Source organism: Erpetoichthys calabaricus, chromosome 12, assembly GCF_900747795.2.
Source record: "Erpetoichthys calabaricus chromosome 12, fErpCal1.3, whole genome shotgun sequence".
Classification (NCBI taxonomy): Eukaryota; Metazoa; Chordata; class Cladistia; order Polypteriformes; family Polypteridae; genus Erpetoichthys; species Erpetoichthys calabaricus.
In genome coordinates this window covers 142,738,432-142,810,520 of record NC_041405.2, presented here as the reverse complement: position 1 = coordinate 142,810,520, position 72,089 = coordinate 142,738,432, and the positions used below count along the sequence as shown (strand labels likewise).

At 38.5% G+C, this 72,089-nt stretch overlaps 1 protein-coding gene across 2 annotated transcripts; it reads left to right on the top strand.

The window, feature by feature from the left end:
• The first annotated feature begins 45,825 nt into the window (after positions 1–45,825).
• Positions 45,826–63,068, top strand: org (oogenesis-related gene). Of its 2 annotated transcripts, none has more exons than XM_028814700.2 (7): positions 45,826–46,192; positions 50,540–50,620; positions 59,089–59,308; positions 60,850–60,995; positions 61,080–61,193; positions 61,640–61,691; positions 62,936–63,068. In XM_028814700.2, exons 1-6 carry the CDS (start codon positions 45,929–45,931, stop codon positions 61,685–61,687), a joined length of 873 nt encoding a protein of 290 aa, XP_028670533.1. In that variant the 5' UTR covers positions 45,826–45,928; the 3' UTR covers positions 61,688–61,691; positions 62,936–63,068. The 2 variants fall into 2 exon arrangements, with proteins under 2 accessions (XP_028670533.1, XP_051791276.1); XM_051935316.1 differs by having other exon boundaries at positions 45,826–46,196; positions 50,547–50,620.
• The last annotated feature ends 9,021 nt before the right edge of the window (positions 63,069–72,089 follow it).

Genomic DNA, 72,089 nt, shown 5'->3' with positions numbered 1-72,089 from the left:
GAAAACACTTGCAGGCACCCAGGACCCCTTTATTTACTATTAGGCAGTTCACATTTATTACTTGTTCATTTATAGATTTTCTGAACCTGCTAATACAAAAAAAAAAAAATCAGACGGACCCAAAACATTCCATTAGTATTGAAATCAAACAGCAATTGTAGCGGTGACAGATACCTTCAGTATCCTGAACAATACAATTTCCATCACCCATCATAAGAGGTCAACACATCCATGTGGTCAAGAAAGTTCATAAGAGGCTCTTCTTTCTGAAACAGTTCAAGAAACTTTTTTTTGTGAGAGTTTATTACTGATACAAAAATATGGCCTCTCTATTACACAAAATAAAAGCAGTTGCCCCTCTGGGCTTGCATTAACAGGTCTGAAACTCTGTGTATGAGGCGAGATGTCTCACTTAAGTACCCCACCACACACCATATCATGCACTCTGCTTCTGTCTCTCCATCTCTCTTTCTCTCTCATTCCCTCAGTCTCACTTTCTCTCTCTCTCTCCAGATCCTGGCTTCTCTTCCTATCACCAAGTGAGTGTTCATCTCACTCTTCTTCCAGCTCTACATTGAAGCAACCTCTGACAAGTCGACATTTTTAAACACCACTCCAGCGTCACATCCTCAGGATTAGGAATCACTTCCAAAGTCATAGACAACCTTTTGTTTCCTCAGGGACCTCAGGCTTGGACTCCCACTAGCAGCTCCCAGTGTCCCAGAATGACTGAGTGGTCTATTGACTGTAAAACACCAGACCTCTGCCTGAACTATCTGAAATGTAGCAGCGTCCCATACATTCTGCCCATGTACCCTCTCATTTGGCTCTTTCGACGTGATATCACTCTCTTTACAATGAGAGGATCAGGCATTGCTCACACTATCTGGGTTGCCTGCCCTTTTATGTCCTGGGTGCGGATATTACATTATGCACTGCAGTTTGCTTCTTTATCGTACACATGCTGGTTTCCTAAATTATTTCCCTTATGTGGCAGAGAATACAAATGCGGCTTATTGCCGGTTAGTGACGCCTGCATTTCCAGACTATTCATATATACAGAACTCTCCAGCGACTGGTTCTTTCCCTATCCTGGAAGCTGTTTGTTCGACTTAACTCTCATTATTATTATCATTTAACACTTCTGTCAGCAGCCTTCGTTTCATTATTGACCTAATCACTTTTTCAGTGATGTGTTCAAATTCTTCTTGTGTCTGACTGGGTTATTTTAAAGCTGTCCTACTTTCTGCAACAACTCAGGATAATTGGCAACAATAAGGCAGCTCAACATGAGTAGGTATGGGTGTGAGTCCCACAGTGATGACTCGTTCCATGTATAGGCAGGCCTCTTGGTTACCTTATAAAGGAAAAATGGATGAATGTTTTAAAATATCTTTTCATTTGCAGCCACTCATTTTAGTGAAAATGCCTGCTCTAATACTTTCAAACTGAGTGGTACAAAGTCATACAAAGGAACTTAGGGGGTAACTGACAAACCTTCATAAACTCAGTTAATGCTAGTTAAACCTGTCTGGTTCATTAAGATCTTCTAGGCCTTTATACCATATACATAAGAAGAACTTAAGAAATGTGACAAACAAGAGGAGACCATTCATTCCATCAAGCCCATTTGTTTAGCTATTAGCTAAGCCACCCCAATATCTCATCCATACTCTTCTTAAAGCTTGTAAAGGTTTCCGCTTCAACTCCATGTCCCTGTAGTTTGTCCCACAGCTCTCTGCATGAAGAAGTGCTTCCTGGCTTCAGTTTTAAGTACACTTCCCTTCAATTTCCATTAGTGTCCTCGAGCATGTGATTCACCCTAAAGCTGAAAGAATGTTGCTGGATCAACTTTATCGATGGCTTTGAGGATTTTAAATACCTGGATTAGGTCCCAACACAGATTCCTCTGATCAGACTAAAGAGGTTGAATTTTCTGAGTCTGTCACTGTAGGACATGGCCTTGTAACATACGTTTAATATGTCACTGTCCTCTGTACAAAAATATTTTATAAATCTACTTTTCTTTCTACTCATATGCACAGTGGACACAGATTTAGCACAGGGGCTCATCATTTAGAACTGGTAGGCAAGCATTTTAAGACAAGACAAGACAGGGACAACTGCGAAATGGGCATTGTACTATTTTTGTGTGTCAAAGTCAGCATGAAACTGTATCCTCTTTGCCTTTTTTGGAATGGCATGATTCACAAAGTGGGAGCCTGCACATGAAGAAAGAGTATAAAGCTTTGGAACATTGCCCGGCACACCTTTGATGCCGATGGACGGATGGGAGATAACGTCATCCGATCTGGAAAATCCTTACAACGCAGCAACGAAAATGGCAAACTCTACACATCGGGCCCCCACTCCCAAACTGAGTTCTTGGCATGGCTTCCTTTGTCTGTTATGCAGCATTAACCATCATTAAAGAAAGCTGTTGTTTCTCCTATGTGATTTCTTACCGCCGTATCACTAAGGGAGGGTTATTGCCTTTTAATATCATATCTATATAGTGTAGGGTTATGTAACAATTAAAAAAGAACTCATTCCAACAAGGGAGCTAGCGCCCCCTGCTGGATACAGTCCTCAAGTCCTGAGATGCACTTGGTTGCTCTCCTCTGCACAGCTTCAAGTGCTGCTATGTCTGTCTATGCCTGTGGTGACCAGAACTGCACACAACACTCCAGATGTGGTCTTACCACATTATATAGTTGGAGCACAACATTCCTTGACTTATATTCAACAGATTTTAAGACATAACCTAACATTTTATTTGCCTTTTTAACTGCTTCTGCACACTGCTTAGCCGATGAAAATGTTTTGTCAACATAGACCACTAAAACCATTCAGAGGTTGCTTCCTGTGTGACACTGTCTCCCATCTTGTATTTATCATTGACGTTCCTTTTGCCCATGTGTAGCACTTTGCACTCTTTTATATTAAACTGCATTTTCCAGGGATTTGCCCAGTTCTGAAGGTTGTCCAGGTAATTTTGAATACTTTTTGTGGCCTCCCCAGGGTATGCAATCCCTCCAATTTTAGTGCCATTGGCAAATTTGACAAGTTTACTAACTAAACCAGAATCAATGTCATTAATATAAATCATAAAAAGTAATGGTCCAAGGACAGACCCTCGAGGGACTGCACTGATGACCTTGCTCCATGTGTTCAATATACAGCACTGCGTGAGTCATTCTTGCCCAGCATATGTCACAAGATTCTTTTCAGCAGGTACCTTAAAGTGTTTTACCTTCTTTGTTACAGTTTGGAATGGGACAAGACAATAATCAGGCACCATTTCTAAAACAAAATGTTGTCACCTTCAGTTAGTGGACTGACAGAAACATAAAGTCACTAATCTTGTCCTCAACATCACATCCCTATCCCCTTTTCCTACCTCTCCTCCTATCATAGCACAGATTTAACATTTGACATTAGACATCTTGTATAACAGCGATTGTCTAAATGTGTTTTTTTTTATTAAATTAGTTGTTTGGGAGCTATTAAGGGATAATGCTTTTTGTTGCCCTAATCGCTACGCTTCACTAAGTTTATAGTGAAAATTTAACTACTGATTGCATGTCAACCCCAAACTGTCTTCAGACCCACGGCGCAGAAAATTACATCCACTAATAAAATGATTTTTATAAAAAATGATCCAGAGAAAAGATACAGCAAAAAAAAATGTAATTAATAAGTTATCTACAATCCCACAAACTCCCCATACATAAACCGATTCCGAAAACCACCCACCCTCTCCCAATATATACAGTAAACAAATCTCATAAAATCATGTACCCCAAAAATATTCCACAACATCCACTCAATTTAGTCTTTTTATCAGATTATCATATCTCCCAATATTTCATTTTCTCAGACGTGCCAATCCCAGAATAAAAGATGTATGGCTCACACTGATTCTGATCCTATCCACTGTCTAGTCCACTTCCCTCAGTGTATCAGGAATCTTCGAGGTGGCCACTCCAAACTGCATCGGACTTGTGGTGCTCCACGAGAAACAATCTTTTTCCTGGCCTTGGATAGGTCACGTCTTTCCCTTCCACCATAAAACTCGGGCTGTTTTTTTCCTTTTCTCTTCCTGCCTTTTCGCGCCCCTTATCCATGGCACTCCCGGAAATCGCAACGACAACCCCATACCTCACAAAGGTCCTCCCTATCCAACACGCCCATCTTATGTTATAGTGTGCTCAGACGGAAACAGGATTCACATAGAGAGACAAAAAGGCAAACCAGAAACAAATTTATGTGGCAGTGCTACACCCTTATGTTGTATGTTTATACTTAATGTACATCAAATCAAATTCCATGCAGCTGACACAGTGATGCTAAATAATCTCACATTGATTTCATATTACTAATACTGTATATTTAATATAGCTGTGTCAAAGTATCAGGTTTGCTTTTATATACCGGCTTTTCGAGGTACAATCTAGAATACAAAGCAAGTCAAGATAACACTGGAGATTACAATTTAATGATCACATTTAAATGATGTTGTTACAATGTTGTTTACACAGCAACTGTAGTGGTATGCCCACTAGGGGTCACCAGGACCTAAAATAAATACCAAAGGATAATACACATGTATAATTGCTGGAAAAGTCCATAAGGGAATGATGAACATATTAAGCAAGAAACAAGCTGAAAAATGTAAACACGTGCGTAAGATTCAGGTGGGTTTGTGCACTTTGTTAACTGATTTGAAAGTGCATTTTAGTTACTACATCACATTTTTGTTTGTTAAATATTTTTTGTAACAATAAGTCATATTCATATAATACATGCAACTACATGATAGACTTCATTAAAAACATGCTTTTTAATAGCACTTTACAATATTATGTAATTAAAAGCACAGCCATAATACACTTGTGGTGGCTCAATAGCTTTTATAGACAGCAGAGTCCAATTTGAGTGATGTCAAATTGGCATCAATGGATGTGCTGTTATCAGTTGTGGAGGGTCTGTGGTTAACTGCTCTTCAAATTTCTTAAACATAACATTTTAAAAAGTAATGCCTGATAGAGAGATAAAATGTCTGTTGAAGTCTCAAGGTGAAATTGTCGGCTACTTCAAATCAGGATGGAGAGCAGGTCTGGGGCTTTGCTGATAAATTGTAGTGTCTGAGAAATATTGAATTATTATTTAATGTAAGGTTTTTTAAAATAAAAAAAAATCTATTTTTAAAAACAAAAGGTATCCCAAAAAACAAAGTTTAATATCCATCCCAACAAGTATGTAGTGCAGTAAATAAAATAAAATCTTTCTCACTTATAATAACAAAACCACACCACACAGTTGCCCACTAAATGCCAAAATATCAACAGAAAATGGAATCACCAAAAGAAATTAAACTATGAATGTAAAACGACCAATCAATCTATAAAATAAAACCCAAATGTCTGTCTGTGTGTGTGTGAGTGTGTGGGGGCGTGCCCAGTCCCTCAGAGCAATCTGATTGGTCAGTTTGACATTGATCTGATTGGTTAGTCCTTTTTCATCGCGGTTACTTAGTCCAACGCAATCAAGACAGAAAGTGCTTGGGCAAGGAAAGAACTTGAAGGATTGCCTTAGAGTCACCTGCAAACATGGGATATATTCGTAAGAACACTAATGATGTGTTCATAGCCGGTAATGGGGGCCTGTCTGCCATTGGTGGTAGTCAAAAACAGAGCAGAAGGTGAACAACATGCCTTAAAATGACAGAGTCTGAGAAGGAGGCTTTACGGGAATGTGACTGAGAGAGGAAGCACCAGCCAACACAGGTTGAGACACTTGACGTTCCTGAAGAAAGGTGTAGGATGAATGCTGAAGATACACACATGTAAGACCAGAAATATTAAATATTATAAAATGTATTCACAGGTAACATATCTTGTAAATTATAATCAAAATTACTCCATGACAGAAGAAAAGCAACTTCACAAAGTTCCCCATCTATAGTATATATTAATATTGGTTAAAAAAAAATAATAATTTATTAAAATTAGCCAAGAAACTAAAAACTTGGAAAGAAACTGAATAATTGTATATTTGGAACACCTAAGGTGACTCAGTCCAAAAGATTTTAATTTCAGTCTCAATGTACACAGAAGTGGCTCTTCAGGCACGAATAAACTGTAGTCCGAACTCCGTCTTTGTCATATGTTTTACCACTAAGCAACACTTTCAGTAGGGTACAAGCTGCAGTTCTGCTCCATAAATTGATATTTACGACACAATCAGCCTCTTCACGCACGGTGGAAGCTGTACACCACAGCACAGTCTTTGTAGTAAACCCCAAGGCTCTTGGGAGAACCGGAAGTGATGTCATCGATGGATTTCGGAATTGGATGGAAGCCATTTTGGTTGACTGGAAGTGTTGCAGGTAAGTTATTGTTTGTCTTCTTTGATTCTGTTGATGGAGAAAGAGAAGCATTAGTACATACAATCAACCCTTTGTCCCTTGTGATATCACTCACCGTAGGGCTTGATGGCTGCATCCCAAGCGCACGTGTGTGACAACTTTTAAACCACTTCTGAATAGTTTAGAAATGCATTATATGATACAATGGTTGGTTGTTTAAATTAAGCAATTTTTAGTCAGCCTTCTTTCTTTTTCCAGCTGGCTAGTTCTGAAAATATGATTGTGGTCATTTTTATTGTCATATTTATGTTTTAGTGCATATTCCTTAGTGTTACTCTAAATGAAATGTCTTAATAAAGTGTCTGCTCTTACATTCCTGCTTCAAAATACGCCTCAGCTCACATGTGCATTAAGTCTTCTCAGTATATCAATGGCATTTACCTTGAACTGGAAGTTTGGAATTGGGGTAGACAAAGTTCTTATCCTATTAAGTGTTGACGTGACTGGTTCATCCACAAATCTGTAAATAATAAACTAGTTCAAGCACTCTGGAGGAATATCACTGTTTTAAAGGCTCTCCCAATATGAAGGATTAATCTGAATATGTCCTTAAGTTTCTCACACTATGGTGTAAAATATGTGCAGGACTACCATTAGTGTCCCAATATGATGTGTCCTTCTGATTAATCCTTCAAGTGGCTTGTGAGATTTATGCAGAGCTCAAAGTAGAACCAAACTACTGGCGGTACTCTCTTTATGGTGGTACACTAGCATTCAATCAAAGAGTATGGGGTTGGGTGGAATGGGGGGAAAGAGCATGGGGTGTGCCCCCCCCCCCCCCCCCCACAGTACACTGGCTAAGAAATGGTGCCAGTCCTCTAGGTGACTTCCCACTGAAACTTCTAGAGCAGCAATACATTAACATTCAATTGAAGACCAGGTATAGCTCAGAAAGGATGCTGGTACTCAAAGCAGAAATTGGAAGAGGTGACTACCAGCCCATTTCAAGTACTGGATGTATGCCTCTGAAGTGTACTCTATATAAGGACTATCGCTGGCCCAAAACATCTAACAAGTAGTCAGACCTATAAATAAATAAATAGATAGCACACTGTGAAAATACCCTGGTAAAGCTGCTACTGCCCTAAGAAGTGTCTAGATCTGGTGTTCACAATCGTCTTGCCATTCAAGTGGACAATTCCTAAATCACCATACCACTACAGAACAGTGAATGCCCTGTGTTACTCCAAGCAGAACATTGCACCAGTAAGAGCAAACAAAAAGTCTTCACAGATACGTTGGTTTTCTAACAGCATTTTCAAAGCTGTCTAATAATAATTTCTTGCAGATTAATCAGTCTTAGCTATGCCATAACTATGTCTCTGGTATGACAGTGAATGCCCCGGAAATGACTAATAATGACATAGTTTGTCCCATGTTTTCTTTATTCTAACCCCTAATTTTAGAAGGGAAGAGGAACTATGGATTACAAGAACTATCCAGAATGCCATCATTGTTTCATTGTCAGTCACTGAGATGATTTCTTGGTCTCAATGAGGACTCCCCTTTCATTGGCTCACGGCTTCAGGGGGCATAACGAAGGGAGTTGTTGTTTGATACACTCCAGCAATCAGGAACAAGAAACATGTAAGACAATATCTGTAAAGCCACAGGGCATTATTACTAGCATTTTGAATTTTCGGTAGTTCAGGAGTACTGTATAGAAGCTGAGACAGAGGAAGCCATCTGTTTCAGTATTGTCAGTGGGTTAGAGAAGTGAAATTGGTTTCAGAGAAGAAGTAATGAACAATTGGGATGGCTTCCCTCAGCTTGGACCTAAGTGAAACACTGTGAAACTTTATACAAAAGAGGATATCCACACACACACACACACGCACACGCACTCACACACAAGCACACACACACACAAAGCAGAATGCATCCTAAAATTCAGCCACGTCAAAAAGCCGTCACCTGCCAGCAGCAGCTTGCTGCTTTATGCAAATTAAGCCTACTACACTCTCTGCTCTAAGAGGATATTTTTATATTAAATCCCTGTCAAACTTTGACAGCAATGTGACATTTGCCATGTGTCGGATGTGCATGAAGCTCTCAACAATGAGGGGGAGGAGGCATTTGCAAATTTCTACAGCCTCTCTAAAACGCAATGAGTTAATACAATAATGCGTGGAAAAGAGTGTGTATAACTAAAGACCTTTGCTGCCTTAATGGAAATGAACTAAAGAAAACACATTGTCGGTATGAAATTCAAGAGGTATGCTGAAAAATACTGTCCACTATAAAAATAGCAAATGGTATAAAGTGTTATTCAAAACACCTGATTGCATTTATGATATAGGTTTACATAACATCAAAATCAACAGTACTCTTTGGTATGAAAGTTACCAGTCTGTTTTCTAACCTGCTGATTCTGTTCAGAACGGCATAACCAGTAAGGGCCACCAGTCCATCACAGGTCACAGTCTCACACAGACACAAACAATCCAGCACTGGATGATGCCAAGCTAAATCAGAGTCACCATCAGAAAGAAAACTAGGATCTCCAGAAGAAACCCATTCAAACAAGGAGAGAACCTACAAAATCCACAGTGGGCAAAGCAAGCAAGGAATCAAACCTATGTATCAACTCTCTGTCTTTCCATTTTCTCAAATTAAGGATCATTACTCTATCCATCCATCCATCCATTATCCAACCTGCTATATCCTAACTACAGGGTCACGGGGGTCTGCTGGAGCCAATCCCAGCCAACGCAGGGCACAAGGCAAGAAACAAACCCCGGGCAGGGCGCCAGCCCACCACAGGGTACACACACCCACACACCAAGCACACACTAGGGACAATTTAGGATCGCCAATGCACCTAACCTGCATGTCTTTAGACTGTGGGAGGAAACCCACGCAGACACGGGGAGAACATGCAAACTCCACCCAGGGAGGACCCAGCAAGGGAACCCGGGTCTCCTAACTGCGAGGCAGCAGCGCTACTCACTGCGCCACCGTGCTGCTCTCATTATGCTAAATAATCATAAATAATATTTAACATCAGATTTCAGTTTCAGGATGGCTGTGGTAAGTACTGTGGCCTCGATGTTCCAAGTACTTGGGTTTATTCATTTCTCATTGAATCTTCTTTTTTAGATTTCCCTGGACACCCTGATTTGTTTCCATACCCTAAGGTTGTGCTTAATGGGTTAACTGGGTGCCCTGAATTGGATTATACTGTGACTATGACACACTACACTTGTCTATGTCGTGTTTTAGATCCAACCTAAATTGTGCTTCAGGGTGCACAAAGAAAGTTTATGTAGAATTGTGAGTTGAGAAAAACACTTTTATTAACATATGAATTATGTACCATAACCAAGTATTTCCAGTCTTATTGTAAAGACGGTTGAATACCTGAAATGCATTTCTATTATTAAAATGGTTTAAGAGGAATGAAGTATTGCAAGGGTTTTTCTTATTAGGTGCAGTAGATGAGCACATTTTATGGGAAACTTTACACGTCACAAGTAAACGCAATCCAAAACGTTAACTGCATTGTAATGTTTAGAAATGGAATGCTCCTACCTCTTGTGCCGCCTTTGACGATGATTGGTCATTTGATTACATTTAACTTTGGCATAAGTTATGCTACGTCTTCAATCAAAATGCAATACATTCTGAGGGGAAATGCAACACGTTTGGCTTAATTTTAGTTATGACACATGATCTATGGGCATGAATTAAAATGCAGTATGCTTTTGTATTGCATTTGTAAACTGAAACCTCAACTGTGCTGTAGTGAAAAGCAATTGAGCATTTGGTTGATATGTTTTTAATTGCTTCACAATAAAATCATGCCAAAATAGATGCACCAATGCATACGCATTGTATTGCAATGCAGTTAAAATGGATTGCATTTAATTTTGGCACAAATAATCTTCCATACATTTTTGACAAAATGCCTTTGATGTCAACAATACATTCACTACAAACTGCAATAGTTAATATACTACAAATTATGAAAATGCAATATCATTGAATCTGCGGTGGGTTGGCACCCTGCCCGGGATTGGTTCCTGCCTTGTGCCCTGTGTTGGCTGGGATTGGCTCCAGCAGACCCCCGTGACTCTGTGTTCGGATTCAGCAGGTTGGAAAATGGATGGATGGATGAATATCATTGAATTATATTATGATAATATCATATTATGAAGTCCTTGGAAATGTCCATCCCTAATACTCCATTCTCAGAAATTAGCTCTAAGTTAACCCTACCATATCCTACAACAATAACATTTATTTGTATAGCATATTTTCATACAAATGATGTAGCTCAAAGTGCTCTACAAGATGAAGAAAGAAAAAAGAAAAAATGTAAAACTTAGGAAATGCTAATTAACACCCTGGACTAAAGTAAGAATAAAGTAAGGTCCAATGGCCAGGAAGGATAGAAAAAACAAACAAAAAAAACTCCAGAGGACTGGAGAAAAAAACAAAATCTGCAGGGGTTCTGAGGCCACGAGACCACCCAGCCACCACTGGGCATTCTACCTTAAATACTATAAATGATTTCAATCAGTCCTCATGGCATTCACACTTCACTTGGAAGAACTTGATGATGATGGTCATGTGGACTTCTGGCCTTCAATCCATTGATGTAAGCACCACAGAAAACATGAAAAAGTACAGCAGAGAAAGTAGGGATTAGTATGGTTTTTGGAGCCATGAAAAAAAAAGATAATTAAATACATATACAGAATATCAGAGTTACACTAAAACGAAGCTATGAGGAAGCCATGTTAAAGTAATGGGTTTTTAGAAGTTTTTTAAAGTGCTCCACCATATTAGCCTGGCAAATTTCTATCAGTAAGCTATTCCAGATTTTAGGTGCATAACAGCAGAAGACTGCCTCACCACTTCTTTTAAGTTTAGCTCTTGGAATTCTAAGCAGACACTCATTTGAAGATCTAAGGTTACAATTTGGTGTGTAAGGTGAAAGGCATTCAGAGATATAGGATGGAGCAGATTATTTAAGGCTTTGTAAACCATAAACAGTATTTTAAAGTCCATTCTAAATGGCACAGGTAACCAGTGTAGTGACATCAAAAATGGAGAGATGTGCTCAGATTTTCTTTTCCAAGTTAAGATTCTGGACGCTGCATTCTGCACTCGTTGCAATTGATTGATATCTTTCTGGGGTAGTTGAGAGGGAGTGCATTACAGTAATCATGCTGACTGAAAACAAAAGAGTTAATTTTTCAGCATCTTGCAAAGTTATAAGGGGTCTAGCTTTAGCTATATTTCTTAAGTGAAAAAATGCTGTCCTGATAATCTGATTAATATGTGATCTAAAGTTTAGGTCAGAGTCAATAATTACCCCTAAATTCTTTACCTCTGTCTTAACTTTTAAGCCTAATGGATCAAGTTTATTTCTAATACCCTCATTATATCCATTTCTGCCAATCACTAAGATTTCCAACTTCTCCTTTTTTAGTTTGAGAAAATCACTGCTCATCCAATCAGAAACACAAGTAAGACATTGTGTCAGTGAGACAAGAGAGTCAGGGTCATCAGGTGCTATTGATAAATACAGTTGTGTGTCATCAGCATAGCTATGGTAGCTCACATTATGCCTTGAGATAATCTGACCTAACGGAAGCATGGAGATCGAAAAGAGCAGTGGATCCAGGAGAGATCCTTGTCAAACACCAAATAGAATATCACGTGTCTTTGAAGTATAATTACCACAACTAACAAAGAATTTGCTACCTGTCAAATAAGCCAGAGAAGCCCACCCACTGACTAAGGCAATAATATAACAATATTGTAATCAATGGTATCAAATGCGGCACTCAGATCTAAGAGGATGAGAACAGATACACGGCCTTTGTCTGCATTTACCCGCAAGACATTTACTACTTTAACGAGTGCAGTTTCTGTTCTTTGATTTGTTCTAAAACCTGACTGAAACTTGTCAAGAGCAGCGTGTTTATTCAAGTGATCTTTTAGCTGTGTAATGACTGCCTTTTCTAGGATTTTATTTAAGAAAGGCAGGTTAGAAATAGGTCTAAAATTGTCAAAAGCAGAGGAGTAGATTATTTTTCTTGAGGAGCAGGGGTTTAACTACAGCAAGGTTATTATAGTTTTGCCTTTTTATATTAGTTTTTATTTCTATATTTTTTCTGACCTTACTTGGAAATTCAGTTTAGTTTTAGTTTTCCTTCATCGTGTATTTTTAGTTTTAGTTTAGTTTTTATTTCACAAAGATATTTCTATTTTATTTTTTTATCTATTAGTTTCAGTTTTAGTTTTAGTAATTATGGCATGGAGCTCATACGGAGTTTAGTTTTGTGTCGCAATCAGACAGAACTGTACACTTAACAGCTTTGGATACAAGTTTAATGTTAGTGGAAGCTTACTACACTACATGGTTTACTATCTGGTTTTGTTTTTGTCTGATAAAAACAAGCATAATCAAAACTAGATACTAAATATGAACAATTTTACACAATTTTATAATTTTTTAAATATTTTCTCGTGAAATCACAGGGGCTTAGGAAGAACAGGGCTCTTAGACTTGAATCAGTGTGCAGACCCCACCTAGCTGTATTGAGGGAAACAAAGAACAACAAACATGTAGTGTCAAGGTTAGGGGCAGTGAGACTTGAATAGACCACCATAAAGGACAGTAAACCCATAATAAGCAGAGCAAGAGCAAGTAATAGGGGTATGGACAGGCATAAAACAACAGAGACAGCATCGGAGATTAAGAACAATATATACATTATCTAAACCTGTTTATCCAGAGTAGTATTACAGGAAACCTGGAGCCTACCGCAGCAGGTTTGGATGTAAGGCAGGAAAACTCCCTGGTATGCAATATTAAGGCTGATTTTCATTTCGGTTTTGTTAATTATTTTATTTCAGTTTACGAAAATGTTTTTTTTAATTATAGTTTCAGTTTTAATTTTAGTTTTCGTTAACTATATTAACCTTGAACTACAGCAATCTTAAGACAGTCAGGGAAGACTCCCATATCTAATGATGAATTTATTATGTCAAGATCACTCTCAGTTAGCACATCAGAACACTTCTTTGCAAAAACTTGTTGGTATGGGGTCAAGGACATAGGTGGAGGGTCTAAGTTGAGATATTATCTTACATAAATTGGGTAAATCTATCCTGGTGAAAGAATTTAATTTCCTTACAATGGAATACAGGAGTTTAAGAGGATCAGTATCGGGGGGATGTACTATATTATTTCTAATATCATTAATTTTTGCGATTAAAAAATGTAGCAAAAGCCTCACAAGTTTCACTGGAAGTTTTTCTGAGGCATTCCACTGAGTGACCTGGGTTTAGCGAACGATGAATAGTAGAGAGTAAAACACACGGATTACCAGCATTATTATTTAGAATTTTAGAGAAATAACACTGCCTCTCAAGATGGGCTATGTTGTTGTACTCTGTTATTTTAGCCTTCAATATCTCATAGTGGATAATCAATTTAGTTTTCTCCATTTATGCTCAGCTCTCCGGCATGCTTTCTTTAAATCAGACATTATTTGGATCTTCCATGGAGTAGCCTAACAGTGCTGGAGGATTTTTTAACTGTCTTTTCAGGAGCGACTATGTCAGTGGCAGCTCTCACTTTAGTATTAAAATTTTCCACCTTGCTATTTACATTATTATCACTATTGAAGTAAGCACTACAAACATACTGGTTGCTTAAAATGTTTGTAAACTTTGAAGCTGCAGATGAATCAAAGAAGCATTTTTTTTAACAATATGCTTCTTATTAATTTTATCTATCAGTATTTCTATATTAAATAGTAAGAGAAAATGGTCTGATAAACTGATATCCACGATCTGTCTCACATCGACTTTTAGTCCTTTAGTAATCACTAAATCGAACGTGTGCCGTCCTTTGTGTGTTGTCTGACTAAAAACGCATTATATTTATGAGGTCTATACACGGACAATACTGAGACTGAGAAACTCCATGAATAACAACAGCAAGATACTCAAAAGACTTGAACATACCAAATCCGACATCTTTAAACTTTAACCGGCTCTAGTAAATATTTGCTAAACCGCCGTCTTTCTTACGTTGGCGATCCGCATGAGTAGAGTTGTAGGCCTAATTCAGAGGTGCAGATTTGATTAAAATAGCTGCACCATCAGAGCTAAGCCACGTTTCTCTTAATGCAATAAAATTGATTTTTCTATCACTAATAAGGTCGTTGATCCAAAATGCCTTGTTGGTTAATGCTCTAATATTTAATAAGGCCATATTTAAGGTCTCAGAAGTGCAGAACTGAATTGTCGGATAGTTCCGGGTGTTCGTAATGGTAATTAAGTTATTCGTATTAGCGCCGCTTTGTACAGATTTTTTATTTAATCTGTATTCTGTTTTAATAGTTTTAATAAAGTGCACATCTAGAGGAGAAATGGTAATTAAATATTTCGCATTTATGCCACACTGTCTGGATTTTTTGCACAAACTGATGTTGGTTATTAAACTATTGATGTAGTGCACTTTTGAAGAAGAGTTCACACTACAGAGTTATCATGCCCTAGCAAGACATTATGGAAAAAATTTGAATTAAAAGTACATAGTCAAGAGAGACGAATTACCTTAGAGATATTTTTGAAGAGGACCTGGGTGCACAATCTATTAGGATGCAGACCATTCCACCTGAAGAAATTCAGCCTCTCAAAGAAGAGATCCCAGTTTTCCACGAACCCGATGTTTTGTCCCTCGCAGAAACCTTTCAGCCAGATGTTTAATGCCAGCAGACGACTGTAGTACTCATTTGATCTTCTAACCAGAGGTAAGGCACCCCGAGATGAAGATCCTCTTCTTTGTGGCTTTAATAAGTGCTGCGAAGTCTGCCTTAAGAATCTCTGACTGTCGGTATCTCACCTTGTTTACCCCAGCATGTATTACGATGGATCCCACTGCCCTGTTCTTGTGCCTCTCGAAGACTGTCGGCAATCTCCTCATAACTTCTCAAACATGAGCACCGGATAAACAAGAAACAAAAGATTTCTGTTTAGGGAAAGAAATGTTTAGGTCTCACACAATAGAATCCATCCATTATCCAACCCGCTATATTCTAACTACAAGGTCATAGGGGTCTGCTGGAGCCAATCCCAGCCAACACAGGGCGCAAGGCAGGAAACAAACCCCAGGCAGGGCGCTAGCCCACCGCAGGGTGCACACACACACACACACCCACACACACCAAGCACACACTAGGGACAATTTAGAATCGCCAATGCACCTAACCTGCATGTCTTTGGACTGTGGGAGGAAACCGGAGCGCCGGAGGAAACCCACACAGACACGTGGAGAACATGCAAACTCCACACAGGGAGGACCCGGGAAGCGAACCCTGGTCTCCTAACTGCGAGGCAGCAGCGCTACCACTGCGCCACCGTGCCACCCCACAATAGAATCTCCAGTCACAAATACATCACCTGGGGTTGCAGGTATAGTAGGGGATCGAAGAGGGTCGAACCGTTTCTGGGTGGAGAAGCTTGCCTGTGATGATGGAGGTGATCTAGCCTTAAACCCCCACCTGCATAGCTGAAACAGGCCGATTCCCTCATTATTGATGTTGTCGCTCCAATGAGGCGCAGGGGTAAAACTCACTTGTCCCTAAAAGTGAGCGGCATGGCATGGAGTCGAGGTTGCAACAAAATATGCACCCTAACTCACCCTAAGAATTCTTCAAACCCAGACAGGATATTTGAGTTAATCACATCATATCATACTCACAATTCTGAGCTCACAAAAAATGCATATGGCAGCAGTAAAAGCTGTATATAAAAAGGCAGCCTAAAGGGGCTTTTCCTTTTAGATACTGTAGATTAAGTGAAGTCAGGATCAGAGATGGAAGTGAGAGAAACAATGACACTGCGACATGACAAAGACTCTGAAGAGGGAGGTAGAGTTTGAGAGCATGCGCAGATAGCATGTGGCCACACGCCCCACATAACAAACCACCTAGATTGGGACCTGAGTGCAGCAGGAGACACCTCAGTGAGAGTTTTTTTTTTTTTTATGGTAGCTGGAGTGCCAATCCTGTCATCAACCCACACATTTTCCCTGTAAGTTGGAGGACCTGCTTGCAGGGCTGCATGCAGATTAATGTCACACCCAGAATGAAGCAATTGCAGGTTAAGGGCCTTGCTCAAGGGCCCAACTAAGTAGAGTAATTTCTGGCATTTTCAGTACTCAAACCGGCAACGTTCCAATTGGCAGTGCAGATCCCTAGCCTTAGAGCCATAACTCACAAGAGCATTGATTGATTAAAAAAAAAAAAAAACAATCCTGCAAATTATATCAGTTAAACAGTGAAGCACATATTTTTGGACACCTAATGAAAATTTATTGAAAAAGAATTCAAGATGGAAAGTAGGATACACTACTCAACAAGTAGTGCAGTTAACAAAGAGAATCTAAAGGATTTTAAGAAGAAGCCTGATCAAACACAATGAGCAGTTAGCTAATTAAACGAACTTGAAAAACTGAACAACTTCCTCTCATTTGCAAAAATTTAGATAGTCTTGAAATGTAAGTTAGCCCATTATAACAAAAGAAAAGCTTATCTTCTAGGTATTTGTTAAGTGTTTTTGGTTCTCACTATGAAAGGATTTAAATTAAATAAAGCTAAAATGATAAATAAGCCTGACTAGAGTTTTAGCAGCCCTTGGCATTTTAATAAAACTGTGAAACCACCAAGGAATGGGCATAACCTTCCCATCACAAGAGTAAAGACAAGTAAACGCTGAAGGGCAAAAAAAGGCAGATTCATGACATCAAACTGCCAAGCTTTTACCAATAAAAGTGGAACAGTAACAGTTCTTTTAATACACCTCTAAAGGAGTATATTAAACTTTAATGCAGCACCCAACTAACCACAGTCTAAACAGAAAGAATACATTTCAAAGATCTATCCATGATTGAGCATTCAATGCTCGATGCACACTCTGATCTGCTGGACCCAATCCAGAGGAGTCCTATGAATGGAGCTTATATGCCCTCCGTGTGTCTGCACAAGAGCAAACACGTTCTCTCAAGTCTAATTAGGTGTCTCTAATTTGTTACATTGTGCATGCAACCTGCAATGGACAAATGACTGTTCCAGTGTAGTTTGTTGCCTTGCTTCACGTGTTGCTGACCCTGATCTTAATAGAAAGTTTCTGCAAACACAAAAGTACAAACTTTGCAATAAAGAAATAAAAATGTAAGCAATTATTATTTACACCAATATCTATTAACATTGTACTCAGTGCTAATTGCAGATCAGGCACAACAGGTACATTCTCCATGGAGTGGCTTTTAACTTACAGAGTTCATCAAAAACATGCAGATGTCATTTTGGCATATGGTGAGGCACATGCTATTCTGCTTTGTGACATCATGCTGATACAGGAGGAACCTACAAAATCTTAATTTAATATTAATCTGGACAGAACGGGTATATAGGAGTTTAACTTGTATTAAATGCAAAAAGACGAAGGTCCAAGTTATTAGAGTCCTGGTGCTTCCTGTCTTGCTATATGGTTGCGAGACATGGATACTATCCAGTGACCTGAGACGAAGACTGGACTTCTTTGGTAGTGTGTCTCTTCGGAGAATCCTTGGGTACCATTGGTTTGACTTTGTGCCGAATGAGCAGTTGCTCATGGAGTCCCGAGTACCTGCATTGTGAGGAAGCGTCAGTTACGACACTACGGCCATGTGGCGTGTTTCCCCGAGTGTGATCCAGCTCGTAAAATCCTCATTGTTGGGGACCCGAGTGGCTGGACCAAGCCAAGGGGTTGCCCACGTAACACCTGGCTGCAGCAGATAGAGGGTCATTTCTGGAGGGTGGGACTGGACCGTGTGTCTGCCTGGGGGGTTGCAAACTGGGATCCCAAGTTGTTTCATCATGTAGTAGATTCAGCAATGCACTGTACCAGTGAATGCTCCCCAACTTGACTTGACTTGTATTAGGCAAAATGGTTAGCTGTCTTCCATACTATTGTAATATGTTGTGTAGATGCCTTCTAAAAAAAGAACACTGTTTAGAATCAACAACGTATTTCTAGTAAAAAATGTAATGACATGTAAAGCAAGTTACCTGGTCCTTAAGGACACTCGCCATACAATAATAATGAGGTCCTTACAGGGAAGGGTAAGGAAAGTGAGCTACAGTACCTGGTCACCACCTCTGGATCACTGTGAATGAGTCACGTAACCTGCTAGAGCTGAAATTGTATAAATGAGAAGTATATAATTGTTCTACAGTCCTGCACTTGCAAAGTATTTTGGTATGGTGTTCTCTATAAGAAGGTGATTTATGAAGTATGGTATATATTATCATATATTAAGAATATTTGATTAAGAAGTATAAAAGGGAAGCCTACTTCTATACAGACTAGAATATTAAGAACAACAAACCCGATAACTACAATATAAAATCTTCACTACAGAACAACAGAATAAAAATCAGCGTTGCTTGTAAATCTTTTTTGGCTTGATTGAATAGCAGAGAATCTTTTGGATGTAGATGTGCAGGACTGCAAATTTTAGAAATGCTTGCAATATGAGTATGAGGCTGCCTAAGTAACACTTGCACCCAAAGCTTCTCCAGCTATGTAGATGCCCACGCACGTACAAATGCTCCATCACAGCTAGCTGTTTCGAGCTGATTGTGCACCTCTCCTTCAGGCATAGAGAGCTAATACATATTCAGCTATGGCTTCCACAATCTGACGACAAAGATGGGATTGGAATTGCACTTAGTGGCCCACCTGAATCAATGACCAGGAGACATGTATGCCTATGTGTAGGCGAGCAAACACTTTGGCTCTTTCATTGCCCACCTCCCAAATTAGCAGTAAGTGTTTCCTTTGTACTTACTTCATGGTTTTATTCTGATCACCTCTAAATGCTCCTCCTCAGTTTTCTTCACACTCTCTCGTGTCTCTGGAATCTCCAGTTCTGTGTTTTTTCTCTCCTTTTTTTTTACACTGTTTATACAGATCTCTTTATGATCCTGTCTAGGCTGTCACTTTCACTACCAAACACCCGTTCATTTTCTCATTTCAGCATTTTCTGCTTGTCTGTCTCATTCATTCAGACTCTAGAATTTAAATAATCAGGCAGCAATAGAAATGTATTTCATGCTTTGCCTAAGTGAATTATAAGCGGAGAATATTAACATGCAAGACAACAATCAGCAGTAAATAGAGGAGGGGAATGGAACCTGAAGAGAGGATAGCACACTGGACCAAGCACACGGAGTGTGTAGCTCCTTGGGACCTCAAAATGACCAGAGATGAGATGTCCTTTAAGAGTCTGTGCAGTTCATCAGTGAAACAAACCTCTTCATCAGAAGCCAGCTGTTTTTTTGGTACTGACTACTCTACTAAATCCACCTTCTACAAGATGAAATATAAAAATATATAACTACTTGTTGTGATGGAAACTGGGCCGTCAGCCTGCCCCATACACCAACACGAACACACACTGAGTCCCCGGTTCAAATAAAGGTGTGTTTTATTACACCAGAGTACCTCCAAAAGTAACAATGTAGCTCATGCACAGATTCACAGGTTCTCTCCCCACATTAAATTCTTCTCCTCTCACCACTGCACTGCCCTTCTGTAGTTGAGTGTTGCTCCACATCCTCCCAGCTCCGACTCGCCTGGGAAAGGGAGTGAGGTCCCTTTAATTGAAGATCCGGGAGAATTTCTGGTGCCAAGGCTGCTGCCTGTTGGAAGTACTTCCGGGTCATGAGGAAGTCCAATACAGCAGGGAGCATGTCTCCCTGCAGCGCCCTCTTGTGGCACCAACTGACTCCTGCTGGGCACCGATATCCAGGGCCGCTGACGTAAAAAGTCCCCAGCGACCACTTCCACTTCCAGTAGGCTGTCCGTCCATCCCTTCTGGCCCTATCTGTCGGCTCTGATCCTCTTCTCCTCCCCAGCCAGGATGCCTGTCTGCCTTCTAGGAGCCTTCTGTCCGGGTAAGGAACCATCTCCCCTTCTGGCTGGGATGTCATGTGGCATCTAAATTGTGTAACTAGCAAAATACCTGCGCTTCGCAGCAGTGAAGTACTGCTTTAAAATTTTTATTAAGAAGAAAAGTAAACCTTTTTAAACTGAGGGAAAATATACCAATAATTATTTGTTAAGGATGTCTTTGTATACCACGTTGTCAGTTCGGCTCTCCGGTTGTAATATGACCAATCTGTGCGCTGAGCTTGCTCTTGAGCATGCAAAGTATAGTTGGCAATGTGAAAAGCAATCTTGCCTCAAATCAATGTCAACCTTTTGTAGGGTCTGTCCCTGAGACTTATTGCCATTGTGAAGCAGAGCCTTACTGGAAATTGGAGGCGTTTGAATCGAGATGGGTTTCATCGATAACTTTGCATCCAGCTTTTGAGAGTTTAAACATTCATAAAAATTCAAAGTGTCCACTACTCAAATCGTCACCTGTGAATCTAAGATGTTTAAGAGGCATTGGCAGTTGTCCAAAGGTGTAAAATATTTGGCCATTTTGGTACACTTGAAAGCGACAACCAAACAATTCAGCGGCAGCCATCAACTCACATGCAGAACCATAGGTGAAGGGCTTAAGCAGTTCACTCTTCTAGTGCTCCTGTGTAGTATAATTATCTCCTGTACCGTCATCAGTCCACACCTTGAACCTGTCCCAGTCATTCAATACATAAAACACAATGTTCCTCTGGATATCAAGAGTGAGCCTGATATGGCCGTGCAATATGTAACACAGAGAATGGAAAAGGCAGGCGCCATCTCTGGGCATGGAAACCACTCGGTAAGTGACAGCTCTTTGATCGATGGTGATCACCTCGATAGACATGTTAATGGGGGTACGGTTGGAATGATAAAGGAAATGGGCACCTGAACAATGTAAACTAAGTCTATAAATATCTACACAATAACTATTTTCATAATAAACGAACAATTAAACAGTGGAGAAGCCGTAGATTAAATAAAAAGGCTGCAGTTATCAGCAGAGAGACGTAAATACCGTGGCGAAGCAAGGAAGGGAATGAAGAGACCGGAGCGACGGACGGCCTTATATAGGCAGGCAGCCAACTACGTGGGAGGTGTGGGGATGGGGGACCCAACGGCGCCTCACACGGCGACCGAGCTGCAGGCTATGGACGTATATATGTATGTAAGTAGAATTCAGTTAGCGTTGGGAACCCGCGTACCAAATTTCTTGAAGATGGGCCCATAACTAACAATGACCGTTGGAAAGTTCAATATGGCGGCAAACATACCACCGAAATAATACATTGGTTTTGGTTAGCGCAGGGAAGCCGCCTACCAAATTTCGTGAAGATGGGGCCATAAATAAGAAAGTTTAACATGGTGGACGTTGTCGACCATTATGACCGTTACGCGTAGAATTTCAAAATGAAACCTGCTTAACTTTTGTAAGTAAGCTGTAAGGAATGAGCCTGCCAAATTTCAGCCTTCTACCTACACGGGAAGTTGGAGAATTAGTGATGAGTGAGTCAGTGAGGGCTTTGCCTTTTATTAGTATAGATATCATTGATGCTATTAATTCATTCCTTTGATAGTTTCATTCTTTTGTTATAATGTTACCTTAATGGAAATAAAATTTCACAGTTATTACATAACATATTTCTAAATGTAATGTTTCACATATCTTTATATATAATATGCTACCGTGGCTGTTTGTTTGTCTGCTCAGGATTTTAAATCACCTGTAGCTGTCAAACCATTTGACCTATTGACCTGAAATTTGGTACACTTATACTTCGTGGTGTCTACTATCCGCTTTCAGGGTGATGACTGACCACCAAGGTTATTTCTGTTTTTATTTTTATTTTTTTATTGTAGAATAAACTCTCAGTAGCAGCCAACAGTTCTCATCGATACCACCTTCGCCATCACTTCCCCTACCTCTTCATATCTTAAATCATTCTTGAGGCAGATTGAAGACTTAAGTGCCATCTTAAGTGAAAAAATAAAGAAATCATACTAAGTAATTGCAACACAAACGCAGACTTAATCAGTTTTAACACGAAAAGATGCCTCCAAAAGAAGAGAAGAAGTGGGCCACTAGAGTGGAGAAAAGACGAGATGCTTAGGAAGCAGCAAGCGCGTCAACCTCTGAGCAAATGAATGCTAAACGTACAGAGAAAGAGGATGAAAACTAGGAATGCTCAAGTCAAGTGTATTCACTGCACATTATCGAGCCGTGCGTCGTTACTGGTACTGTATATTTAACTTTTTTAATTCATGTCAGAGGGAGAACATTTTTCTACAATTGGGTGTTTTGCTTTTTCTCCTAGGCAAATAGTAGGTAATAATAAATGTAAAAGCCAATAGATAAAGGGGCAATAGGCACTCTTCATTGAGACCAGAAGGATAAGTGAAAAGGCCAATTTTCTGTTTAAGGCCGTTACAGGTTATTGTGTTGGCCATCTACAGAAGGTGATATTTACCTATCTGCAAAAGAGTCACCTGCTTTGAAAATCAGACTACTTTCTCTGGTATATCACCCACAAAAAATATTGTGATACTGGACTGCCTGCTTCCTTTGAAAATTAATGTATTTTGGGGATACTGGTTTCTAATCAGCATATAGTGATATGTATACTTCTTGATAGCTGATAATAATGCTCTTTTTTAACCAATGAAAATGTGTTTACACTATTGATAATGTAAGAAAATAGGATGTACCATTGTTGGATGAGAGGGCAGACAGTCCACCGAGAACACTGTCAAGATCACTCACATTAAGCGCAGGGACTCATAGGCAGATGAGGGTACATAGGTGACAGGATGCAAGGCACACGGATGGTGACACCTACCTCCAGGAAGAAAAACAGTTTCACCAGAAAGGCTCCAGGTCCAGCAAGAGGGGGAAGAATCACGAGACGAGCGAGTGAATGCAGTGGACTAGAAATTAAACGTCTGCTGGAAAACAAGCATTCAGCAAACAAAGTGCTTCAGTGGGACAGTTGGAAAATGAATTCTTCTGGTAACACAACACCCAACTTGGACTTAACACCACCAAAAGTTGCATCTTTCATTGTTATTCTCTAACAAATGTTTGTAGTGTGGACGGTCTGCTCTCTTTTTGAATGGTTTTCATTCCTGATATTTTGTCTCTTATCTACTTTTATCTTCTTGATGTATTTTATATTGACTGTTGTAATACAACTCACTGTTGATTCTCTTGAAATTGCTGCCATGTCTTTCATTGTGTGTTTACTTACTGTTTACAATTTAATGAAACCTGTATGCTATTATCTTTAAATTTCAAGAGTTCCCAGACTCTTAAGAAATCTCAGTGGCATAGTTGGATATTTTAAGTGTATTTAGGTTAGAGTACCTATAAGTGTGACCAGACGCTTGTCAAAGGGACATGGTTCAATGTGCTGAGTGCATGGATTTTATTGTCTCCTTTGTCCACAGCTCTCCACTCCTCTCATCACAAGTGTTCTTAACTTCCCCTCAACCACATCTTGATACATTAGCCTCCTCCCTTACTACTCCATATTTATTGTAATAAAGCTTCCAGCACATTCTTTGACTATTTGTATAATTATATCATAAAATCTGTTTTTTTTTGTTTTTTTGTTGTTGTTTTTTCAGGTCAGATGTCACACTGCTTGGCATAACATGATGATTTTACAACTTCATGCATTAATTGATGTGAGTATTACCTTCTCTGCTTTTCTCTGTTGTCTTTTCTGGTTCTCGCCACCATCATCTGATCAAGGCACTGTGCAGCCATCTATGATGCTGAAAGGAAGGTGGGAACCCCACGTGACCCACTTGAATGATTCCTTTTATACAACGAAAAAAAATAGGAATGATTTAAGAACATTTATGTTAGGCAGAATGCCTCGTGGGGGCCAGGTGGTCTTTTGGCCTTGGAGACCCTGCAGTTTTTTTTTCCAATTTAATTGGAGGTTTTAGTTTTTTTCTGTCCTGACCTTATCACTTATATTATGATACTGTATATAAGAATGCTACTCTTCTACTAATTATATATCTATATTATATAACATATTGATTTATTTATTTTGTATTTCTTATGTATTCATTACTATTGTTAACTAATTTTATTTGTTTTTTATTTTCTTGTAATTTTCTTTTAAACATCTTTTAAAGCACTTTGAGCTGTAGTACATTGTTTGCATGAAAATATGCTATAGAAATAAATGTTGTTGTTGTTATACTTATATAAGTTGAAATAGTTTATCTAAGGATGAGGGCCTAAAAACACCAAACACCATCTAGTTATTATAGTTATTCATTAGGTAATGCAGTCAGAAAAAAATTCTGTCAAGATGATATGACATGTTGCATTCACAGGAATAATGAGTTGCTAGCAGATAGACAGCATTAAAGATGTCTTAGATGTTTTAATGTCTTATTCAATTGAATGCCCTGTAGAAAGCAATTAGTTAATTGTCATTGACACATATTATATTTTGTTGCAAATTATTAACTTTAAAAGCTCATAAAATAAAGTGAAAACAGAAAACTGGCTGACTGGGTAGTAAAGGTGTTGGAGACTGCATAGTTAGTGCATTGCTAAAATTCATTCTACAAATTAACTCTGAAATCTCAGACTGGGTGTAGGTGCCTGAAATGAGACACCATATTAAGCAAGAAGCACAATTTACCATCCATGCAGAGAACAGATGACACAGTTGTCCACTGTGGCTGATTTGTCTCCGGTGTCATGGAGCAAAGAGCTACAGATGAATGAATGACTCACACTCAGAGTGACAGGGATGTCGCATTCCTTGATGCCGGTTACATAGCCTTCACATTTGCCCCAAGGCCAAGGCATGCTTACACTTTCAGGTACTGAACTGTTTGGACTGTCAGGCACTGAACTGAACTGTAAAACACACTGTAGACTTAACACCACCTTGCATGCCAGTGTTATTCTGAGTCTGTTAATGAATCTGCCAGATATCAAACTGGAGAAGTTTATTTAAAAAAATATGAGGATCAGGCAGCCTTTCAGCATCAAGGGTTATAATCTGTAGAATGTATTGTTGCAATATTCTTTCTGATCAGCTTTGCTCACAAGATGGGCATTGTGCTGTTGGCAGTGCCTTACAAAAACATTTGGACACAGTGCAATGAATCAGTGAAAGCAAAATTCATGAACATAGGGGAAGAGAGGAAAAGTCTGATGATGTAAGGGCATCTTCTTCTGTCAGCAGAAAACTGAGCATATTCAGAATTTTAAATGGACCAGAAGACAATTCATATATCTAAATGCCACAAAAAAAGGGTTGAAACCAGGAGTCAAAATAACTGTCACCAAAGCCCAAATGATAATCAAACTCAAAGTCTAGAAGGAAACATTAACGATTGTCTGTTTGTGTGATTTTGTGATATACAAGAAATAAATTGTTGTTGTTGTCATTGTTGTTGTTAACAACAGAACATCACATCTTGATGATGGCTCCACAAAATGGTGATCCATTTGTTAATACCAAAATAAAAATCATTTGGTGTTTCAATGCATCAAAACAGAAGGGACATTCCCCTATTAATATATTTACTGTGTTAACAAAAACTCATAATCTCAAAGACACTCAGTTAGCAGAATGTGCAAAGGGGTATACTTCATTGTTGAATATGAATATGCAAATACTAAATTTTTTGTCACTCATTTAGTTTTTGAAGGCAAACATGAATGTAACTCCTAAGCTGTGACAAACATATTACAAACATATTTTTGAATGGTTAAGATTAATTGACTACAGGAGACAAGGGTCCAATTTATTTTCTACGTCTGGATTTGTATACAGGCTGAGCAATTAATGTAAAACTGAAGAGTCTGATTTCATACGGGATGTCTTAAATTTTGGATGAATGTAAAAAAAGAAAGGACAGATTTGGAACATTAAAGCACCAGGAGATGGTCAGAATTCAAATCTGAATTAATAAGACTGATCTGTTAAATGTTACTCTTTAGTAATTTAAAAAAAAATAATGATGTAATCATAAATTTTACAGTAGCAAATGTTACCAACAGAGGGATTCTGTGACAAATCAGATTTTTAAAGCACTTTGTTAGAAAAACAACTTTAAAGATTTTGTTTAACTGAAAATATCCTGAATTACTGTATATTGTAATTCACTAACTAATCAGTACAGGTATAATAAGGTTTTCAGTTGCTGGAGAGAAAATGTCAGATAGTTATTTACAATGTGTTGTCTAATCAGTAAATTATTTATTTTCTATAACAATATTTTTTTTGCATTTTATTGATTTTATTAAAATCAAATAACATTCCATACAAGCAAATCAAGTTTAACAAAACTAGGTTTGAAACAAATCAACCCCCACCCATGAGAAAGAGACCTAGGCCAACAGAGTAAAACATTAAACTAGTAAAAATAAGTAAGTAGATAAATTAATAAATGAATACAAATAAGCAGAATAAAAAAGAGGGGAGAGAATCTGCTTCCTCAATTTCTATAACAATTTTTACAGTTTAAAATCACACTGGACAATCCATCTAGTGCAGAGCCAGTTTAATTCAATCTGGGACTGCAGGACCATCACAAGAACCTTTTCAGTTATTAAACTAACTTTACATCCATCTAGCTATAATTATGTTATATATCACCCTTCACAGATACCAAAATAAATGTTAACCAATCACTCAGTGTGTCTGTGTTTTATAAAGGACTTTCACAGAGTGAACCATCACAATGTGCTTTTACCAATAAACTGATTGCTAGCTAATCAATCTGTCTTCATTTTTATATAGCAATTTTCAAAGAGTGAATCATCATAATGTATTTTACGAAGCACACAAGAATACTGTACGAAGCAGTAAAATGAAATCAATCCTAAAATTAGGTAAGTCAAATGCATAACACATTAAAGTTAAAATAACACCAAGAAAAAACAAAAACCTACAAATGTTAAAAAGCAAAACAAATAGAAATAGAAAAATAAATAATTGCCATAGCTGGTACACAGCATGGTTGAGAAAGGTGTAAGATTGGTGTCCTGTAGGCATTTGGCTATAAAACATGGTTGAAAACCAATCAGGATTAATCATCAAAAGCAGACCCTTTTGGATTGGCATATTCCTTACACAGAAACACCCTGGTGGTGTTCCCAAATATGTAAGGAGTACTTCACAGCACTGGGCAAATAAGGCTAAAGAAGCTAGCTCAAACCAGAAAAAATATGAAGTTGCAGTGGAATATCATATTAATGACAGGTCACATTAGGGAGTTAGTGGACATTTTGAAGAGGAGATGAGTACAAGTGGCACATATGGCACACACTTAAATGGAAAGGTAATAAGGGCACTGGAGAAGTATTTAAACTTTAACATCATGACTGAGCATGTAAATGAAATAGTGTTGACATAACACTGGCTAAGGAACCACAGAAAAGGATCACAGGTGTGGAAAGACACAGTACAGTGATAAGGAGACATGGGTGGGCTGTGGATGAGAACGGCAGGTTCTGGGAAGAGTTGGAATTGGAGATGAAGCAAACACCAAACACTACTATATTGATCATTGAAAGATATCTTAGTGACCATGTTGGAAAAGGGTACAACACAGAAGTCCACTGAGGATATACAGTAGATAAGAGGAAGGTGAAAAGATTATTGTGAATATCTATTACCAGAAACAAGAAGAGCACCTTATTGAACACAAAACTGAAAGACGACCAACTAAACTGAGTATTTCTTAATGAGAAAATGTAATAAAAAACAGTGAAAAGTTGTAGCAGGCAAAAGTATCGCAACTCAATACTGACTCCTAGTAATGACTATCGGACTGCAACCAAGATGGTGAGACTAATTGAACCAGCAATCAAGCAGCAGTTACTGCAAGAGAAGGAAAAAGCTTAAAAATTTATTAAATGCTACAAAAATTTGAGAGAGACAAAAGCAGAAATGAAGTACCAAGAGTAATAACACGTGGAGAAGTAGTCTTCTGATTAGATCACTCTTAGGTGAGAATGGTGCAGTTCTGATAAGAGCCAAGGATATCCTGGATCACTGACACAAGGACTTAAGTAATTTGCCAAATGAAGAAAACAAACTGAAAAAGCAGATGTCTGAAATGTTTATGTATGGGAAATCCACAACAGACCCTTTTTAGCAGTACGTCAACTAATGGAAATCTATATAGAGAAGAAACCTATGTGTGATATTTGACAGTTTGGAAAAAGCATACAACAGAGTGCCAAGGAGGCTCATTTGGCGGAGCCTTAGAAAATTAAAAGTGCTTAAGATCTACAGTATGTGAGAGTGATGCAAGAGATGTATGAAGGTGTGAAAACAGCATCAAGAAGTGCAAGTGAAGAAAAAGATGAATTCAGTGTCAGAGTCTGAAGGATGTCAGGGATCAGCACTAAGCTCATTCTTATTTGTGATCATTTTCAAAATCACCGTGGCAGGGGTTAAAGAAGAGGCACTGTAGTGTCTGCAGTATGCAGATGAGTATCAAAAAAAGTAAGGAGAAGGCTGAGAAGAATGTGAACAATTGGAATGATGCCTTCAACAACTATCAGTGATGTGTGGTGAGGTTCATGGTTGGTGAGGCACTGACTCCTTCAGAGTCAGATTTACAAATATATGAACCCAAAAGAGTAGCTTCTTCACTATTAACACATGACTAATGGTTATGTTTCATATCTCATCAGCATTCTATTTTACCTTTTAAATATTGGATTGTTTTTTCCTTAGTCTGATCCAATTTTTTTATAAAATTGAAAATTGTTTATGGTCTTACCTTTATTTGTAAATGAAGTCCATGCACTGTGATAGATGGCCAAGAACTCTGCTCCGCCGGGACGCATGGAGGAAGGACGGACCAGGAGAGTGGCACTATTCTTCCCTGGGCTCCTGGATGGTCCTTGAACCCTGGAGAACAGCACTTCCAGTACACCAGGAAGTGCTGACGGACCAGGGATGGTGTACGCCCGGAGTGCTTCCGGGTGCAAGGGCAGCACTTCTGCCACACTGGGGAGTGCTGCCGGAAGGTCGTCATCATGCACCTGGACCACATCCGGGGCAAGATAAAAGGGGCCGCCTCACTCCAATCGGGGGGCCAGAGTCAGGAGGAAGAGGAGGACGAAGCTTGCGAGAGAGGAGTGGAGGCGGCGGAGAGGAACAAGGACTGAGCTAGTTATTGTAAATATTTTAAATAGGTAAAATAAAACGATTGTGTGTTTTGGACATCTGGAGTCAAGTTTGTCTGTGGCCAGGCTATCTTTTACAGCACCTATCCTTCTCCATGAAAATCTCCGTCACTTTCTTGTTAAAGTTCTGTTTATTTTCTTTTAGTTTGAAAGATCCTAATCTTCCATTTTAGCAGTCAGTCCGAACAAAAAGTGAAAATAAACAAATAAAAATAAAGCAGTGCACTTGACTTTCTGATATCGCTAACTTATTGGCGCCTCTGTGTAGAACAGCAACAAGCACCTGTTGGGCTCACATGCACCCCCTTCGGTGTCTCATGGTACTGTCTGCCTCACCCTGTGCCTTTTCACTGCGGTTTTATGTCCAATCAGCAAGGCTAAATATGTCACACACCTTCATTAAAGATATTAGCCAGACTGTGGAAAGTCAGCGTGTATAATAAACGTGTCTGCACACATTATATTGGCGACATAGAGAGAGACAGCAACAGGCACACGCCAATTGCATGCATCAACCCCGTGGGTGAGGAGACAGCGTAGTCCAAGGTGAGGTGAGGCTCGTCGGTGCCACACCTTGCGTTTCTCCCCGGTATTTGAACAGGAAATGTGCCAATTCAGCGATTTTGACTTTAAAAATGATCAAAATTATTGGAATCATACAGAAAACAAATTTATAGCACAGACCAGTGGACACATTTATTTTAAGTTATAGTTATTAGTTTTATTACTTTTCATGATGACAGGTGAGGCAGAGCCACACGTCCCTGGCAACTATGGCACAAAGGTGAACCCAAAAAAGACAGAATGATGCAAGGATAGATGGACAAGAATAGAAAGGACCTCCTATAATGATAGCTAAATATCAACTTACAACTTCACTTTCCATTCCCTTCCTGGCGTTCCAGAGTACAACATGACTACGGGTAAACTGTGAAAAAAGTGAAAGTGTCAGGAGAGCATGGAGACACGGAAAGAAGTGATTAGACTTATGTGTGGCAGAAAGATGCCTCTTAAACAGTCTTTTTTCCCTGTCACAATATCTTCACTGATTCACTCATCCACACATGCTATTTGCAAGTGGTGTTGTGGTGCTTGGCAGGTACACTTGTCTGCTCTGAGCGGAAAAAATGCAGGGAGCCTTAAATATCTGCAGCTTTATTATTGATAAATATCACCAAATTTAAAAAAATACCAAATGTCAATCAAATCAATCAAAGCATTTTAGACATTTGAGATATTTCAATTTTCTGTTGTGGGGGGGGGGGGGGGGTTAACCATTAAATATTGATATATCAAAATGTCCTTTCTTAGCAGATACATACTACCCTAGATAAAAAATCATGGCAAATTTCAGCTATTTAACTAAACTGGGAATTGTGTTTTAGCTTATGAGTGAGTGAGTGAGTGAGTCAGTCAGTCAGTGAGCTTTGTATTTAGCATTACATTGTCAGGGAATTTTGTTGTGCCTGAACAACATATACAGCTGTTTATAGATGCTGCCAACTATTAACACTGAGACCTTCTCACATCTGGTTCTGCCTCCTTACATGCATCATTACTTTGGCATCCCTGCCAAGCCAGGTTACCACTGACCTCCTATCCATCACATCATCCAGCAGAGAACAACTGGAGCCCTAAGAATGGCAAACTTTACAATATACATTATATAAACTATTAGTAATTTCAATTATTTCACTGTCCCACTTGAAATAACTAAATATTTAGGAAATATAGAGCAATGCATTAACCAGTACTAAAATAAAAAAAAACTGGATATCAGTGAACAATATTAGATATGAAAAAACAAAATTTAATTTATAGAAATGATTTATCTAGGAATGATGCTACTCTGTAGCACAAAATGTTCTCAAAGTAGACATTCTTAATATCACATTTAGCAAATGAGAAACTAGCAACTTCCAATTTCAATACTCTACACAACTAGGGGTGAAACTGCACCTACTGTACATATGAACGGATCTTATTGAAGAATGCCAGCACACTAACATTGTGCCAACAAATTATGGAGTGGGCACAACAAGGCCAAACCGTACAAAACATCACATCCACTATGATGGAAATCAACCCAGATGGAACTCCTCCAAACAAACTATGGTATAAAACAGCTCTGCCAATATAATCAAACAGATATAAATATATATACAGTATATATACACTAGTATAGAAAACACCTAGTTATTACAACACTCAAAATGGCACTATGGTAAGTCCATCTGTTTTATCTTGTACATTTAGGAACTTCTGATCACTAGATATGTTAGCCCTTACGTCCCTCTTTCTTTGTGCTTCTGTAACCTTTGCTCATCAGACTCTGCAGCCCTCTTCTAGACAGAGAATGAAATTACAGCCGGGTGTCATCTTTTTTTCCATATACAGATAACATTAAAGACTGCTTATAGATATGCTTTGTAAGAAAGGCGCTTTATTGCACCTGACCTGACACAGATTGGACACGGGAGGCACGTGTTAAAACAAACAATTTTTTATTTTTCTTCAGCTGGAGGGCATGTCTTCCCCATAATCCCTCCAGCCACAACACAGTCCCAAGCACTAAGCACTGAGTCACCACACTCCTTTCTCTTTCACCACCACTCCTCCACAGCTTTGTCCTCCTTCCACCCAACTCTGACCACTGAGTGGTGGTTGCTAGTTCCTTTTATGGCCCACCTGGAAGAGCTCCAGGTGCTTGATCACCTGTTTCCAATTGCACTCCCAGGTGAGACTGAAGATTAGTCCAGGTGGGCTCAGGTACCCCTGCCATGCCCCGTGGCGTCCACCCCAGACTCCAACAGGGCTGTGGAGAACTCCATTTCTCATGAAGCCCTGCGAGAGACTGAGGCATCACTCCAACCCAGGGGGGCAGCCATCCAGCATCCGGGGGAGGTACTGCACCGTCTAGGGCTGCTCCCCCTGAATGCACATCGAAGGGGCATCCCGGCTGGGCCTGGGACCCAGCCGTCCATCACAGCTTATATATAATATCTTAGCTTGGCATTTAATCTGATAACCAAGGTCCACAATTGTAGACTTATTGTGACGCTCTACAAATGGATTTTAGTCTCCCTAACTGTCAGACCCCATCATATATAGGCTGGCAATATACAGTATAGTCCATACTGATCTTAATTGCAAGCATTTCACAGTGCTGAGCTGATTCCCCTATGATACTGTATTCATTGTTCACCTATTTTCTTATGACCAGATGCATCTTCAGCTACTTTAATAAATTGATAGCACCATTGTCTTTTGACTCCAGTGTCCTGGATTTCATTGCTAGCCCAGTCACCGTCTGTATAGTGTGTTCTAGGATGTTTTCCGTGGCTACTTTATGTTTCTTCTCAGATCGCAGTCAGGTCCATTTTAGAAGCTGGCAAAGACATCAGTAATTAGAAAATAGCCCCTGTAAGGAGTTTTTTTTCAATATTATAGTAAGCAAGATATTGCCTTAACTAGCAGAAGAAATCTAAAATCTCTGGCTGGAGCTTAAAAGCTGTTCTCTCCTAGGACATTATGTCTCAGTCTGTGGTGTTGTGACTAAGCATTCCCCACTAGTAAAATGAACCTCTCAATCCCCTTGTGCTAGGGAATGAGCTAGAGTATGTCAGGTTGGCTCTCTGCTACATTCACCTGGAGTATTGTATCTTATGAGCCTTGAGTTGGGCAAAGGCAAGTTGCAATGGAGGGAGGCAAGAGGAAGATTATTCAGTTGTGATATTAGAAAGGGGTAAAGCCAATTAAACAACCAACAGAGAAATGGTTACTTTGGAGACAGAATCTGCAAGAACATTTATTTACTGTAATGGCTGGTCCATTCCAGAACATTAACACTTTCCTTAACAAATCCCATTTATAGAAGGATAAATATGGGACATGCCTGAATGTCAACGACATTTAGATATCAAATGGCACATTGCTATCCTCATATCAAAGAACTCAAGGTGTGCCACAAAGACAGATCTCACCATTTTTCATTCCCACTAGCCTGCATTTCTAACAATTGACAGTTATGAACCTATGGAGAGTGTAATTTGGAACAGAGAAAAGACCATTCCAGGATGCTGACCTTCGAGGCTGAGCTGAATTGAAACTGTGAAATAAAAAGAAAATAAGAGTTAAAATGGGCAAAAGAACATCTCCATTGGACAGAAGATGATTGGTAAAGCATATTATGGTCAGCATCCTGGAATCATTTTTCCTCTGCTGACACTGGTATTTGGCATATATTTAAGGAGGAAGCCAACTGAGGACCTGTGAGGCATTTGTTTCTCAAACTACAGGCTCTAATGTACTTATCCTTTTATGAAGTTGTTCATCTGGGCCTTTCTCTTCTTTATCTGTCCTGATTATATCCAGTTTCCCCCTCATCTCCAGACAGTAATAGACACCTTTGTATAAAATATTCAGTTTTTTTGGCAAATACATAAAAAAGAAGAAAGTGGGACCTGCAGGGAAACTGTTGGATGCCACTGAATATAATCATCTGAATTGAATTAATCAATACATAGATCAAAGTACCCTTTTCTCATAAAGCATTAATCTCATTTATAATAATCATGCCTTATGTCAAAGTAAACCAACTAGTAAATAAACAAAAAAGCTTCATGTGGTGAAAATGTTTACCAAAATTGCTTTTCTCACTTGTACTGTTCATCTGTTAAATTAAACAGAGCTCAAAGCCTCATATTCTATTCTACACAGCTGCATTAAAAATACAGTTGCATTTAGTAGTTAGCCATCCAAACCATTTACTTTATCAGATAAAAAGTTATGATGTGTGGGGATGTGAACATGGGAAATTGGTATTCAACCCTCTCTTTTGTCAGATGTTCAAAACCTTTCTGAACAGCACTCTTGTAAGATACTATTACCTGTATCATCAAAAGGCTCAGAATGATTTGAAGTGTTTGCACATTAATTGGAATCACTCAGCAGAAAGAAACATGAACCACAGGACCTCATCTGTGGTTACGGTTCGATTACCTCAGAGGGGATGCTTAAGCATGAAATGTTGAGCTAAAAAAAAATCTAAAGAAAAAATGGGCTGCACCTGAATTGCAAAAAACAGCCTGCAAAATTCAGTTTCACTAATGTGTATGTACTCACAGGTTTTAGTGTATAGCAATAACACCATTAAAATATTTATCTTTTTGGTTAAAAGGAAAAAAGAAAAAAACAGCAGGAACCTGTCAACACTGACAGCTAGGGCCTAGGTGGTTTGCTGTGACATGCCCACTTGTGTAAAATAAGAGTTCTGACTAAACTGTGAATTTGTAAACACTTCCTGCAGGAAAACATAGTGCAGCGGACTTGTGATTGAATGCTTAATAACTGTTAATAAGGGATATTTCACATAAGAGGCAGCACAATGTGGAAAGTAGTTAGGGCTGCTACCTCACAGGTCAGGAGGATGGAATTTAAAGCCAAGCTTGGTCATTGTGTCCTGGGTATGATGTTAATCTGCATCCAGCCCTGCAACTAGCTCCTCCAACGTACAGGGAGAACTTGGGGTTGGTGGCAGGATTGGCACTCCAGCCACTGGAAAAAAAAAAAAAACCTCACACTGTTCCAGTGTGGTGCTGAGGTGTCACCCGCTGCACTCAGATCCCAATCTAGGTGGTTTGGCATGTGGTGAATGTGGCAATGTGCCATCAGGGCATGCTCCCAACCTGGTCATTGCTTGCACATTCTGTCCAAGTCTGTATGGGTGCCACTTAAGGTATTCTGGTCTTCCTCCCCACACCTCAAGTTTATACATCTTAACACTTCAAAATTGCTACTGGTGTTCTGTCCTGGGTTATTCTCATTTAACACTTAGTTGTGAGTCGTTCCTTCTCCCATCAACCGTAAAAACTGCAGTAAGTGAATTTAGTAAACAGATGGATAGAAAAGCTTTAACTTACAAAATGCTCTTCGACAGTGAACCCTATCTCAAGGTGCTTCATTACTATACAGCACAGCTACAGTACAATATTTTTCGCATATGGTGAATGACTGAGGTTACCCTGGAAGTCTATCTGAATCCATAATGAAACTAAAGCCAAAATACATAAAAACAAATAATGTTTAAGGTGTTATGTCCTGCGTAACATAACATTTACAACAATGATACCATTACAGTTAAATAATTCAGCTGATAATAGAAAATGCAAGGAATTTCTTGTTTAAAGCACCACTCACAGAACAGAACTATAAAGTTAATCGCAGACACATCTGTAGAAACAGCAACTTAATAAGAGACATGAGTCACTCACAGACAGAACATTTCAAAGTAAAAAATTGGATTATAAAGTAAGAGCTTATGCAACTAAACAAGAAAACAAAATACAGTTAAGAAAAACTGAGTAACCTGCTGCCCTGTGGGCCTATCTACACAAGTCAGTCCACTGTCTTACTGGGGCGTAGTCTAATTCCTCCTCTAGCGTCACATCTACTTCTGCCTAAGTGCCCAGAGATACATGAGGGTCAAGGTCTGGTGTACATTTAGACACCACATTGGAGCTACAAAATGTGGCTTCATGTATCCTTTCTAACTTGTATTTAGTATGGGCTTTAATGAGTCAGGATTCATGAAAGCACCTTAGCTACCTGCCATAGAAGGAAAACACAATGCTATATAAATACAAGGGTGGCACGGTGGTGCAGTGGATAGCGTTGCTGCCTCACAGTTAGGACCCCCGGGTTCGCTTCCTAGGTCTTCCCTGCATGGAGTTTGCATGTTTGCCCCGTGTCTATGTGGGTTTCCTCCGGGTACTCTGGTTTCCTCCCACAGTCCAAAGACATGCATGTTAGGTGCATTGGCGATCCGAAATTGTCCCTGGTGTGTGGGTGTGTGTGCCCTGCCCGGAGTTTGTTTCCTGCCTTGCGCCCTGTGTTGGCTGGGATTGGCTCCAGCAGACCCCCATGACCCAGTAGTTAGGATATAGCGGGTTGGATAATAGCTGGATGGATATAAATACAATTTGACTGCATGCCTCTCTAACATCCTGGCAGATTATTATGTTTCTTCAGGTCAGTCCTTGTTCTGATCTAAGTTGGGAGCCCTATCTAGACAATGGAGACTCCAGCATTACAAGATTGCAACTTACCTCTGTTATTGCGTAGGTCTTTTGAACTGACAGGGCCTTAGATGGCAGTGTCCAAGTTTTGTAGTGACTGCCATTCTCTGTCATTTGTCATGTTCAAAGAGAACTCAGATGCAAGTCTTCACAAACAGTTTATATACTCAGAGAGGCACAGGTTTGTTAACATTGTTCTTTAAGGGCTTACCCGGATAATAGTTTTGTAAAGGTTGGTCAATCACCAAACTATAAGGTCTACACTAAGCTTGAAGTCCATGGCTTATTGGCTCAAGCACAAGTCTCCAAATAAATATTTTCTTTAATTTCTTAACGACTGGACTCTGTTTAATGCATTTGGAGATATTTTACAGTGTGACAAATGCTTAGCAAATTCAGGTTGTCCAAACCTCCAAAATGGCAAGAAAAATGATAAACAAGTACACAAAATGTGACTGCAACACCAAAACAACAATACATAAACAATTATTACTAAATACTTTAAATGCATTATAACCATTGTAGCTGTGTTAGTTGAAAATTGGCAACGTTCTGGAGCTTTTAGCCTGCATCATAGGACAGTTCAGGCAAAAGTATGACGTACTGTATTTTCAAATAATTCCACAATCCAAATATCTTCATTTTAAACGTTTTAGTAAAAATTCAATGCAAAACACTTCACAGAAAAAACATATTCTTTTGGATTGAAATGGGAAATCAGTAGGAACACCTTGGTGGTGTAGACATAAAAAAGATTGCAGCAGAATGCCATATTAAAGGACATCATCAGTAGCTGTATTCAGTAATGGTACAAAGGTGATTTACAGTTGATTCATTGAAAGCTAAAAACTGATAAAAATCTCAACTCTCTATTAGCATCAAGTCCTAAAATTAGTACATCATAAAATGGGTTTGAGTAAATGTCTACCAACAAAGAAAAACACAAGTTACTAGTGGTTCAAGTTAGTGGTGGCTCTGAGGCCAGGGATCTGCACTGGGGATCGGAAGGTTGCCGGTTCGAATCCCGTAAATTGCCAAAAAGAGACTCTGCTCTGTTGAGCCCTTCAGCAAGGCCCTTAACCTACAATTGCTGAGCACTTTGAGTAGTGAGAAAAGCGCTATATAAATGCAAAGAATTATTATTAATTATTTTTGCTCACTCAGAAGCACTGTCCTGTTCTCGTCTTATTACATTCTGAAAAACAGTAGCTCCATCAGTTTTATTTGCATTGTGTTGTTTTTTTATTTTATTTTTTAACTTAATGACAGTATGCAGGTAGACCAAAGTGTTGGCTTTTTCAATAATGTAAGGCTATGTACTAATTAAAAAAATGTAGTGTAATCAGTTTGTTTCAGATTTATTGTCACATATGGTATACACATTAAAATAAAGAGCACGTTTGCCAAGTGCATCATGTCGCCAGTTTCAGGATGCCTTACTGCAGGATCATAGCATATGTCAAATATAACATCATAACCGGTAATGATAACCAAAACAGCTGAGTTTCCTTTTGAATAAATTATGTTTCACCTGTGAGTTTGCAGTAGTGAATCTTACTAAAACAGGCATTTGGGTTTGGGGGTTTTTAATATTTAATTTTTCAATTTTTTCTTTTTTTTTGTGGAAGATGTAGAAAGAAAGAAAGAAAGAAAGAAAGAAAGAAAGAAAGAAAGAAAGAAAGAAAGAAAGAAAGAAAGAAAGATTGCTCCTTAAGTGTTTGGCAATGCTGCATATACTGGTTTAGATAACACATTTCTCAGAAATGGGTCCAGATTAAAACAGTGGAAAAGTCATTTTGAACCTGCTAGCCCTGAACAGGGTCACAAGGCATGCTGGAGCCTATCCCAGACAGCATAGGGTGCAAGGCAGGAACAAACCCTGGACAAACCCAGGATTAACACACACACACACACAACAAACATACACTAGGACCAATTAAGCGTTGTCAATTCACTTAAACTGCATGTCTTTGAGAGGAAACTGGAGCACCTGGGGGAAACCCACACAGACATGGGGAGAACATGTAAACACCATGCATGGAAGATCCAGCACACAAACCTTGGTCTCCTTATTGCGAGGCAGCAACACTTACCACTGTGCCACCCCAACAGGGGAAAACTGTCTTTTGTAAATGTAAATAATCCAGGATGAGACAAAAGGACATACTCGAAAATAATAGCTATAATCTGGCGAAACCAAATAACCGCTATTTTGCATTACATGCCACTTTTAGTGATGCTCTTATTTAAACTTTGTGAGCAAGGATGAAATTGTCTGGAGCAGCACACAGGCCACACATCTACATTTGCCACAAGGTTGCAGATAATATGAAGGGGGTCAATATATATTAAATATCATTTTTACTGGATCAGGTGCGTGAAATTGACTAGCTCACAATTGCTGCAGCTGGCAAGCACTTGAGTTTCATAATGCTTGCTAAACACGTCTTCTTTGAGCTTTACCAGACTAACCTCCTTGCACTTCACTTCTGTAGACGGCTTTATTAATAGAAACCAGCACACCCCAATTCTCTGTGTGATCACCATCAGCTCTGTGGCGAAAAAGGAACACAGTGAGTTAGAATTTTTCACTCGCTACAACATTATTAAGGACAAAAATCATCAAATAAATAAATATGGGTTGGCTAATTTTCTTTTTTCTACAATGTAGAATCAAATCAATCAAAGTCTTTTTAATATTTTGGGGAATTTAGTTTTTCTATAGAGGAGTTTACCCCTAAATATTGATATACAGTATTGAAATGACTTTTTTTAGTGAATACCTAGTGCCCTAGAAATGCAAACTTGCCAATTTCAGCTTTTTAGTTAAATGCGAGGTAGTGTTTTTGTTGATAAATGAAAAGTGATTCAGTCAACTTTGCATTACACAGTATGTATATAAAGATTTCCATCCATCCATCCATCCATTATCCAACCCGCTATATCCTAACTACAGGGTCACGGGGGTCTGCTGGAGCCAATCCCAGCCAACACATGGCGCAAGGCAGGAAACAAACCCAGAGCAGGGCGCCAGCCCACCACAGATATAAAGATATCACAAAATAAAATAAAATTTAATTTGGCAGAGTTCACAATTTATGGATTATTACTTTCAAATACTGAAATTTTGTTACAATAAATGTGTCCCATTGCCATATATCTAGCAGACTGTGAGAGTAGTAATAGTACTCTGAAATAATTGGAAGCATTCTTAGCAAATATCACTATATAATACTACTTAGTTTATTATATGTATTATGTATTTGCTTGCATTCCTTGAGGATAAGTATGAAAAAAGAAATCCGTCTTTGAGTCATACAGCAGTAACATAACTAACTAGTATTATATGAGGGACTGAATTAAGGTATTTTCTCAGACAACAAGAATGCACTTACAAACTGATTCAGTGTAACATTAATTAAATTTACTTAAGGCAATTATTTCAGTCAAACTCTTCCCAATGAAGGACTGCACAGCACATCTCATTAACTCAACTATCTACAGTCTTATAATGGCATAGAGTACATAATGACTTTATCTTTCCGACAAACTTTCCTTTCCAAGTTACTGAGCCTAATCACATGATAAATGATTTTTGTGACAGTCAATATATCATCACAATTCATCAATAAAGATCAAAACATTTTACCTCACCAAAATGTGAGATATGCAAATACAAGTCAGTCTTTAACATATCTTAGAGTTACAGATGCCTTCTATGAGAAAAACCGACTACAGTACATATACTGATAAGTATGCTGTGGTAAAAAGTTTATTTCTGGTTAACTTATGAAAGGAATAAACCTGAGTAACATAAATCTCCAACTTCCCAAGCAATGACAGCGTTGAACGAAATATAACACTTCATCCACTCATCAAAATGCTGTCACACAAATTATTTAAAGCTGAGGCATATGGAAAATGGGAGAATGAACAACTACAGCTTCTGTTCTATACCTTCATGCAGCAGACGGCCAGTAGGCTCATTTGGAAATAATGTTTCCCCAACACAAGCCAGGCGTTACATAGAACTTTCATAAAGCAATATGTCTTTTGATTACTAATAGGTTCTGTAGTACTAGGGTGTTGTACCATGTTAGCCATTATGAATGTAGAGAAAAGCCAAGCAAAATGACACCTTTTATTGGCTAACTAAAAAGATTACAATATGCAAGCTTTCGAGACAACTTAGGCCCCTTCTTCAAGCAAGATGTAATAGGTTCTGGAAAAGTGTACAGTGCACAAGAACAATGTTGGTCATTTTTTATTTATTTTTTATATAATATTTCATAGAAAAAAAGAGCAGCACAATGGCACCAGAGGGTACCTCCATGGGAATGGCTAGAATTCCAGCCCAGTTAAACCTCATTTATACTCAGACACTACAAATGAAGATGACAGGCAGACTTCAGTAACTGTGCACTCAATTTACTAAGAAATTAATCCATGCATTAATTTCTATTAGGATCGACTACTTCCATGAACTATTCATGGGATGTTCAAACAATCATATGTGCAGCTTACAGTTAATTTAAAATGTTGCTACAAGAATCATTACAAGAACTAGAAAGTAAACATAACTCCTGTTCTTACATCTTAACAGAAGCTTCCAGTTAAGTTTGAGATTTGAATTGAAGATCCTCCTTCTTACAATGCAAAGACTTAAATGGCCAAGGCCCTGCTTACTTCTCTGAGCTTATTATTACTAACAACTTAGAGAATGCATTAAGATCTCAAGGTGATTCTAGAAAGTTGATTCAGTTCATCTGGACATAGTTCTTTTCCAAGGAGATATGTTACATCACTCATCCAAGTGACTTCCTCAGTCTCAGTTGACTGCAGGTTTCTCCAACCTTATAAACAGTACCTTTGCATAATGACCGAAACTAGCACCATTGACTAACAATGGGTCGTGTGATCAATGATATGGAAATTGTCCATTGATCAATGGCCATGAGTACCATTCACAGAGAGTTAGGGAATGGCTGCAATCACAGCATTGTAAGATGGTGAAAAATGTACCCTTAGGCCCTCTCCTCGGTTCAGAGATGGTCGTTCCTTTTTCACGTAAATTACCTCCTTGACTCCTCATTTCAAACCAGCGTTCCTCCCTGTCCAGGATGTGCACATCTTCATCACTGAAAGAGTGACCACTGTCCTGTAGGTGTAAATAGACTGTGGAGTCCAAATGGCTCGGTGGTGTTCCAGGATAGGATAATTATTGAGCATGCCAATTAAGACATCTCAAGGTGATGACCTACTAAAGATTGCAGGGATTAACAAACTAAAAGTAGGAGGTCTAGCTTTTAGCTACAGGGCCCCAAAGCTGTGAAATGATCTTGCTGCTCATATCAGAGATGCCCCCTTTGATCTCAGAATTTTAATCCAGGTTGGAGACTCAGTACTTTACTCTAGCATACCCTTTTATTAGAGCTGATAATTAGCTCTGCATATTGCATCTCTGCTTGTTAGTCTTTTGTATAAAAGATATGACTAATGTAATATTTATGAACTATTAATAACTTGCCTCTATTCTGTTTCTCTTTGGTGCCACTGCTGTACTTCCAGGTTGTTCTCCTGCTGATGGAAAGACATCTGTGATACTGAAAGTCTTGTAATTAACTGATGGAAAGATTCTTATTAGGTCATATTAGATGGTCCAGCAAAGAATTTACTGTAGAAAGCACAGGAAGATTTGGGTGGCCAGTTGGCTCTGACTGTTTCTGACATGGACTTGTTATAGTTTCACAATAATGTTAATGGACAGATATTTATAGGTTCCATAGATTAGATTACAATTAGATAGAACTTTATTTGTTCCAATGGGGAAATTTGGTATTTACAGAAGCTCTTTAAATAAATAAATGCATAAATAGATAGCGTAGTAAAAAGCAGACAGCAGACAGAAAAAGGTTTTGGGGTTGGTCACCCTGTATTCTGCAAAAATAAAACAAAACAATAAAATAAAAAAATCTTTACAGGCAGAGTTCAAAATGGAACTGGCTAACAGGTTAATAACTGAGCTAAAATACAGTGGACAAAAGCAAGAGGTGGAGTCAAGAGGGTTGGAAAAGGAACTGCTGTGGCGGTATGATGGATTCTGGGCATCGGAAATGATGTCATCAAAGTGACATCAGCAGTAGGTGGACTGGTGGTGATGTCATCCAGGGGCCGGATCTTTGGATGAACTAAAGAGGAACAAAAGGACAGACAATTATGTGAAAGCACCAACCCCCCGTCTGGCTGATAAATATCAGTATTTGAACCTGTAAATTGTCCCCCATGTGCTTGTGTATGTCAAAAGATAGATAAACATGTCTATATACACTGTGAGACACGGGTCCGAACACCACCAGACAAACACCAACACTTTAAACAAGACACACATTTATTAATAAAAGCACCAATCACCCTGCACACGGGCCTTTCTTTCAGTCTCCGTGGGCCGCCTTTCCTCTCCTCACGGGAGCTGCGTCCTGCTCCCACTCCCGACTCTAGCTCCTGATTGTAGGGAGGCACCCCCTTTTATTTCCACCCGGATATGCTTCAGGTGCTTGATGATGTTCTTCTGGCAGCACTTCCTGATGTGGCTGAAATGCTGCCCTTGCACCCGGAAGCACTCTGGGTGTTCCTGGAAGGTCCTTCCTCCACCTTCCCAGGTGTGGCGGAAGTGTCAATCTCCTGGGCTCCACGATGCTCAGGGCGCCCAGTGGGCTTGAGCCTCCTTGCTCCTTCCCCGTGGTCCCCTCAACATCCAGGGTGGTTGCCCCATTCGTGGCCCAGGGGATGTATAAGCCACCTCCTGGTCCTTCCAGGCATCCTGGCTGGGTCTGACCCCCAGCCTCCTGAGACAACACACACACACACACACACACACACACACACACACATGAATGTCTAAAAAGAAAGAAGTTTTAAAAAGAAAGAAGTTTTAAACAGAACGGAAACTTCAGACTTGGCTGTCACAGACATAGCAAAGCATTATGCAGGTGTACTGCTATTAGTATAATGGAGCCCCTGCAACATTTCTTTGTTGGCTGAAAGTCCTCAGAGTTAGTGTATCAGAAAGTGGATGTGCAGAATTGTTCATAATGGCACTCATTTTTGTTTTAATTCCCTCCTTTGTTACAACCTCCAGGGGGTCCAGAGTGCATCCCACAACTGAGCTGGTCCTTGTAATTAGCTTGTTAATTCAATGGACCTTTCTATAAATGATGTTATCAGCCCAGCACACCACAGCATAGATGATGTGAAGGATGTTAATACCCACATTAAAGGAATCTAGTCTCCCAAGGAAAAATAGCCTGCTGTGCTCTTTCATCTTATAGTTCCTCTATGTTACAAGACCAATCCAACCTGTCATTGATGTGGACCCCCACATACTTGTAGGAGTTCACCACCTCTGCATCCACTCACTGAATATTGACCGGACATATGGGCTCTTTAAAATAGTTACTTAAAATAAATTTTGAGAATAGGAAGTGTATTTCTCTGATGAATGGAAACCAAATTAATTCCATTTTTTTGCTAAAATGGTTACTAATGGAAATGGAAAAAAATGTAATTGTGATATATTATTTGTCAGTTTTAATCCATTTCTGTATTATGAATAAAAAAAGCTACAGTTTAATTTTGTTATTAAAGTTGTGAAACACATTATTTTTATTTCTTCAAGAACCACATCATGTAGGGAGGCAAGGAGTAGGGAGGGCCGTAAGGACATTTCAACATGTTTTTTGACAACACAGCATCAGAAAAGTCTGAAAGAAGAAGTGACCAGGGTAGAGGTTCAGAATACACCATATAGTGTTGTAGAGCACAACCTGCCCTTTCAGATAAAGACAGAATTCAGAGGTCAGCTTGCATATGAAACTCTTGGAAATGTGCTGTCTTGCAAAATGAACAAATTCATTGACACACACTGCTATGATTGTGAGGTATTGGAGGATCTATGAAATTCAGATAAACATGCCATATGTAGTTATAAAGAAAGTTGGGGTTTTTTTTAAGCACAAATTGGAGTAGTGCTTTAGCAGTTATTTTTTAATTATATACCTACAAATGATCCAAAGGGGGGAAACAACTACACACCCTGGTAAAAATCCCTAAATTCAGTTCTTCAGGGTTAGGAGGTTTGTGCATTTAGTTTGTCTGAAGCTTGGTTTATTAGCAGTTTGATATCAGTGCAGTGTACCGGTATTTATTAAAATAAAACAATATTGGGGATTTGAAAGAGGTGGTTAAAGTTAATGTATTATACGTATATATTGACACTAAAGTGCCTTCCCAGACATGTTTAATCGAGTTCGGTGTGAACTGCATGTTCTACAGTTTATGTATCTCAATAGACAGTATATATTTTTCATCATATAGCTTATGCATTTCAGTATACGGTATATGCATTTCACAATACATTGTATGTTTTACTTGACAATGAATACATTTCAATATACAGTTTAAGTGTTTCAGTATGCAGTGTATACATTTCACTATAGAACATATGTGTTTCAGTTTACAGTGTATCTGTTTCACTATACAGTGTACAATGTATATGATTCACTACAGAACATATGCATTTCACTGTACATTGTAAACATTTCAGTATATAGTGTGTGCTTTTTACTATAGAATGTATTTCCGTATACAGTGTATACATTTCAATATAGAACAAACGTGTTTCAGCATAGAGTGCATTTGTTTCACTATACAGTGTATATGTTTCACTGTAGAACATATGCATTTCACTATACAGTGTATATGTTTCACTATAAACTGTAGGCATTTCAGTATACAGTATAGTGTACTTGTTTCACTGTATAGTGTATGCATTTCACTCTTGAATATATACATTTCAATATACAGTGCATGCATTTCACTTTAGAATATGTGTGTTTCATTGTATGCATTTCATTATACGATATAACCTTTTCACTTCAGAGTAGGCATTTCAGTATACTATACATAGAGTGTATGTATAATGAAGAATGACTTATGTCCTAAACGGCACCTCATACACCTATAAATGGACGCAGTCTGACGTTCTCTAAGGGTTGATTTGGCGCTTAAATCCAACGCCCAGTCCAATTGGGCGCTCATTAATTATGTAAAGTGGCTCCCGCTGACAAGGGTGCATTTGATTGGCAGTGGCCTCGCCTTTGCAAATTGGCGGGAAAGTTACATGCGCGGGTCTGGTGTTTTTATTTTTTTGTTTTTCTTTTTGCAGCGAGCTTCTTGGAAGGTGAGTGCAAAATTTCTAGCGCCATGGATACGGACGTTGTTAAATCTACGAATGAACCACTTGGCGAGAGTGGTGAACCAGACACCGTAAGCCGGGCAGACGGCACTAGCAGCGGCAAGGTGGAGCCGGCGACTAACGATGGTAGCGTATGCCGGGCAAGCCAATGCAGCGGGGAACCGGAGACTGAAAGTGCAGAACGTGAGAGCACAGGTCCGTCAGGCGGCGACGGAAAAATGGACACCAGTAAAGAGAAGAGTAGTACTAACGACCGGGCAGAAATTTGTAAGGTGAGTGGAATCGCGTGCAAGTGTCTTTGCCTTCAAGTCTTGGAAAGTCATCAGCCGCCATTTTCGTGATGGCATGCTGGTTAACCACTGCAGTATGTTTTCTTTAGTAGGCTGATTAATATGTCCATTTTTTGGTTCCTACAAATGCTTCAATCCCCCTAAAATATCAGGAATTTGGCGATGTTTTCATGTCGGCACCTTTTATTTTTAAGTGGACGTTCGTGTTTTGTATTGCTTTGACCCCTCTCTGTAAGCCTGCTCTACTCGCAAGGGACGTCCTAAATACGCCTGTTTGCTATAGAGAAGTTCAATTCGTCGTCATTTATTTATTTGGAACCCGCTTAGTCAAATTTTACAGGTCCAGTAATGCTACTAGTACTCTTGAACTTGAAAACAGAAATACGCGCGTCGGCTAAGTGCGTGCTTTACAGTGTCTAAGGGAGGCGGATCGAATTAGAGCTCGAAGAGGACGGAGCAGTGCTTCGTTATGATTACACCTCAGATCATAGGCATCGAAAGATGCATAAACGAAAGTGTAAGTTTATAAGACATGTTAAAAATAAACAGCCTTGTGTCCGACCTGGGTGTAATGTTGGCACATACGTGTCTTGGCAAATAAATACGGAAGCGTATTGGGGCAACGCCGAAGAAAAAATTACGGACATAGTGAAGGGGGGAAAAAAAAACTGACGAGATTAAAGTCAACATATTTACTTTATTCTCGTAGTTTGTCATTAAAGTAGAATATCGTAAAATTTCATCTTAAATGAATATTTAATTTTACTAGATTTTTTCAAACCACGTCATAACTTAATGTAGCACATTAAATGCTTTAAGTATTCCTCGGGCCATGTTAATCGGTACGTGTTTCTTAAACTGATTTTCCTCTTGCACAAAGAGGAGTCGCAGGCAAGTTTACCTTATTCTCGTAGTTTGTCATTAAAGTAGAACATCGTAAAGTCGTCGACTTTATTCTCGTCATACAGGCTTTTTTTTTTTCTTTCACTGTGTCCGTAATTTTGTTTTCTTCATCGTGGCCCAAATACGCATCCATAAATAGCGACGTAAAACGCATTTTTACTCTACATATCCCAAAACTCCTGTTAGGGGAGAAATCTCTTCATCTGTTATGTAAGAGCCATCCATTTTCCAACCCGCTGAATCCAAACAAAGGGTCAAGGGGGGTCTGCTGGAGCCAATCCCAGCCAACACAGGGCACAAGGCAGGAACCAATCCCGGGCAGGGTGCCAACCCACCGCAGGACACACACAAACACACCAAGTACACACTAGGGCCAATTTAGAATCGCCAATCCACCTAACCGGAGCGCCCGGAGGAAACCCACGCAGACACGGGGAAACATGCAAACTCCACGCAGGGAGGGCCCGGGAAGCGAACCCAGGTCTCCCAACTGCGAGGCAGCAGCACTGCGCCACCGTGCCGCCCCATTCTAGATACCCATTAGTGAAAAGCCATGTACATAAAAAAAAGGGGGGGGGGGCGCACGATTGTTGGCTTGTTTTCATTTGATTTGGTACGGTTTCATTAAACTGGACTATGAAGACCTCCGAGCTATGACGAATGTGAATGAACTCCAAAACCTTTTTTTTCTTCAGATGTTAATTTTGCCGTGTTTAAGAAAAAAAAAAACGTGGGCCTTACTAATTTCTATCCACAGTGAATGGGACAGCGAGCGTGCAAATACTGTATTTTAAAAGCATAGTTAGAAGTTAATTGAAAGAGGCCGCTTTTTTTTTTTTTTTTTCCACCCCAGAGATTCACTGTTATGGAGGCATGTTTTGAATATCAGTCACCATCGTACATATTTAGTTTTGTGTCAAAAACCAGATTATGGTCCCCCAACATTAAAAGGAAATGAGTCGCATATCCACTGGAGTATTTCTATAATTAGTGGTGGTTCATTCAATGGGTCATTGCAACTGTAAAGATCTCAAATAGCTAAATGAATTATAAAAGTATAAATTTTATTTGGTCTTTTTGTTCCAGTTGGCATCTGTGTTGGTCTGGCATGTGTGAGTGGATGTGTAAAATGTGTTGTAATGATGGATTGGCCTTCAGTCCCTGACTGGCATCTACATCTGCCATATGTTAATTGAAAGAACCAGTTTATAAAAATTTCATCCACTTTTAATTTCCATGGCTTATTTCTCTGCATTTAAGCGTTTTATAAAATAGGCTAACCTAACTAGAATTTGTACGTGCCCATTTCCATTTCAGTCACTTTTTAAGGTTTTTTTTTGTAAGAATGCCAGTAGTATGATTTACAGCAAGATATGTACTCCTTGTTCATCTCATCTTAATTTGATGTTTTAAACATGTCATTTTTACTGTAGTGCATGCTTGTGTAACCCAAGTAAATTCTGAATTCATTTTCAATTCTCTCTGAATCCTTTTTTTTAGCTCCAGTAGAAAACATGTCTGTGTGACCTGATATATACTTCTGATAGGTTAAGTAGCAAATTAGTTTTCAGCTGAAAACAACTTGCAACTGCGGCATCCCAGAAAGGTGGTTGTCTCTCGACATGCCAGGATGTGAAACAATAAAGGGTGTTTTTTTTAGTCTAAACCTAAGCAGTTTGATAAATGTGGCCAGACCATTCACTCCCAGCCCATTTGGTTTTTAAAATTGTTTCTCATTTGTGAAACTCTATATACTTTTTTTTTTTTTTTTTTCTCTCAGGATAGGTATCTTCTGATGATAATTCTCTGAAACTAACCATATGTTTTTCTTTGTTCAGTTGATTTCTTCCTCCTGTGCTACGTTTTTTGCTTTGACTTTTCTTTACCTGTGTATATATTTTAAACCCTGAGAGTATTGTAAGATAATTCTTTTTAATGTTGCTTGATTAAAAGTATGCTTCTCCAAAAATAGATTAAATTATTTGAAGGAGAATATTCTAAAGCCCCACTAATTTCGGAGTTGGGTGGGTATTTGACCAAAAAAAAAAAAGGTTAACCGCCTGTATATAAGAAGTTGAATTTGTCTTGATTGTACCCAAGACAGACTATGAATGTGATTTCGAATTTTGTAGGAGAGTGGTAAGGCCAAATTTGTAATGTAAAATACTGTTTTGGTGTTCTCACTGAAAGTCTGAACCATAGTAGATGAGGTGTAGGAAGTCTACTAGAAAAATGTTTAGACTGCAGATATTGGTTAACATGTAATGTATTGACTCCAATTCTAAAATAGTTGTGGAGTGGTGATATTAAAAATTGTAAAGTAATGAAGATGTTTGGTGTCCTATAATACAGGAGCTAAATGGTAGCAGGTTGAGGGGGTGGGATAGCATGCACTAAACCTGATTTACTCATGCAGTATTACCAGAGTACTAATCTGTATGCAATAGAGACACATCAGTGTGGGTGAATGCTAATATTGTAGATGAAAATATAATTGTTGGGATTTTCAGATCTTGATTCTTATACTTTTTAAATTTGTAAGCTGTTAAGCTGAAATGCCTCTTCACATTTTTCTTCAACTGTGGCCTTAAAATAGGTGACTTGTTTAGGGTGACGTGCATCAGTGATGTCTCTTGAGTCACCAGTTTTGATGCTTGTTATCAAAACAAGGTCTGCCCTTTAGGAATTCTTTGCATCTCAACTTTGTCACCATTTCTGACTAGTCACTTTTACCATGACCATTTTTCCTTCCAATTTTGCTCAGTTTTTAAATAAAGTACACACCATAATAATAATTCATTACATTTATATAGCGCTTTTCTCAGTACTCAAAGCGCTATCCACACAGGGAGGAACCGGGAAGCGAACCCACAATCTTCCACAGTCTCCTTACTGCAAAGCAGCAGCACTACCACTGCGCCACCTGTGAGGAGTGTTTGTCAAGGTAGTTCACAAATTGCTAGTAAACAAAAAAAAATAGTACATTGAGTCTTGTTGGCACCGGGAAAAACTGCTTGCTGTCAGTTTACTCAATTTCCTAGTATCTGTTTGATCTGGGAACCAGCACTTGATTGACAGTCCATGTATTACCCCATTTACTATATGTATAGGGTTAGGGTTATATAATATGAGTGTTTAATTCTGATCCAGGACCAGGCTGAAGTTCTAACCACAAGACTGTACCTCTTTAGTTTATTTGTAAGAAGCCATTGTAATTGTACTACAAGTACTGGTTAAAGTTTGTATCAGAATGGTTCTTGGCTCATTTTTTTCCTGTTAGAATTGAGATATTCCTCTTCTGTGGGTCCACACATACATATCCTGGTAAATCAAGAACAAATGCCATGTAAAGGTGCTTCTACTTGATGAACCATTGATTTGTTTATGGATTTATTTATTTTTTTTCTCTCCCCTCCACTTCTACAGGAGAAAGATGTTGTGAAGAAAAAAGGTGTGATCCACTTGGTTCTGAATAGGCTCTCTAAGTTTGGTCCCTTCAGATTTATGGTAAGTGGTGTTGTTGAGTGCTTAAGTGTTTTGTAGAAATAGGCGGCATGTACTAAAACGAACATTCTCCATTTTTAATATTGTCTTTGTGCCTGGTAATTACTATTGATCCCTGTTGTTCCAAACTTTTTACTTATACTGCTTGTATAAAAACATTTCTCATTTATGAAAACTTATTTAAAGTCAAAGCTGTCTTTTATGCATTCATAAGTGCAACTCACACTTTATGAACAAAGTATTCCTTTTAAAAGGTATGTTCGTTTGCAGAACCATCCCTTTGTTTAAAATGTGCTTATGCTCTGTTTATCACCATTAAAAATGCTCCTCTGTGTATGTTTCTCATCTTATAATGACTTCCTGAACGACTTTGTTGTTTTTCTTACACACTTATCTACTGTTTCATCAAACATAATACTTATGGGGGATTTCACTATACATGGATAATATCAATGTCCCAGTTACTAGAGACTTTACATCCTGCCTTGAGAGTTTTGGATTCCAGCAGCATACTGATGTTCCCACTCTTTCCAAAGGACATATCTTGGACTTGATTTGCTGTTCTGGAGTTACCCAGCTTGATTGTACTGCAGATGAACTCCCCATAACTGATCATTGTTTTTGTGGTGGGTGATAAGGTGACTGAACCCTTTAACACTAGAAACCCTGAAGCCTACGGAAAAAACTCGTAATCCCGGCCCACCTTGAATACCATTCCACCTCTCCATCAGCATCTTGTTTTGTAAATTTGTCAAGCAGTCTGCTGTCCCATCCCCTCCTTAACAGAGCTTAACTCTGGCAAAAAGTTCTCCCAGCTGAAGGCTCCTCATCTGTGTGTGAGGTGTGTGGAGTTGTATAGGGTAAATAATGCAGTATATTGTTTTGAAGTACACTCATTTCATGTCGCCTCTACATTTTGCTTAATTTTTTTTATTTTTTTTTCACCAATGAACTCATTCAGCGAGAATGGGGTGTAAATGGGTGCAAATTAACCTGTGTACCTTAGGAAAACCATTGTGCCATTTGGCTTGGGTTTGGTGTGTTTTTTGATAGAGAGGAGGATCGCAAGTTTAATGAAGGCAAGAATTTCAGTAAACTCACAGGCACACTTTACGCAAACTTACTATTGTGTGCATCTGTTACTCTGTCACATGCAAAATGTGTGTTTAGAACAAACTTTAAATACTATAAGGCAGTGCGCCCACAACCTTTTCACACCATCACCACTCCTAAACCCTTCCCAGTGTTCCACCACAAACCAAAAGCAAAAATATAGGGGGTACAAAGTGTTTTTATTTAACATCATAGCTTTTTAACTTTTAGTTAAGTTGTAATTAGATGAAAAACTTTGTTCAATAGATACGCTGTAGAAAATGGGAGCAGAACTGCAATAGCCATGTCAGAATTTGGAGGATATTCTTCCTTGACTGTAATCCAGAAAACATCCAGTGGAACTCTGGTGAATTTCAATTGTAGCAACCATTGTTCATTAAAATTTAAGACATTCCTATTGAATCTCAAAGGGAAGGGCTTATGTAGAATTTTCAACATTACAAGTTGCCTGAAGAATGGGCCAAAGATACCTCGAAAGCTTACATATTGTAATCTGTTTAGTTAGCCAATAAGGTGTCATGAAGTTTTATTTGCTTTTGTATATTTTTAACTTTTAATAACCTCAAACGTTCTGAGTTGTCTAGGAAAAATGTAAACACTAATCTAACTATAGATGTCTGTCAGATCTAGTTGTTCTGTTGTCAACCTTTAATATTTTAATTAGAACACCTGATCAGAGTGAAGGTTTGTTTTGCATTTAAGTGGTTAGTTTCGTAACAATACCTGGTTTATTTTGTATTGTATTTACTTGATCAAGTAAGTGTGGTATATCTTTGTTTTTGTTGATTGATCTGTCGAAAGCACATTGAGTTGCATGTAAGTGTATTATAAGGTGCTATATAAATTATTTTTCTTGACGTCTCATTGCATTAGTTGCAAAAGGATTTTAAATCCAATTGTATTGGTCCGTATTAATTGTGTAAAGGTTTTGCTTAAATTTATGTTGTAGCAATGTTAAATGTGTTTGAGCCAAATCCAATATGATCTACTTGTTTTCTATTGTAATCTAGTTGATCATTTAGTACTTTTACTAGTGATCCTCGTCATAACTCTGTTTGCCAAAGTTTGTTTGAACCCATTTAATTTGTCGTAGTGTCAATAAATTTTCATTCTGACCTCGTTTTTTATGGAGTTTATTCAGGTTCTCAAATAATGTCGGTCATGTATGCAGGTTTCTCTGTCCAGTGTTCATCTTCGAGATGCTGGTGTGGTTTGGGCTTGTTTTGATTTAATAGAAATTGACTGACCTTGTAGTAAAGCTCAGATAATCTTGTCAGATCTTTGCCTTGGGGCAGCCAACATATTAACATTTCAGTATAATACAATAAGGGTTGCTATTCCAATCCCATTTCTGTGCCGAGTATTTCAAAAATTCCCTGAGTTTCAGGCTCGTTTTAATGTTTATGATGTTGACCCATTCATTCATAGTTTGCAATAGTTCCTCTGACAAGTTTTTGACCATCAATGCTTCCCGATATATGCAGCAATGTGTAATATGTACGGTTGGATTTTGTCATTTTACAATCAAGACAAACCTTCCCCATTTTTAATGCAGTTACTCTATTGAATGCCATACTTTCCAAAAACATGTTGCTTAAATTTCCTCACCAGTTGTCTGCTCTGAAAGCTCTTTGCTAAATATTCTTTTATTGTGTCCTCTTCATTGAAATCTACAATGCTTATGTGTGCTCACTTATCTGTTGAAGTCATTTTTTTCAGCAGGTTTTTTTTTTTTTTGTTTTTTTTTTTAATATGCAGTGTTTCCAGAATGTCACTAACATCCATATGTCATTTAACAATATCAGCCAACAAAACTTTGCTCATTTCCTTAATGTCATTAGGCCCAAGCATTAATGGAATATTTACGTGCATGTTTGTGTTTCACCAATAGTTCTGTACCTACCGACGTGCAATTTTGCAACATGGTAATTCGCTTCTAATGCTTTTTCAGAAACTGACAGAAAATCTCATAAATTGCCCCCACTTTAGATTGAGTTAAAATGTGCAGGAAATGGTTTGCCCTTGTTGGTGCAACTGGAATGTTTTGATTTTTAGATGAATTAGTTTACCTGGCACCATTGCTTCATTAGAAAGTTCTGCAAATTGTATATTCTGGCTTCAGAGCCACGTCTTTACTACACCACGAAAATCCATTTCGAATGTATTCTGTTGTACTTGCCTTTTCACAATCTTCATGTGTGGTGTTTTTTTGTTTTAACATAACACTGCTTGGGCTGGGTTCATTTTTTGGTGAGGTTGAATGTTCTTTCCTCAAACTATACCATATTTAAAATGGTATTATATGAATTATGTATTGTTTAAAACATTTCCTGTCCTGTGCCTCCCACACAAGGCAGCGAAGAGAACCTACACACTTGCGCGAATGTCGCACATGTAGCAGTCGTGATGACGCTAAGATTCACATGGTGATTTATTTTTGGGGACCTGGGAATTCACCCAACCTTGACCTGGCACACACACACTCGCACAAAGCTATTTTGCTGTTATTAGCATGATGCATAGATATTTAATGGATTTCATAATTACTTGATAAAACACATAAAATAAAAACCACAAATTCTAAGGCCCTCCCCAGATTCCTGACGGCAATAAAATTACAACACAGTGTAACAAACATGATCAATCCAACACAGTCCAGTATACCAAGGCAGTTGATGGACGAGTGAAAGAAATACCTTGTAAATAGCTCTTCGAAAGGAATGTAAAGTTTTTGGCCTACCAGTTCTAATGTGAGGTGATTGGGTGTGATCTCTAGAAGATGTATCCAGTCTGGACAAGCAGGCATAGGACAGCGCATATATCCAGGTGGGAACTGTAATCCAAGGGATGAGTTGCAATCCAGTTGAATGTGAGAGGTGTATAGGCACACGGATGTCTAATGGCAGTCCTCACGGTGTCTTTGGTTCTTTTTTTAAATGTCCCGCAAGCTCGGGGTTATACCGCCAGGAAATGCAGTCAATTTTAAGTAGTTCTGCTACACATATATGCAGTGCTTTTTCCTTGTGGCACACCAGTTGTGGAGCACTTTTTTTAAGGGAGAATCTAAACCCAAAACATCTTTACTTCCTAGAGAACTCCAGATTTAGCACTTCACTATTCAGAAGTAGTGTCCTTGGCTACAATTTTTAACATCACCTTTATCTCCGTCACTATGTGAATAACTGTTACTCTAATTAATTGTACAAGTCCCTTTGTAACGGCCTACCTCCCCCATTACCCAAAGCTGTTCAAACAGCCACCAACTGATGGACCAAGAGAGCTGCTCCTGTTTATGTTATGACCAGCTTGTGTTAACTGTGTGTGTGACACCAGTAGTGTATTGAAATGGTAGTAAAGATGTTAAAGTTGTACTTAAATGCAGATGAAATGAAAATGCTGTGATTTTGATTGGTAATAGTGACTTAACTTTTAAATTTAAAATAAAAAAGAACCTTCCTGATCTTCTGGCTTTGCTAACTATAAGAAGCTGATGGTGTCTTACAGGCATGAAGATGGGAGTAGGATGGATTGTAGTCGGAGCTGTATAATGGTGCCATGAAAGTTAAAAGTATCTTTATAAAAAAAAAAAAAAAAGCAAGTCCAGCTTGTGTCCACAAGCAGACTATTAAAACATTTGAAGTTTGAGCAATTCATTGCACTTTATCGTAGGGTCACCTATTCTGAGTCTCTTTGATACACTCCTGTAGTCTTAAATCCAACAATTTTTTTTTTTTTTTTTTTTTTTGGTTGGTTTCCTTCACTAATTAAGCAAGATGTTGGTTCGCAGTTTTTATTGGTTCATTTCAAAGTGGCACTTTTACTGAGTAAAGCAGGAATTTAATTGTAAATTCTTTTAATTTTGTCTTATTTTTAAATTTTCTGGTGATTTAGGACATTATGTATTAATATACACAAATGGGTTAACCTTAAAATAGTTGCCCTTTAACAGTGAGTATTGCTTGCTCTGGTGTCTGTTTATAGTGTACTTGTCATTAATTGCCAGTATTGCACTTTAACAAAGAGAGATAACATCATAGAAAGTGAATAAAAAGAAAATGACAGTTTATAAATTGCAAAAAAGGCAAATATAACACTAATGCGCTTTTCTAAAGGCGAAAATAAAAGCACAGCTAATTTTAATGGGGATGATCCGATCAGGTTGTTAAGGCCAATACCAATCAGAGTTCATATTACTTGACTGGCCGATTCTGATTTTTTTTTTTTTTTTTTTTTTTTTACACACTCTTGCATAACCAGACAAGTTTAATGACCTATATTAAAAAAATAATTTCACCTTTTTCTACCATTTCTGCAACTATACAGGTGCTGGTCATAAAATTAGAATATCATGACAAAGCTGATTTATTTCAGTAGTTCCATTCAAAAAGTGAAACTTGTATATTAGATTCATTCATTACACACAGGCTGATGTATTTCAAATGTTTATTTCTTTTAATGTTGATGATTATAACTGACAACTAATGAAAGTCCCAAATTCAGTATCTCGAACCTTTTCACAATATTCTAATTTTCCATTATTGAAGACACCTGGTGCTACACTCTAATCAGCTAATTAACTCAAAACACCTGCAAAAGCCTTTAAATGGTCTCTGTCTAGTTCTGTAGGCTACACAATCATGTGGAAGACTGCTGACTTGACAGTTGTCCAAAAGACGACCATTGACACCTTGCACAAGGAGGGCAAGACACAAAAGGTCATTGCTAAAGAGGCTGTTTGTTCACAGAGCTCTGTGTCCAAGCACATTAATAGAGAGGCGAAGAAGGACAAGATGTGGTAGAAAAAAGTGTACAAGCAATAGGGAATACCGCACCCTGGAGAGGATTGTGAAACAAAACCCATTCAAAAATGTGGGGGAGATTCACAAAGAGTGGATTGCAGCTGGAGTCGGTGCTTCAAGAACCACCATGCACAGAGGTATGCAAGACATGGGTTTCAGCTGTCGCATTCCTTGTGTCAAGCCACTCTTGAACAAGAGAGGGCGTCAGAAGCGTCTTGCCTGGGCTAAAGACAAAAAGGACTGGACTGCTGCTGAGTGGTCAAAAGTTATGTTCTCTGATGAAAGTAAACTTTGCATTTCCTTTGGAAATCAAGGTCCCAGAGTCTGGAGGAAGAGAGGAGAGGCACAGAATCCACATTGCGTGAGGTCCAGTGTAAAGTTTCCTCAGTCAGTGATGGTTTGGGGTGCCATGTCATATGCTGGTGTTGGTCCATTGTGTTTTCTGAGGTCCAGGGTCAACGCAGCTGTCTACCAGGAAGTTTTAGAGCACTTAATGCTTCCTGTTGCTGACGAACTTTATGGAGATGCAGATTTCATTTTCCAACAGGACCTGGCACCTGCACACAGTGCCAAAGCTACCAGTACCTGGTTTAAGGACCATGGTATCCCTGTTCTTGATTTGGCCAGCAAACTCGCCTGACCTTAACCCCATAGAAAATCTATGGGGTATTGTGAAGAGGAAGATGCAATACGCCAGACCCAACAATTCAGAAGAGCTGAAGGCCACTTTCAGAGCAACATGGGCTCTCATAACACCTGAGCAGTGCCACAGACTGATCGACTCCATGCCGTGCCACATTGCTGCAGTAATCCAGGCCAAAGGAGCCCCAACTAAATATTGAGTGCTGTACATGCTCATACTTTTCATGTTCATACCTTTTCAGTTGGCCAACATTTCTAAAAAATCCTTTTTTTGCATTGGTCTTAATTGATATTCTAATTTTCCGAGATATTGAATTTGGGACTTTCATTAGTTGTCAGTTATAATCATCAACATTAAAAGAAATAAACATTTGAAATCCATCAGTCTGTGTGTAATGAATGAATCTAATATACAAGTTTCACTTTTTGAATGGAATTACTGAAATAAATCAACTTTGTCATGAGTGTCTAATTTTATGACCAGCACCTGTATATTCTCAATCGATTGATATTGACAGCTAAGCACTGCTTTAATGTAAATGTATATGCACTTAATTTTAAATGATTCAACTATATAAGTGCACTATAGCTTTTTGTTTAAAATATGTATTCATAAAGGTTTCTTCAACTAGACAGTTTTTTGACGTGTAATTATAAAAATGGGTTACCGTTTTAATATAGTACTTGTTTCTTGCCAATATTTAAGATGTATGACACCAACACTTTTTTTTTTTTTTTTTTTTTTTTTTTTTTTTTTGCAAAAAAGCCCTTTTGTTTGCTAAGCAACAATTTTTTAAATTTAGTTTTTTTCCAATTACGTGTAACCTGCTGCATTTTAAACGAACATGTCTAAACTGAAGCAGTATCCATTTTAAAGGACAAAATTAAAGGCCTGAATTCCTTAAATTAGCTTTTCTTGCCATTTTTGTCTAGTTGTACAGGATGTCTTCCCACAGTCCCAACCCAATGCCCTCCCCAAACCCCTAGTTTTTATTACTCCACTTTCTTTAACATAAAGGCTAATATCCCAATTGCCTCTCGTTCACTAATAAAACAAGCTTCTACTCACTGCTCCTTTTTACACTGCATAAAGTGTATGCAAGTAATACCTTGCATAAATGAGCACTACAACTAAATTAGCATAAAGCTTAGAAAAGCAGGGGCTGAAAATATGTGGCTAAGTAATCAGAACATCCCTACTAATTAAACAATCAATTTATAGGTAAATTACTCAAGAGCAATAACTCTCAACTGTGGCCCTATAGCTTTAACTTGTACTTGCTCATTTATATTGTGCATTTTCAATTTAACTCATGGTTTTGAAAATATTGATTAATTGGCAATCTGTCCAGTTTTGTGTAAATTTTTGTTCTCTTTGAAGGTCCTTGTCATTCGTGCATGTACTGTAATATGTCCGTTTCATTGCAATTAAGGGTACCTTAAAGGTTAAAATGAATCCAGCTAAATGTTATGACAAAGGGGTGCCTAAGTTAAACCTTCTTGTGTTTAACCACAGAATATGTACAGGATTTCCAATTACATTTATAGCCATTGATGGATGAACCTTTTGGGAAATGCCTGTATGTAGCAGGTGGTGAATGTACGTAGTTTTACCAGATTGTAGATTGATTTCAAAATCGGCCATCAATTTTTGCCCCTTGTGTTTACTATAAATTTGCAGTGTATAATTTTCTCTAGTCTTTTCAGTCGGGTAAAAATGTCACTACTCTGAGCAGTGTGAACTTTTCTAGCCTTTTTTGTTAAAGCTTTAGCTTGTTTCTTGCCCCAGAGGGAAAGAGGTGCTGCTTTTTTTTTCTTTTTTTTTTTTTTTCTTTTTTTTTAATGCTTTTAACTTTTGTAATGAAATTCCAATCCTCATTAATTCCATTGCCAGTAAACGGTTTTACTTTTTTTCAGACACGTGTGCTACGTGCTCTGTCTTGGTTGGCTGGTCTGTCGAGTACCATTGATGAGTTGGGTCCCGAGTATTCTCCAACCATGGCAAGGCAGTATCGAAGTGGGAGGAAGCGCCTGCATAGGGCAACCAGATTGTTGCTGTCCTTCATGCCTTACAGACTCCAAAGTGCACTGGGATATCCAGTTCCTAGTAGCATCGGCAAGGTACCCATTTCAGAAGGTAAACATTAGCTGTATTGGAATACAGCAATGGCAAATTGTGTGTGTGTGTGTGTGTGTATGTATATATGTGAAATATTATATAATAAAAATAATCTCACGCATACAGTGGAACCTCGGTTTACGAGTGTTTTGCAAGACGAGCAAAAATTTAATAAATTTTGACTTGATAAACGAGCAAGGTCTTATAGTACGAGTAGTGTGTGTGCATGTGCACACACGTGTGTGCTGTGACATGCGAGTCCCCGTCTTGCACCCTAAAACACGAAGCTGAGTCTCAGTACTTTAGCAACACCGGCTTTATTTAGTTTGAAACTGCAACAGCGTGATCATTTATATACAGACACAGCAGTCAGGCAGGGCCCTGCACATTTATAATGTTCCTTGTATCACCCATCGACGGTAGGCACTTATAGCATGTCCGCGATTTTTTTCGGATTCGCTTTTACGGCAAACTGCTACAGCACTGGGAGACTGCGATTGCTTTGGGATGCTCTTCCGCATGTCGTCCCGTTGGGTACAGTCCCACAAGAGTTTAAAAACTCACACCAGCCATGATTCTTTTCAAAGGTAAAGTGCAGGTTAATTTGTTTCATGTATTTTTTACTTTATATTTTGTATTAATCATTTTTATATGAATAGTTTTGGGTTGTGGAACAAATCTGAGTCCCCATTATTTCATATGGGGAAAATCACTTTGATATACGAGTGCTTTGGAGTACGAGCACGTTTCCGGAACAAATTATGCTCGCAAACTGAGGTTACACTGTGTGTGTGTGTGTGTGTGTATAAAACCTTATGTTGTTTCTAGCAAATTCCAAACGTATAAAAATTGAGCTTTCCTTTTTTTCATGTCTGGGAGTGTATTTAGAGATTAAATTGTACTGTACCCGTTTTAAGGCAAATGGTTCATTGGTGTGGTGATTAACACTGCTGCCTCTCAGATCTACTGTTCTGTATTTTATTCTCATGCCTGATAGTGTGCATAAAGTTTCCAAGTTCTCCCCTTGACTGCATTGGTTCTATTTTGTGTATTGTGTGTGCTTCTGAAATCATAAGCTGTAATGAAGGGAAGTTTTTAAGTGTCATTTTCTTAATCATTTCTTTTGAAGGAGCCCACATTACTAAATCCAACATAACAACATGTATATTCTGAATCTTGCTCTTACACAAACTGGATTTATACAATGAAGCAGGATGCCTTCATGCTTTCATCTCTCCCCAAAGTGCATGCAACTATCCACTTTTTAAAATGTAAATAAGCAAGTCTGTATTTGTAAACTAATGCAGGTTTGGGAGGCTTACCCATGCCTGTTTTCTGGTTTTTGAAACTTTGTTTAAACCTTTGATATTTTAGCAGCAGTAATGGTTCCTCTGGTAGAGGTCACTAGAGTATTTTCAAATACCCATATCCACATTTTGTGGTGTTCTTTTAGCAAATTTTGTGTTAACATTGGATCAACAGGTTCTACCGATGAACATTTTTGTTTTGATTGACTTAGGGTTTGTAGTTTCTCAAAATGTGTTGTGTATGGGTTTCAGAAATTCGCTGTTCACCAACCAAACTTTCTGGGAAAGGCAACAAAAGAAAGCAGGATGATTTAGATGAAGAGGAACACCAATCCTGGGTGGAGGCTTTAAATGAAGAACTTGGAGATGAAGACTGTCTTGATGATCCAACCTATGAGGTAGGTGGGAGAATGTTAGTAAACAGAACTGTCATTTTAAGTTGACTATTCTTTCAGTTGATCATTTTTGTCAACTTTTGTCAGCCTAGCACCCAGGAGGAAACTGACAGTGAGGAGAACCGCACACATAATGACACAGAAAGTGACATTGAGGTTGAAAATAAAGATGGGATGATTATGATCAAGGAAAATTCGCAGGTAGGATAGATTTGAAAGCTTATTTTGTAGTTTAATGACTTTACCAGTTTATCGTAGCTTCTGAATGTCTTAAACTGCAATAGCAAATATAACTGTTCAGGTTTTATAAAATTAATTGCACTCTATTTTGACAGTGCAAAGTTCCAAAATAAATATATAGTTTCTCTTTAACTTGGTGGATAAACAGGTGGTTGAGCATTTTAAAAGTAACCTTTGGCACAGAGGCGCTTAAGAATTGCACTTAAAACCTGGACATGGACAGTCAATGGAGCAGTGTTCCAATTATAGGAGTATGGAAACCATGTCAGTGCGATTTTTAAGGTTTCCTTTCTGTAAAAGCATTAGCTGAATAAATGTAAAGAATTCACTGTTCCTGTGCAAAATCCTTGTATATCGAATATCCAAATTCTCATAATCTGAAATTAAGCTGTGCATCTGTTTTGCAGGAGAATGCCAGTACTCCAAGTGAATGTGCTGAACAGCGGCAGTCCTGATAAGGTGTAAAGATCAGTTTTCTTATTTGAAATTGTACATTTGAACCATTTCATGATGCAGGTTTATGCTGTTTATAATAACTTGCTAGATATTGTAGAGGCATATACTCCAGTAATTGAGACGTGCTTTTGAAAATTACTGAATTTGATTGCAAAATGCACTATTGCGTTTAAACCACCTCTATTTCTTACAAAAATGTTATCTGTATAAAGTATTTCAAATTGTGTATGGAGTGGAGTATACAGATAGGTGAAGGGGTTTGCTCATATGTAAAGCTGATGTCACATTAAACAGCTTCTGGTCAGATGGAATGCCAAGCTTGACGGTTGCAGTGGCTGAGCTCCTTGCATGAGGATGTCAATTCATGTGTAATTTGACATTTTCCAGTGATTTCTAGACCACTGCCTTATGACTTTTCAGCAGTTGCTAGTTTCCAAATTGTGTGCTTGCCCCTCTTGTTGCCAGGTAACAATGTGCTGCTTAACAGAACCAGTGCTCATGCAAAGGGTTTGCAGGTCTGGGGAGTTCAGCCACACTATTGGCGCTGACCAGCCCATTGTTTTATGTAACATGTAAGAAACTGGATTGGCCTCAGTTCTGTTTGCAAGGTTCAAAATATTTGTCCTGCATTTTATGCATTGCTTTTCCAGGTATGTGCTCATTGGTTTTCAGCTCTCATGCATGCAGAACATGTCTTTACGATTTGAGACACAAACTTTATCAGGCAAGTCTAGTTCGACTGAGTTGCTGGGCATGTCGCACTACAATACTGGCAGTCATGGGATCCTAACTACCTGTAAAGGAAGTCTACAAAATTTACAGCATTAAGTCAAAATGACATACTTGGCTGCACCTGTTAAGTTTATATGCTGATTCCTTGTTCAATTAATTTTTTGAGGATTTAATTTTTTTTACTTATTGATTGTATCAAGATTGCTTCTTAGTTGGGTCTGCACAAATCAGTCTCCATCTTTTCACAAAAGTGTTTATGCAATGTTTTTAGATTGTTTGTCTGACAAGCTTTTAATCCATTCAGTCTTTCTTTTATTCTTCTAAATAGTGCAGAAAAAGATGTGTTATCAGCCTGCAGCACACATCCTAAACCCGGTTCAAGTAGTATTTTAAAAATGTGCCTAGAATAGTGACATCCAGTGCCTTTAGTAGTCGGTTGGGGTACATACTCTTTAAAAACTTTAAAGCCATTTTATCTACTGTAATTGATACTCTGCTTCATTTCTGTTTTGCAGAATGAAGACCAGCCAGATCCAAGACTGGCATTTCCAGCCCTAGGGGCCTAAAATTTGAGTTTCAAAGAAAACTGTTTGGTACCTGGAGGAGTACTAGTCTTGCACCAAGTGCCTTTTGTGTGTGCATGTTTTTTGTTTTTTGAAAAAGTAAGCAATAAACTATTTTTCCATGTTTTTGTTGAAGTCTGTAGAATATTTCCACCTATAATCCTTTCTCTTTGCACTGGAAATATTTGAGAAGGGTGAAATGAGAAACAATGTTGTTTTTTGTGCTGTATTTGTATGTATAATATCAGTTTGAGTACAGTTGGGTGGGGAGGGGTGTGACTTTTGCTTGATTGTATGGGGCTGCTGTTGATAATTTAGAACTTTTAAAATTTATAATGGATAATAGTAATAGTTGATCTCTACAAATGCCTGCACAATTATGAAAGTAGTCGAAGGAACAAATTCCTGTAATTTTGAGGATAATCTCTCCCAGCACTTGAGTTCAAAGTTCATTAAGAATTTTTTTAATTGTTACTTGCTTTTAATAAATTCATTCTATACAAACAAGTAAAACCTAACAAAACTAAATTCAGTTCAATACCCACCCAAGAGGAAGGCCAACAGTAAGAATAACTCTTAGGAGAGTGTTGTTCCCCAATATTAAAGCTTATTCTAAAATTTTATCGATTTTAGATCCTGCCAGATTTAAAAATTTTGAACAAATCCACTAGGTGAGAATTTGATTTTTTCCAAATTTCAAATGGTGTATAAAATCATTTACCCACTGACTTAAGAGGTGGGCTAGGATTCTTCCAGTTGAGCAAGATAAGTTTGTGTTAGTAGTATAATAAAGGCAATTAGTTTGTCCTTCTCCACTTTAAGCCCATCCTGAGAGTACACCAAACATAGCTGTTAATGGGTTAGGGGTGATTGTGAGACTAAGGCTTTCTGATAGACCTTTTAAAAATTTTGGTCCAGCATAATGTTAATTTGGTGCATGCCCAAAAGTTGTGGCCCAATGAGGCTGGAGCACGATTGCAATGTTCACAGGATGGGTCTTGCCTGGAAACATTTTGGACAATTTTATGAGACAGATGTGCCGGATTAAAATTTTAAGTTGAATAATTGTATGCTTTGTGAGCTGGAATGAATTGTGCATGGCTGCCTTCTATTCATTTTCTGAAATGTTGAGATTCTTTTCCCACTGTACTCTGAGGTCTTTGTAAGGAAGGGACTTTTAAATGTTTTTATAAATTGTAGAGATGCTGCTTGAGTCTTAAAGCCTGATCATTATCTCTTCAGTAATAGAAATAAGTGGGAGGTGAGGAAAATTGGGGTAGCTTTTGTTTAGTAAAGTTTCTGATTTGGAGATGGTGCAGATGTTGATGGAAAGCTAAATTTGGAGTTTAATTGTTCATAAGATGCAAAGACATTGTGTACGAATCTGTGATTAATTTTGTTTTCCCAACATTTAAAAACCAAGCTTGAGAGGGTTGAAAAAGGTAGTTATCGTGTAGAGATGCCACCAATAAAAGCTTCTGTCTTGGAAGTGCTTCCTACATTGGTTCCATTTTCTGAGTGAATGAAGTACAATTGGGTTGTTAGTATATTGACAATAACTTGTATTTACTGTCCAGTAATAAAATGGAAAGTTGTGTAGAGCCATGCCACCTTCTGCTTTAGGTTGTTATGTGGTTACCGTTTGGATGTGTGGAGGTTTTGAATTCCAAATGAAGTTATGATTGAATCTAATTTCTTAAATGATTTGTTAATGTGTTTGGGGATGCTTTAAAATAGAAAAAGCTTAGGAAGGATGTTCATCTTGAAGGTGTTAATTCTCCCTTCTAAACTGAGGTGGAGAGTAGACAATCTATGCACGTCTTGCTTAAATATTTTCCATTCAAACAGCAAAATTCTGTTGAGTTGTTTACTTGTGATGTTTACCCCTAGATATTTAAACTGATCTGTGATGATTAAAGGGAAGGTATCCAATCTAATGTGTGCTAGAGTTCACTGGTAAAAGCACACTTTTATTCAAATTGAGTCCAGATATCTCTTGAAATTCTGCTAGTTATTAGGACAGCAGGCACAGTATTTTGTGGATCGAAATATATAGTACCAGATCTGCTTATAGTGGTTTTTCTGTTCAAGTCCTTCTCTGATTATCCCCTTTCTCGGAAGCATTTCAAAAGTGAACAGCCAATGGCGATTGCTAACAGCAGTGGTGACAGGGGACCTCCTTGTCTAGTACCACATTCTATTTTGATGTAGTCTGAAATGTTAATACAAACTGAAGCTTCTAGACCTGGTATACAGTAGTTTGATCCATGCACACATTCAGCCCAAACTCAAATTTGTGCAATGCAGTGTCAGCCCTTCTGAATATTACTTTCCAAAGTTCTAGAAGTGAGATTGGTCTCTATGATGCACTTCGTAATGAGTCCGTATTTTTCTTATGAAAGATGGTAATGCTTGACAAAATGTTTGAGGTAAAATTGGGAGTTGGAAATATAATCCTTGAGGTGTATACCAAGCTGAGGTCCATCAAACGTAAACCCTAAAGCCTTACTAAAGTGAAAGTGTTTTAAGTAAAACAATGTATTGGCAAAACTTCCCTTTGTTTGCATATTTAGTTATACATTCCTTGCCTCCCTTTTTTTTCTGCATGTTAATGCCACTGGGTAGGGTTGAGGTGGTGGTTTTATTTTTGAACACCTGTGATGGCTACAGTTTTTATGCAGCTTTTGTTTGCAATATGCTGTAGGCATTACCTTTTAAGATAAAACTGCTTTGCAAGGTAATTATGCTTACAATGAAAGGTCTGGTATTTATGCTGAAGTTAGGACTTGCTTGGCCTTTAAAAGAAAGGAAACTTCTGCCTTGGTTGTCCAAATGAGGCATTATATAGGCATATTGCTGTTGGTATAAAGGAGCCCCAGTAGCATTTCCTGGTGCACTGGCTGAAAGTCCTGTTAGTTCGTCACACTAAGGATGTGCAAAATTATACATAATAGCACTTGGCTACTGCTCTCATGGGGTCCAGAGTGTCCCATAACTGAGCACACTACAGCATAGAAAACTGCAGTGGCCATCACAGAGCTGTAGAAGGTGTGAAGGATGTCTCTATCCACACAGTCTCCTAAGGAAAAGGGCCTGCTCTACCCTTTCTTCTATAGTGCCTGTGTTGAGAGACCAATCCAAGCGGTCATTTATGTGGATCCCCAAATACTTTAAGGAGTGCAACACCTTTGCATCCACTCCCTGAATATTGACTGGACATAGAGGCTGTTTGGTGTGGCAAAAATCAAACCGTTCCTTGTGCTGATGTATGCCACATGGCAAACCACTTATTTTTAAATATAAGCTAGCTGTTCCTCCCAGCTTTGCCAAAAAGTGTTAATGTTACATTCATGACCAGTTAAAAAAACCTGACTCTTGGACCTCCTCCTCATTGTAGCAATCCCTGCATTAAAAAAAAATCCATATTTTAAAATTTATTGTGAAACCAAATGTCAGATTTAGAGAAATTGAGGTAATTTTTACAGCAGAGAGCAATTTGTAGAATAGTAATCTCAGTAGTTCAGTAATACTGAAATGTTTGTGTAGAATACACAAATTTCAGCTCGATCCCTTCGAGACAGTTGAGGATCAAGTGGCTCACGTCCCCTCCTTCCTGTGCAGTGTTAATGGCAGAGCCCTACCATGTGTCCACCCTTTCTTCCTCCTGCAGTCAAGTGTTTTGTTACTCCAACACTGATTTGTCACAAATGAGGCCTTTGTTCACTTAATTTGCCTTAGACAAAAATTAAGTAGGACCTTTTTTAAGTTTGCCATAAAATGAGCATTTAGAAAATGGGGAATGTAGTTTTGATACTATCAGAGGTTGGTTATTGAGAGGAAAATGTTTTCAATAATTAACAATTCACAATTTAACTGTGGTCAACCTAAACCCCTGAAATTGGTCTTTTTTTTTTGTTATGCCAATTTTATAGAGCACATTTTAAAAATAAGTAAATGCTGTAGTCAAAGTGCTTTACGATAAACATAAATATAATACAATATACAGTAGTAAAACACAATACAAACCGCAGTAAATTGAAAACAAATGTCTGAGGAAGGAACTATAGTGGTATCACTGAAGCTCACAGAAAGCTAAAGAATAGAAATGTCCTCATTCTTGTTTTAATCGGTTCAATTGAGGGCGACTCAATGTAATTAGGTAAAGAATTCCACAAACGAGGTGCGGCAGCCAGTGTAAAGAGGCTAATATTGGACATACAGTAATCCCTCCTCCATCGCGGGGGTTGCGTTCCAGAGCCACCCGCGAAATAAGAAAATCCACGAAGTAGAAACCATATGTTTATATGGTTATTTTTATATTGTCATGCTTGGGTCACAGATTTGCGCAGAAACACAGGAGGTTGTAGAGACAGGAACGTTATTCAAACACTGCAAACAAACATTTGTCTCTTTTTCAAAAGTTTAAACTGTGCTCCATGACAAGACAGATGACAGTTCCGTCTCAATTAAAAGAATGCAAACATATCTTCCTCTGCAACCTGCATTTAGAGATTTGTTGATCTCATAATATGACAAGTTGTAGTAATTGAGCCCAGAAAAGATAAAAGCATGAGTAACTTTCTCAAGATCCCTAGGAGATAAAGGCTTAACCTTGGCTGAAAGATTAAGCTGAAAAAAGCAACTGTTGACCGCAGAATTTGTTTCTCAAATGAGAGCTTACTATCAGAAATAACCCTAAGATTCTGAACATGATTTTTGCAAAAGTTGGCGAGAGTGTCAAGGAGTTCAAAACCAATTTGACCTTTGGCAGGAGGACCAGCTATCAGCACTTCGGTTTTATTTTGATTAAGATTGAGAAAATTGTCAGCCATCCAGGATCTTAGTTTTTACAAGACAATTGTGCAGCCGATTCATTGAAGTAAAAATTTGATAGTGTTCTGGAGATGGTGGTTAAAAGGCACAAGAGTCCTGTGAAAGTGGTAGCTTTTTAATTTTTTTTTTCTATTCTACCTCCCAAAGATTTATATGTACAAAATATTTAATATATGCAATGTATAATTTACGTATTCAAAGTTAGACTACCAATAATTGTCAAGTTATGTCGAAATAGGTGCAATGGTTTTTGGCATGATGCTCTGACAAATTCAGTTTTATATACAGTATATGGATTGTGAAGTCTCTGGGGTTTTTTTTAATATTTGTGCTTCCAACATATTAACAAGTAACCAGTTACACTTCAGTGGTTCTTAAAGTGTGGTTTAAGTATTGGTCAATATGCTCTCTGAAAAAGGGGTTTTATGATTGTAGAGCTAAGTTTTAAATTGGTCAGATGCTGAAGTCTATGATGTATTTTGGGAAATATCAGGCTGCTGACAATCCCTTGCACTCTTAAACTCCTCACTGATCAGGTCTGTGGAGAGAGTCCTACACTACAGGTATGGAGCACACTGTCTTGCTTTCCTGCAGATAATGCCAACTTTTTCTTCAGTTTCACTTCTGCACTCCTGGTTGTAGAATCTGGATTGGATTGCTATAACCAAACTCCCTTTCTCCCCCTCTTCCCCCATTCATCTGATCTTCTTCATCAGTGGGTAGGACTATCTTTTAAACTTGCATTGATCTCAGACTGCCAAAGGCATCCTCTTGAAGCTCTCTACATCAGAGCTGGCATGTTGCCTGTAGGCCCATTCATGGCTTTTACATGTCTTTGACTTATTCAAGTTTGAAATGCCAATCCAGTACCATTGATTTAGAGCTTTAGTTTTTGTCACCTAATGTAGCAAAATAAATATGGCAGTTAATATGGTGTCACCATACTTATTTGGTGTGGTTAGGTTAGTCACAGTTGGCTGTAGTGGATACAACTTCTTTTCTTTGACATTTTTGGTATTGATCCTCAGTCTAAAACACTTAAACTGTTGCTGACGGTATTAATATACGACAGCTGTTGGTGTGGAGAAATAAAGCCTGGTTTTTAAGTGCAAGGAGCTGGTAAGTTTGAAAAGTTAAGATAAAGTAGCCCAAAGCTGTTCTCCATAACCACACAACTACATACTGTAAACACTTAAGACATGTTTAAGTATACACATAATTGCTTAACTTCCCCTTGGTAGGCAGTTTTGCAACATTTTCTCAAAAGGTGTGTTCACTTACTTCAAATGAGCCTACTTCATTTGTATTAATTGCTGATGACAAATATACTGTACAACAGGAGGCTTTCTGAAATCTATCCCAAAATAGAGTCCAAGCCCAAGGGGGGAATGTGACATTGAGTGTGTGCATGTGACTGGTAGTCCAAAGCCAAATTTTTATTTTTAATATGAATGGACCTATACTACCAAACCTAATTCTGATAATTTCATTAGAACTGGATATGTAAAGCCCACAAACCATGCTCACCTATGCGTTGAATCCACTTAGTTCATAATTGCAAAATATTTTTAAACTTGTGACTATAATCAGCCTAAGCTGTTTGTATAATGGTAACATGATCCAAAAACATTCTGCGTTGTATGGCAATTTAAACCAGTGAAATCCTTCTGTACCATAAATGGCACCTAAGAAATTTTGTTCATTGTGTCCAGAAGGGAGTGAAGCTTCGTGACTGGATGAGGTTCAGTGTTTTGATGATTTTCACAGTGCATTTCCAATCTATGTACAGAACTTTCTGAAAGACACACAGGCAACAAAATTAATCCTGACACTAACAATTTTGTATTTAGTGTTTGTGCACTAAACAATCTAGACTCGGCTCTGCAGAAAAACTCTATAGGATGAATGTACTGAAGCAGTTAACATATGCTCTTTTCCTTGGTTTTCCTTTTCTGCTGGCTGAGGTGCTCTTAATGCTACATTCATCATCATCATCATCATCTGCAGGTGATATCAGAATATACAGATGTATGGAGTATTAGGGAGGGCTATAATTCAAAGACCCACCCCTCAGGCTGAAGCAACTCCGCAGCTGCTCAAGCATGCCTGGAGCCTTTGATACCTTTTAAGATATACTGTAAATGTTTTATTGTTTTATTGTATAAAGCAATTCATATTTAGCTAGGAGCATTTTTTATTTTTTTTTTTCCCCCTGGAGGTTTCAGGAAACAACATTCACATGTTTCTCTTATCAGACCCTAAACATTTTCTTACTGACACACAACAACCATGAAAACAAAAGGCAAAAATATGTAATTTGCTTGTGGTACTATGGTGTTGTACTGTGTTAAGCATTATGGATGTGGTGAAAAGTCAAGCAAAATTACCTTTTATTGCCTGGCTAAATAGATTTCAATATGTAAACTTTTAAGGCAACTCGGGGACCCTTCTTCAGGCAAGATGTAAACATTTCATTTTGCCTGAAGAAGGGGTCCACGTTGCCTCAAAAGTTTGCATATTGTAATCTTCATAGCCAATAAAATGTGTAATTTTGCTAGACTTCTCACTTATACACTTGTGGAGAGTGAAAAAGGAACATGTGAGAGGAGTTTGGAATATTTTAACATAATATGGGTATTTTGATCATATTTCATCCATGTCAGTGGAGCACCCCCTGCTAATGCAGAATGTGGTGAATGCTACACCGCTGCTGTCAATAGGTGGTGCTGGTAGATTCCCAGACAAAGTAATTGTGTTCTGTACAGTGAAGTGTTCCTCAAACCTGATCGATGTCATTGTGCACTTCTTAGGCTGTTAATGGGCCTTCACAAAGCAGAATGGTGTTTCTGACAAACTGAAATGAAGTGAACGTGAGGTGGCCACAGTGTAGTGAGGCCGGTGATAATGGGAAGACTAGGATACCCACTTGTAGAGAAATGCTTTGGATGGCCTGTTCCTGAAGAAGGATGTTGCTCATGTGTTCCCCTGGCAAGAGTGCCACTTGCTTGTTATCGCAGCTGTGCCTTACTCAAGCAGGAGAATTAAAAGGAGCAGTGACCATCCTGTTTAGAGATGAAAGCAGATTCTGCCTGGAGATGATGATGATGATGGGGTGCATGCAAATTAGAGGCCTGGTGAGTGGTTATGGCCATCGTGTATATGCCTGCAACAGCAGGGATGTAAGGTGCTGTCATTTCTGGTGCCTGTGGAAGGATAAATCCATTGAGCTGGTCCAGATCTTGTTTCTTTGTACAATGGGAGATGAGTTCTACCAGAAAAAATACCCACCCATACCTCCGTAGTGCAAACAAACATGCTCTAGATCAGTGGTCCCCAACCTTTTTGACAGCAAGGATCACTTTACTATAAGCAAAACGGGGGGGGGGGGGGGGGGGGGGGTTTGTAGGGCAGTTTTTATACACAATTTACATTAGTTCTATTAAGTTAAAAATCTCGGGTTGCAAACTGCTTCTTTTTTTGCATATAACAAAGATGTATGCTTTTGTCATTTCAACAGATTGCACATCACAAACAACACTTATCGTGTCTGCCGTATCTATAGAAGGGTGACAGTGAGTTAAATTCCAATGAATGTTTTTCAAATGTTGACAAGCAATAAGCAAAAGGTATCGCTGAAAACCACAGAAAACAAAAACCACAAAAAAAAAAAACTACGAGGAAAGTTCGAAGAAAATTTTTTTTTTTTTTTTTTTTTTACAGTTTGTTTTGGGATCGTTGTACAAATGTGCATAACTGAGCTGCGACCACAGAACTAACTGCTCTCCGGATGATTCATTCAGGCATTTCAAGGTCACTTCGTTGTAATGAAAGTATCTGCTTTAATTTACTTCGTAGTAATGAGATTTCTATAGACTTGTGTCATATGGGGAAACGGTCGGGACCATAAAAATACTTTGTTGTAATACTCTTTCACCTCGGTCTCTCTGCGCCGCTGTAAAGCCCCGCCTGCCAAGCATTCTGAAAAGTCTGAGTCTCCATTGCCGGCAATTCTCTCGCAGATGGCCGCGGAACAGGGGTTGGGGACCCCTGCTCTAGATAATCTTCAACTCTCGTAGCCCGTGTATTGACCAGACTTCTCCCCAATCAAGCATGTATGGGTCTGGATTGAATTGCATGCTTTTCCACATGTTCCTACCAGTGATGAACCTCAACCAGTTGTGCCTTCAGGTTGAAATGGCATGGCTGTCTGACATTCCACAGGAGAATATCAATCATCTGATAGTTTGCATTCCAGAGTGCAGGTGTGTATTTC

What these genes read in the sequence shown, in the direction of transcription:
- org (XM_028814700.2), top strand. Translation starts at nt 45,929, where the DNA reads ATGGATACGGACGTTGTTAAATCTACGAATGAACCACTTGGCGAGAGT. An exon ending in TTGGTCCCTTCAGATTTATG is followed by an intron (nt 50,621 to 59,088) that starts GTAAGTGGTGTT and finishes ACTTTTTTTCAG; the next exon opens with ACACGTGTGCTACGTGCTCT. An exon ending in TTGATGATCCAACCTATGAG is followed by an intron (nt 60,996 to 61,079) that starts GTAGGTGGGAGA and finishes AACTTTTGTCAG; the next exon opens with CCTAGCACCCAGGAGGAAAC.